At 40.1% G+C, this 72,089-nt stretch overlaps 1 protein-coding gene across 2 annotated transcripts; it reads left to right on the top strand.

Moving 5' to 3' along the window:
* The first annotated feature begins 28,832 nt into the window (after positions 1-28,832).
* On the top strand, positions 28,833-64,081 carry WDR36 (WD repeat domain 36). Of its 2 annotated transcripts, none has more exons than XM_065656228.1 (23): positions 28,833-29,054; positions 31,710-31,737; positions 34,571-34,671; positions 35,169-35,286; positions 36,147-36,279; positions 37,927-37,981; positions 38,814-38,946; positions 40,633-40,808; positions 41,379-41,499; positions 43,660-43,725; positions 44,724-44,807; positions 46,277-46,431; positions 47,562-47,676; positions 48,935-49,100; positions 49,383-49,491; positions 50,216-50,295; positions 53,770-53,877; positions 55,048-55,145; positions 56,646-56,788; positions 57,435-57,551; positions 57,789-57,870; positions 60,167-60,354; positions 62,903-64,081. In XM_065656228.1, the coding sequence occupies exons 3-23, from the start codon at positions 34,615-34,617 to the stop codon at positions 63,050-63,052; spliced, it is 2,454 nt and encodes an 817-aa protein (XP_065512300.1). In that variant the 5' UTR covers positions 28,833-29,054; positions 31,710-31,737; positions 34,571-34,614; the 3' UTR covers positions 63,053-64,081. The 2 variants fall into 2 exon arrangements, with proteins under 2 accessions (XP_065512300.1, XP_065512299.1); XM_065656227.1 differs by lacking the exon at positions 28,833-29,054 and adding an exon at positions 29,923-30,088.
* The last annotated feature ends 8,008 nt before the right edge of the window (positions 64,082-72,089 follow it).

Genomic DNA, 72,089 nt, shown 5'->3' with positions numbered 1-72,089 from the left:
CTCCCTCCTTATTTCCATACTTGCATTAATTTCTCCATTCTTTAGACTGTTCCATCAGCGTACAATGATTCTCTATATTTAATCCCTGATGTAATATAGTTTACCATCTTTTTTGAAACTTTTCATTTGTAATCTGACAGAAGTGTTTAGTCTATATACAAGCCAGATATGCAGATAGCACCATATAGGACCTGTGGTTGCAATTCTAAAAAGAATAGTTGCTGTTAAAAGGTAACAAGATTATTAAAGCTATGGAAAGGTTTTCCTCAGAGGCTTCGACATGTCAGTACTGAAAATAATTTAAGAGGACAGCCAGAGATCTGTAGAAGCATGCTTTGCAGGGACAAAGTGAAAAAAGGTCACCTTGCTGACTGGTCTTGTCCAGTGCAGGAACTGGGAGACCAAGGGAAGTTGTTAGGAGTCAGGTTTAAAGCAAATAAAAGGAGGTGGTTCTTCATGCAATGGAGGCTGCTACCTGTGATACCATGCTTTGCCAAAGGGTACAGTGAATAATAAAAATTCTTGTAGGTTTAAGGGCAGATTGAACAAGCACATGAAGGAAAAATTCATTGGGGACTGCTCAGTCATAGGAACCCTTTCCGATTCAGGATGTAGTGGCAATGAGTTTATTATCTGCTTGACAAGTTTTTGTGCTTCCATTTACAGCCAGGAGAGACTGTATATCAAGACAAATGAATATTTGGTCTGATCCAGTCCAGCAAGTCTTATGTGTCTGTGTTACACACTGCTATAGTCAGATCAGGTTATCTTGTGAGATGAACTTTTGCAGAACCACTAATAACTTAATAATTCAAGTTAAAAAAAATCCTCATAGTGCTTTGCAAGTAGCAGCAGTTTAATTCCCAACTGTATTTCTAATGAAAATGGAGAAAAAAATCCTTCCGATTGCAATAATCTGAGAAGAGAAAAATTAATATTTCCAGGTCTTTGGTAAAAACATCTTAGATTTTCGATATCCATAGCCAGGCTTAGCTAATTGGAGTCTGCAGAACTGGAGTATTGTGTCCAGTTCTGGGCTCCTCAGTTTAAGAAAGATAAGGAATTACTGGAGGGAATCCAGTGGCAGGCTACAAATATGATGAGTGGTCTGGAGCATCTTTCTTATGAAGAGAGACTGAGAGAGCTGGGTCTGTTCAGCCTGGAGAAGAAAAGGCTGACAGGGGATCGATCTCATCAATATTTATAAATCTCTCAAGGGTGGATGTCAAGAGGATGGGACCAGACTCCTTTCAGTGGTGCCCAACAATAGGATGTGGGGCAATGGGCACAAACTGAAGCATAGGAGGTTCCATCTGAATATGAGGAAAACGTTCTTTGCTTTGAGGGTGCCAGAGCACTGGAACAGGCAGCCCAGAGAGGTTGTGGAGTCTCCTTCTCTGGAGACAGTCAAGACTGGCCTGGACACATTCCTGTGCAATCTGCTCCAGGTGAACCTGCTTTAGCAGGTGGGTTGGACTAGATGATCTGCAGAGGTCCCTTCCAACCCTAACAATTCTGTGATTCTGTAATTATGAGCTATTTTGTACGTCAGTGTGAATACTATGAGCTGTGTTGAAAGAGGTGCATTTGCTCAGTGTCCTTAGGGCACACAGCTTACTCTATGCATTTTTTTGTGAGGATAAGCTTCAGAAGATAACTAACACCTGTCCTCATGAATGGAAGTTTTCATTGCATAAATAAAATCTTTCAGAAATTAAGTTTTAAACAATATGTTATACCGTTTTCAGCACTTAAAGTACCTATGACCTAAAATAAATACTACTATATTCAAATTACAGTCTGTCTATTTTTCCCATTCATTTCTGTCCTCTGTTCACTGGAAACACTCTTCAACTCTTTATCAGCTTACAGAGTTAACCAAAACCAAGTGAACACATACATCAGCTACTATAGGTGTATTTTCAGTCACCTCTCCCGTCACAAAAGGAGTAAACCTCTGTCCCAAGCTCAGGTATCATGCTGTCACAGTTACAAGGAGCCATTTTGTGTAACAACTGCAGATAAAGGACCAATATAAATAATATCAGATTAATTATTTTTCCAAGTTAATTAGCAATGGGGTCAGACGGTGTCAGACAGTGGTACTGGTTTTTTTCGCAAGCTGTTGCCTTTCTCTTTTTTTCAGCTGGGTCTTTAGACAATAGGTTTGTAGATCAAACTTCTGATGATGGCAGTAAAAACTTGTCCTGTATTTAACAACTTTCACATCAAAAGACTAGTTTGAGCTTCAGCTGGTGTTATATAAGCCTATATTATATGTGGTTGCACTAAGCTTTCTAGAAAACTAATTCATTTGTAAAATGCACAGCAGAAATCCCACAGGTTGCATCTTGCAAAGACAGCTCTCTTGTTGGCCAAGTAGGTACCAAATCATCACACTATTCATTGTATAAGCAGGCAACCAAAATCTTGTTCCTACAAACTGTCATTTAAAATTTTGTGAAAATAGTTTGTAGGCTATTTTCTAAACAAACAACTTGAGTGGAAATATATGACAACATGAACAACAGGGAAATGGTTCAGAACAACAGAATTCATTGTTCTCTTCAGATGCACCAATAGAAGTCTGAGCTCTTCAACATGTGGACTTTCTTATATCACAGCTTAGTTCTTTATTGCTTAGCCTAATGGGGCACTGATGCTGATAGGAGGTCCAGAAGCATAATCAAAACCTAATACAAATTGTATACAGTACTAAATAGGCCTTTTATGTTTACATGAGCCAAGTAAAGAGCACAGGAAAGGAGTAAGATGACTCAGATTTCTCTTAGTGCGTTTCACATTTTACCAGGAAATTAATGGTGACATTAAAGTCTCAGAGTATTTGCTTGTAAATTGTTCTTATTGATTTTCTGTATCCCAGTCTATCTACTTCATCTACTTTTATCTACTTTAGCTAGCATCCAATATTGGCTGTTTCCTTAGTCTATGTCTGTTATATCGTTGCTTCTCAATTGCAGTGCTGGGAACAGTTACCTTTTGCAGATAAAACAAGGCTTTTTTTTTTCTTTGAGGGAAGAAGGAGGGAAAGAAGTAAGGGCTGCTACATACTATGCTGTGAGAAAAGCTTTTCGCCTGATATCAGTCAGATAGATATGTTGATCTGATTTTCAGAACTTAAAAATTAAGCAACTAGAGGTGTACTGGAGGACATAGATATCCATAATGTCTGGGGATGTTGCCCAATTAAGGCTCCTATTAAGGAGCAAGCGTAGATCAGAATTGGTGCATGAATATTAGACAAAGCATATACATGAGCTTCTGAGCAGCTTTGTCCCATCCATGTGGTCAAATCTGCCCATGGAAAAAAAGGAAACTCTCATATCAATGGTGCTTCAGTGAAATGTGCTCTTGTATGTGTCTAGCAGATACACGCTGAGCAAGATATGTGTATCGTCTTTGTAATTCTTCTAGAGAGAACTCTCAAAGTACTATAACTATTGCTTATTAATTGTCTTTCTGACACATGTTGCCACTTGATGTAGGTTAAGGTACGATGATTGGTTTTAAAAGTGCAATTTTAAGCATTTTATTATTTGCTCATAAATCTTGCTTATCTACTAGAAACCAATTTTAAGTTGGTAGGTGAAAAAGTGCTTTGGGTGTGCATTGAAGTCATCATCAATTAACAGCGTGACTGCGTCCCTCAGAGAGTGCATGCCCTTCCCAGGATTGCAGCAAAATGTGTTTGTTACAAAGTGCCAGAAGGAAAAACAATGCCCTTCACAGACATGATTGCCATGTACTCTGCCTTCTTATGCTTCAACAAAACTGAATAGAAATTGCAAGAGACATTGCCACAACTCTTTCCTGCCCTGTTCTTTCTGTGAGCCATGGACCGGACACCCCATGGTGCTGGTCACAGCAGGATGAGACCCAACACCAACAGCCAGCAGAAAAAAAGAGTCAGCAAGTGCCTGTTCAGGGCTAGCAATCAGGGAAACACTGGGAACAGAATAATTATAAATCCCATTCCCAAGACTCCTGTGACAGAGCTGAAGGGGAACACCTCATCTTAAGTGGATGCTCACTACCTGCAACCCAGGTCTGAGCTGAGCAGGAGGCACTTCTACACAGCAAGTGTATCACTTGACCTCACTCTCCCTCTCCTTGCCATGCTGTTTAAAACAACTGTTTTTGGAGCAGTAGCTGGGGGAGTCATAAATGTGGGTTTACTTTCTCCTCTTCCAAAGGAAGATAAAACTCCTGTTTCTCCAGAAAAAATATTCATTTGACCATTCAAGAACTGGATAGAGGTTGCTTCCTTTGCCTCCAGGTGAAGTCAAACATCAGTACAAAGAAGGAAAGATTCATCAGATTCCTGAAAGACAGTGACATAAGACCATGACTCTAATTTACATCAGTTCCATTCAAGAAAAAATGAGCAGAGAGTACTTGTTCCCCAGACTCATGTTGCTTAGCAATAGTAAACATCTTGTACAAAAACAGTTACAAGACAAAATTTCCCATGATCATTCTTTTGGCTTTAAAAAGTTGCCATCCCGCCTATAATCTATGAGGACCTGAAACTCTCAGTGTATGTTAAGTATGGTATAATACCCCAACTGGTCTACACATCTCAGGGATTTGGCTAAGAGAATATCTTGTCTCTGGTCTGAGCTAAGGGTTAGGCACAAGTTCAGCCTGCAGCAGCCAGGTGTAGCTGGGTCTGGGACAACTGAGAAGACTGCACAGAGGCACTACTCCTTGTGCTTGCAGGTGATCTTTGGGAAAAGTCAGGCCCTAACGGAGCCGAAGTACCTCAAGGGTAAGGTCACAGGTGTTTTCCATTTCACAGTCTTGACTTTAGGCATTTAAATACTTTCCATCTCATTCTATGTCTTGGGCTCTGCTAGATAAAAGCTTGTGTCCCAGTGTCAGTCCAGTCTTACCATGGAATGAAGAGAAATTGAGCTCTGTCTTTAGCCATGCCTTTAAACAGTTCAAACTTCCAGAAACACCTGTTTACACAAACGTTTGTTAAAATATTTGTGCTAGAATTATCAACATACAAATATTGTTTAAAGTTTGCAAACCTTACAAATTAATCTTGAGCATTATAATTACATGTCCTACACAGTTTGTATTTGTTCCTTACCGTAAGACAAATTTTTTTTCAGGCTTAGTTTTTATGACCATTAATGCTTATTTAAGGAGATCAAAACATGAAAACCTGAGCCAAGGACAGCCTCTTAGAAACTTCTGAAACTGATATGAAGAAGACCAGACAAAACCTGAATCTAAACAAGGAGTGATTCATGTATTACTTGGTATATTATGATTACTTTTCTGCTGGAATGACCTAGTGAGTCAAAACTAATAATAGTTTTATTAAATATTCTGGTATTTGATGGGCAAATAAAAGACAGGAAAATACAGTGTTAAGGACAGTATTTATTGTCTTCATTTTATCTGATAAAACAAGTTTACATGCAGATTTGTAGTTTCTGTTTAGAAAGAACAAACACTATAGACAATACCTGTTGTGGTTTTTTTAATTCCCATAATATTTTCTGTATTCATTTTTAGTTAAAGAACCAGACCCTGGAATTGTAGGACTGTTTTCTCTATTTGAGCAGTGCTCATGACTACAGAGAATAGCTTGGGAGCACAGGCTCAGAGAAAGATAAAGACGAAAGGGAACTCTGGAGGCCGTGCAGTCCAAGTAGATTGCAAGTTAGACCAAGTTACTCAGCACTTAGCTCAAGTGAGTTTTGAAAATTCATAGGGATAGAGGTTTTATAGTGTCTGGGCCACCTACCTCAGTGTTCAGCCAGGCTTATGCTGAAAAACTTGCATTATATTCATGAGTTACAGCAAAAAAAATGTCTCTTAGGACAAATAGAACAGTAAATTGAATGAATACAGAATGATGCTATCCATTTGTTGTTACCTATTGAAAAAAAAAAAAGGCAAAACACACACACGAAAATCGCACGTAAAAACCCTGTAATAAATCCTATGCACAGAAAGTAAAACAAACACATGCATAATATTTAGAAAACATGGAGACACAGGAGTAGAAAACATCAGCAGAAGTTCCTCCTCAATTCTCACATACACTATGTTGCAGGATCATTTCATGACATGTCTAGAAGCACTTCAACATATTATATTTAGGCCTGAGCCATGATTTTAGGACTGAATGATTTGTGTTGGCATTGCAGTCCAACTTCACAAAGACTGTCAGTCAATGTGGCAAGCCAGGCTGGTATAATAAACTTTACCTCTGCCCATGAATAGTGATGTCTGTGATAGCAACTGCCAAGAGTCCTGTAAGCTCAGGCCCTTGGTTCCCTTTACCTCGTGTCTCCTTTTTATTCTTCATCTTCTGAAGAAAAAGGCACAGCAGCTGTCAAGCACTCTCAAGCACATAAGTACCTCCATGTGCCCTCTCTTAATATGTTCCTGCATGCTGTAGTCCTAATCATGCATTCAGGACTTTCCAGAGGACTAGCAGTCAATCTCCAAAGGGCTAAAAGTAAACTATACCACACAAAATAGACACAAGAACAGTTAGGAATCAGCTCACACTTTTACCCCACTACTCCTCAAGGGTAGAGGGTCACCAGAGGTACCAGTCAGGAATGTTTCTCTCTGCTGATCTGGAGGGATTTTGTGGGGACAGGGCACTGTGCTCAAGCACCTCAGTCTGGTGTCTTGAGAGGGCTGAATTTGGCTTCAGTAGCTTTAAAGTGAGAATGATGACGTGGTAATGTGCTAGCTTATTTCTTGTGCTCTCTGTCTGGAGACTTATTTAGAAGATCTGAGACATTGTTTAGGAAGGCTGATATTGAAGTATGGTAGTATTTAATAAAATACTAGATATTTAAAGCTCCAAAAATTTCTGCAGAGCCAAAGTGTAACCCTAAAATTTTAGCCCGGTTCTGGGGACCTTACAAGTCACCTAGAACACAAAATCACTGACATAAGCCATGGTCTCTTCTGCATGGCCTCAACTTTCCCAGAAGGCAGTAAGAAGGCAGAGCAAGCATTTTGCTTACTCAGCAATCCTTGGTCTGCTATGGCAGCACATTCTCTAAGTTCTCCCTGTGTCCTCCTCATTAACCTTCTGCCTCAAAATTCACAGTACAGCAAAGCAATGTTCTAATCCCTGTGCTTCCAGACATTAGTCAGACTTGATTGTGCAGTGCAGTGCCTTGTGTGACGGTCTCCAGTCTTTTCTGTGCTCTAAATTTTGTGAAGTGGGTATGGTCCTTCAGCCAGGGCTACTTAACTAATACATGACTTCCAAGCAGAGAATGCACAACCAAATGGTTATATCTGGAGTAACATATAGGAATGGCAAGAACTTGACTTTCAAAAAGTGCTTGAGAAAAAGAAAATTTGAGGGTAGGAAGAAAGCCTGGAATATGCACTCTCTGTGAACTCTCGTGCACTGAAAGATGCCCAGCAATGAGTCAGCTCCTGCAGGATGGTAAATGCAGAAGCTAAAAATTGTAAAGAATAAGAGCAGGGGAGGAAACATACCCATTTTCGCATTCCTAAGCAGCAACAGGATATGACTTTCACTGAATAGAACAAATACAAAAGCTCTCTGAGTTGATAAATAAATAGTAATAAAAACTTATGAGACATTAACTAAAAGTAAGGGGTAAAGTTTGCGTCTTGTTCTAAAGAGGCAAGTATGCACAAGTGGAATCAACACTTGAGCTGCTCCAAAAGCAAAGCTTCTGGCAGATAATAACCTGAACCTCCTACTATCTGCTAGAAGAAAGAATGGGACTAGACCTAAAACTGAACAAAACCAGTGAAATTACAACTTATTCAGTATACTACATGGCCACTTTCTAATGTCACAAGAGATTCAGCCCCTAGGAAGGAAGATTACCACACATCTGATGATGACCAAGCAGTTTAGATACAAGTAGGACTTTTAAACTATCTGACAGTATCTATTCCAAATCTTCTAGACGTGGAGGGAAATAACTCAAAGGAAATTACCAGGAACTTAACCCATACGGACATAGCTTTCCCAATATTGTATCAACATAAGTCTCTAGAAGCTGCTCACTCTTCCTGTGATATTGAAAATGTGGGGGTAAGCTTAAAAGTCAGTATGTTATGGCATGGTAAAACATTACCGATGAAATTTCACAGATTCACAGGATAGCTTAGGCTGGAAGGGACTTCTTGACATCATATAGTCCAACTTCCCTGCTCAATCAAGCTTACCTAAAGCAGGTTGCCGATGACCATATCCAGTAGGGTTTTGAATATCTCTGTGAATGAGGACTCTGCAACCTCTCTGGGCAGCCTGTTCTAGTGTTTGATCATGCTCACAGTAAAAATGTGGGTGTTGTGTGTTCGGATGGAATATTATGTTTTAATTTTTACCCATTGCCCCTTGTCCTGTCAGTGTGCACTACTGAGAAGAGTCTGAGTCCCTGTTAACATCTAAAATGCATGAACAATAGTTAAGCTGAGGAGGATTCAAGATCAAGCAATCCAAGAAAAAAAAATGGCATTTCTTAACATTCATCATTCTGACAGGATAGCACTGTCAGTAAGAACTGCATCCAAGATTCTTAGTTTGCAAAGAAATATCATCAAATCCAACTAACCAAATTATTGGGAAAAATATTCCCTGAAGAACCACCATCACAGAAAAGAGACAGGTTTCCTGAATGCCAGAGTTGTCGTATACTAGCCAAATATGAGTCAAGAAGGTCAAAATCTGCTGTGCAGAAATGACTCATGGAGGAAATTGCAAGGACCCTTTTTGCGGTAAATAGCATAAATATATATTTGTTTTGGCTCCTATTTTCATTTCCAGGAAGTGTCTCCATAGAAAAAGCAATGATACACAAAGATACCTTGCTTAACGCTTTGTATTATCAAACAAATAATATTAACTTGCCTCTAGTGACATGCAGTTTTCGTTGGAAGATGATATCCTTCCTCCCTACAGAACTTAATCTGATGTTCTCTTGTCTTCTCCAGTTGAACTCTATCTCACCTGTAAGCACGAACTCATCTCCCATCTGTGCACCAACAGTTCACAGATCTGCTTTCTGCTCCCAGTGTGTTTTGGTCCAGCTAAATTCTTGTCCTGCTTCTCTGATGGCTCCCTGTGGATAACCAGCCCTCACCTTAAATTAACAGGCTAAAAAATGCACTCAGACTGTCTACTGAAGCCCTCTTCAATGTCTTCTTTCTCACAGCTGGAGATATCAGCAGTGTTTTACATGACACTTGAGGCAATGGCTACATGGATCTCTCTGCCCTTAGTCTCTCTGTAGGGCCTCCCATCTGTCTTGTATTTAAAGTCTGCACACTCTTTCTAACACTGTCAAGAAGCAACAACCTTCAGCCTGATCCATGTGGCGTGGTGCCGCATGGAGATATCTGAACTGGTTATGATTTCTGATTGTACCAGAGCCAGTCTACCAGAAGTCCTGCATGAGCTGCTGCTTATTCATGGAAACTGATCCACAGAAGACTGACATGCTGCCGTGGTTAGGCTGAGTCTGGTGCCCCACGCAACTGTGTAATGCACAGGCTAATTATGAGTTAAATCTGATTGTGCGTGAAATCATGGAGAGGTTACCTTTACAGCATTGAGAAAAAAATGCCATAGCCATGTTTCTTCTCACTGCCTTCCTAAAGAGGAATAGTTCTTCTAAAACATCCAAAGGAGAGAATCTCAAGGTAGGTTGGGTTGCACAAATAGTTTGATGCATTTTGAAATGACACAATAGCTGTAGGTGTTTACAAAGAATTTATTGTTTAGGAATCTAACTTTAAAAAAAAAAAAAGTCCAGAAAACTGCAACACCACTATTTAAAGAGCATCTCCAGGAACCCCTAACAAGAGGTGAAAAATTAAACCAAAGTTGCCCTAACACAAGGCTTTGGGGGTCTGCTCTGGAGATGTGTGAGGGCACCGCTGCGCAAGCGTCACCCTGCAACAAACCCTGCAGCCTTACCAGGTTTCCTGCTTGACCACAGTGAAACACAGTACCACTGTGAAGCACAGCAGCCCTCTGCAGTGTGGACATGGCTGCAGTCTTTAGCCATCCATGTTTCACATTTTCTGGTGAAAGTTTAGTCCATGTTGATGACATTTGCTGGCATTTTCATTTCAAAAAGGCACAGATGTGTTTCTTTCTCGTGTTTGTTGAATTCTTCTTTGCTGAAGTGACTGTGTGGTCTGTCTATCTCTCTGACTGACTCATGATCTAGGAGAAAGGAATATGCATCACATAGGTATGTTTTCACAATTAGACTTTACAGTAAAATATTGACTCATCAGTAGGACATATGGCAAATTCTCAACATATTAAAGTATTTTCTTACATTCAGACAAATTTTGAGCAAAATATGTGTCTATGTTTTCTTCTGAATAAAACTCAGAATATGCTGGCACTCCTGCTATATTTCTTTGACCTGGAATTTTACTTGGGTTGGAATTTTTCTCTTTGGTGCAAGGCAAATATTTACTTTTTCATAATTGTACTCTCTATTGCTAAATGCCAAAAACTGTGAGACCTAAAAGAGACTGAATCCTTCCTGATTCCTGGGTCCACCCTATGCACTCACAAGAAGTATGTGTTGCTTGTGATAACTCGGTGTTAAGCAGCATTTTCAATCTGCAAGACCAAGATTGTTGTGTTGTAACAGCTGTCTCTTCTATTCGAGAGAATGACAATGAGTGGTGTAATTTGTCAGCAAGGCACGCTACAGAAGCATAGCACCAAGACATTTCCTGTAGGTTCAAGATTTAAGGGAGTGATACTGCTTTTTTTTTTTTTTTTTCTGAAGACATATATTGGCTAGTTCGTATTTTAAAAAGGAGATCTCATACCCGGGGACCAAACACTTTCAGGCACAGTTGCACTGTTATACTGTTCTTGGCATCTCATCTGCTCTGTGCTGCTGCTGAAGTTAACATCCTTATTATTTTCTTCCTTGTCAAATTTGGAGGTATTTTTCTATCATCCATAGGAGTGCATCGTAAACTGTTTGTTTAGCAGAACACATGAAAAATTACATGAACTGTCAAGATTTATGGAAGGTTGTACCAACAGCTGAAAAAAGCAATTATCTGAGTGCAAAAATTGAGCCTAAAAACATTTTGCTCTTCTTTGCTTCTCACAATCGACTTGTTTCCCATTGTGATGAGAGAAGAACCAGTTCTCTTTGATCTGTCTAGAGAACTGTTTCTCGCATGTTCCCAGAGCTGATATTGAGCCAGACCATAGCAGAGTAGAGGATGCGTTGGAGAACATCTCGGTGTTTACTAGCCCTCATTAGGCTCTTCACAGTGTTGATATGAGTTTCGGTTGTAAAAAATATAGAAGTCTGAACTCCTTGGATGGAAGATGCCATGCCATTACAAGGTGTTATTCAGTTCCTTGCTGTAAAGTATCGGCATTTTTGCCTCTTAATCATAGAATCATAGAATCAAAGAATAAGAGTGGATTGGGTTGGGAGACTTCAAGGTCACCCAGGTCCAAGCCCCCTGCCATGGGCAGAGACACCTTCCACTAGACCAGGTTGCTCAAAGCCCTTCCAATCTGGCTTTGAACACTTCCAGGGATGTGGCGTCCACAGCTTCTCTGGGCAGCCTGTTCCAGTGCCTCACCACCCTCATGGGGAAGAATTTCTTCCTTATATCTAATCTAAATCTACCCTCTTTCAGTTTAAACTCATTACCCCTTGTCCAGTCACTACATGCCCTTGTAAAATGTCCCACCCTAGCTTTCCTGTAGGCCCCCTTTACGTACTCGAAGGCTGCTCTAAGGTGTTCCCAGAGCTTTCTCTTCCCCAGGCTGAAAAACCCTGACTCTCTGAGTTTATCTTTGTCGGAGAGATGCTCCAGCCCTCTGATCACCTTCATGGCCCTCCTCTAGACTCGTTCCAATAGGTCCGTGTCCTTCTTGTGCTGGCATCCCCAGAGCTGAAGGCAATACTCCAGGTGGGGTCTCACAAGAGCAGAGAATCCACTCCCCTGAGATGACGGTCATGCTTCTTTTGATGCAGGTGAGAATACAGTTGTCTCTCTGGGCTGCAAATGCACATTGCTGGGTCCCGTTGAGCTTCTCACCAACCAACACTGTCAAGTGCTTCTCTTCAGGGCTGCTCTCAATCCATTCTCCTCCCAGCCTGAGCTGTATATGTATTATAATTAAATATTATTTACATGCTTAGAACCTTGAAATGCTCCTGTTTCAGAGCATGACATTTAGCATAACAAGAACTTATTTCAAATTAAATTGAAATACTCTTTTAAAGTTGGTTTGAGAAGTGACTTACTGCAAGAGAAATGATTCATTGTCATTACATTCTCCAGGGGCCTGATGCTGGTGCCATGGCTATCTGTGCTGCACCCAGATGCTGATTGGTATTTCCTTTAGCTGTACTTTTTGTCCATTTGATGAGATGTTGAATTGTATTAAATTTTGATTATGGCATGAGTCATAGGCATGATTCAAAGAACTAAAAACTTTCACATGCACATGTAATTGGTAACAGCTTTTCCATTCTTTTTAGTTTGACTGTCTTGTAGCCTTTCTGTAAAAAGTTTATCTTACTTGTTTGTACTCTACTATTTTGTTTCCTGAATTTGTCATGATGACACCACGTCCCAGTTTCTCATGTGTTATGTTTTACGAACATTTCTTAAGCTACGCTGAAAACTACCTTGTACCCTCCCAGCTGTTCATCAGTATGGTGAGATGGATCACAAATCACAGAACTGAACCCAGTGCAACACATCTTTTTTCACAGAGCTTCCTCTAAATTGATTTCTTAATCAGTTCACTATAAACACTTTGGAAAGAAATGTCTTTAGATGTTTGTGTGATGTTTTTTCTCATTGAGTTTGGTTTTCAACACAACTTTAAGGCTTCTATTGAATGTCTTAGATAATTTGCTTGTTTCTGCCTGAAGTGAAAAATTTTCCAGCTTCTTCCCACATATTTCTGCAGAAGTTCCATGAAGCTGACTTTTTCTTTTACAATATTGATCAAGGAGACCAGCCCTGCAGCCACATATGTTAGCCTCTGTATTTCATAAAGTAACCACTTTCAGACACTCTGTTGTGAAATCTGTAATTAAAATATTGAACTTTAATTTTATGTATGTAATTATGGCTAGTTATTTTAAGATAACACAAATGAATATTGTTCAGACTTTCGCCGAGTAGCAAAGCTCACAGACTGGATGTATTGTTTCCTCCTGCTCATTTCCAGAAAGGAAGTGGTCTCTGACTTTCTCTGTTCCAGACTGTATGACATACATTACAATAACTTTTCTCTCGTTACTCTCTGTGGTATGAAATTTGCACTGGTTTATGTTTTGTATAACTTTGTCCTTGATTTTCCATAGAAACCATATATTGTGTAACCATGGTGTTGATGGCTGACTTGAAAACCGGGTTATCTCATTTTTGTCCTTCTTAAAATTTGGACCCTTGTTTGTCTGCTTCTCAAGTAGCTACATTTATTATGGTCAACTAATCAAGCCGACATTAAAATCAACTGCCTAGGAACTATTAGGAAATGATCAGGCAAATCCATCTTCAGGTAGGATGCTCAAAAAAAACCCCCACGAAGCAATAGAATCAAGACTTTAAATTTGTTACCGTTGTCATCAAACAGGCTTCATACTCCAATTGCGGATTTATGTCCAGAACTGCTATTGCTTCTAAAATTATGTTAAACACTGCCTCAATTTTTCCATTTGAAAATTAGTTCCCACTGTAACTATTACTTCAGATTAGCCTACAAATACCACTAGGTCCTCAGTGAGAATAATGTAAAATTCTGTATGCAAAGATGGTCTTTGTTGGCCAGCAAATGTGCTCCCATAAAGGTCTGTTAAGAAATATCAGCACTATGCATATTCTTTCTTCATAGACCATGGATTCCTACCTGTACATAGCTGGTGTTAGATTTTTACTGCACCGTTATGAATGTCTCTCTGTCATTCACCTTGCAGCAAAAGCAGTCAATGATTGAGCAGACCAAGGACTTGAGCATTAAATGCTAAAATGAATGGTCAGATCACATAAATGAAGGTAAACCATCCAAGGCTTGAAGAGCATAAAGACACCTGCAGTATTTCCTGTTGCTGGAGCGTGGCTATAAGGTCCAAAAAATGGCAGCTGTGTCAGTCTGGCATTGTGCCTATCCTAGCAAGGATCCCAAAAAGTGACATGCCAGTGTTGTCTCTAGAAGTCTGCTAGAGGTCTGCATGGAGTGACACAGCTTTGCACAGAGTTGGCTTTCTGGCTCTCATGTCCCATAACTGGAGATCTTCACATCAAATACCAGTGTAAGCAGCAGTGTAATCATAGCTGCTTGGCTAAAAACAGTCACATCCAATGTAGTGTGGTTCTTACAGTGAAATAAGAATTTTCAAAAGTGCTCATTGTCTTCCCATTTAATTTTTATGCCAACAGCTGAAAAATGTTGACATAATCGAAAGTTTTGAAAAACTTTAAAGAGTGTCATGTAGTTCTTCACTATATTTGGAGATTTAAGCAGAGAGTGTTATTATAGCTCAAGAATGCTTAGTGTTTTAAGAATGTTTTCTCATGGTTTAACCAGCATAAACTTTTGTTTGCCTGACTTTCTCTGCTTTACTCATGTTTTTTCACCTTTTTTTTGTCGGCAACCACTCTACATGTTGCAGTTACTCCCTCTGTCCCTGTTGGGTGGGCAATACTACACTTCTAATGTTATTCCTTTCCTGTTCAGACATGGAATTTCAATCCACTGGGATTTGTTATTACCGGGCTGATATATGTAGCATGTTTCCTAGCATGATGGAAAGCAGCTGCTCCAAGAGTAAGGCACAGTCTGCTAGCTCTGGGCAGTCTAGGAGCTACCTTTGTGGTTTCATCCTGACTCCACTCTGTACTCGCAGTTTCTGAGAGCCCAGTTTTGTCCACATCCTCTTCTAAAACTACAGACTGTGGTTCACCAAGAAGAGAACTAATAGATCAGGTGGTAGATAAAGCAGAAAAACCGAGAAAGTTATAATAGACCATTTACTGAGTGACTTACTTCTCATGAAGTTTCATATTATTGAGAAAACACTTTAGCAGTAGGATACTTCAGTTTTTCCTGTGCCACTGTATGAATAATGGAAATATCACATTGGATTATGACACAGGGACTGAAATTTTAGACACTGTAAATTGTTACCTCTTGAATCAACTTGTCAGAGAACTCACACAATGAGAAACAAAGTTGAGTTAGCTATAAGAGAGCCATGCAACCTGACTCAAAATATAAGTCTTAGATTCCCATAGAACTTACCACAAGATGCTCAAGTGAACTATTCTTACAGGAGGGGAAAAGATCTGCTGAATTAACATTTTATTGAAATGGTCTGGGTGGGGGTGCATTGATAAACATAAGAATAATGAAACTCATTAGATGGAAATTGTAAATAACAGGTCAAAATATAAAACATTTGCAAGCACCATGGTTATATGTTATTTAATAAACTAAGTAAATGTGTGTGGCAGATCAAGAAGGACTGCGAAAACCATGCATGCAGGCACACACAAAAGCAGCTGGGTTCAATGGCCAAAGGATGGTTATTAGCTGTACGACAAGGAATTTTTTAACACAGGAATCAAGCCCAAATGAGAGTCAGAGTCATCATAGGGTGTTACCTCTTGTTGTCAAACTAAACCTAATCAATGACTGTGTTAACTGCGAAAAATAAAGGTTTCTAACTGCATGAAGAAAATTAACTCATTTTCAGTCAAACCAGCACACTGCTGAAGGGCAAGTTTCTTAATTTTCATTTTGATACTGTAATCTAATCGGACTTACCAAAAGTACTTCACCAAATGAAACAGGCATAAGCATGAACTCATTTATGTGCTGGTTCTATGTAACCTTGATAACACTAACTTCATAGTGAGTGCTTAAAAAACTCAGTCCTTGCCACAGCTATATGCATTGTGACGATGCTATTTCAAGTAGCCAACAGAGTTAGGCTAAATTCAGCTGAGGAACACTGCTGCCTTCTGCAGCCACCCCAGGAACTGCAGTATTATTACCTTTTAAACCAGTGCCATAGTTCTATCCTCAGCAATGTTTTAGGGGCAAAGTCAACTTTAGAGAATTACTTTCAGGGCTTGGTTTCTCATTTTTTGTGGTAAAGAACAAAAATAAAATAAAACACACGCTGACTATGTTTGACTGTGCAATACCTGGGTTGATAGGCTGCAGTTGCACTGAGATGACTACAGTCTGGACAGCTATACACAAGTTAAATATAAGTTAAGGGATTAAGTACTGCTTATGTAGCAGCACTGCAAGCAGCACTGAATACAGTCATTTTGCAGCCCACAGGAACAATCATCTCACATGTTGCATATGTATGCATTGGACATGGCATACATAAGTGTCTTCCAGAAGATGTTATGGTAGTTCAAGTCTCCCATGAGGGTCACAGGCTGTGATCATGTAGCTTCTTCCAGCTGTTTGTGGAAGGTTTTGTCTGACACTACTTCTTGATGCGATAGTCTGTGAGGGACACCCATCATGTTGTCCTTCCCTCAGGTTCTGACTTCTAAGCTCTCGAGCAGGCACTTGTAGCAAAGCTTCATGCATTTGAGCCCTTCACCTTTACACAGAGTACATATCCATCCATACACACCAAGTATAATAACATACTGCTCAGATAGTTAGTTAAACACAACTGAAAATTAACATATTAACCCTAGAAAATAAGTCATGAGGGAGGAGGAATGGCTTGTATATACTTCGTTATGCTACTACTTCTGTTGATTTCCACTGGATAAAAAGTTAGTCTTATTCTGACACTTTCTAAAATACTATAGCTATTATTAAGATTGGAACAGGGCACTTGCCATTGGTTTCATTCTTACTGGTGACAGAGAATGTGCTATATATTCATATGGCTTTAGCTCATGTATGGGACACGTTCTTTTCTAAACTGAAAAGGTATGGCAGATTCACATAGAATTAAAGATAAAAAGGAAAATAATATCATGAAGAACCTTTTCAACTAATCACATATGTATCTTCTGTTGAAAACAACTTTTTGAAGAAATTAATGGATGCCTTCCTAATATCTCTTTAATACAGGTAACATGAGCTATTTTATAATCTCAGTTATTTTAGAACCCATTTGGTTTCCACTCCTAACAAACATTAGAGTTCCAATGGCATAGATTCTTTTGGAATTTCTGCGCAACAAGCTTTGGAAGACCTGTAATCAGAGTTATTTAATAATCTAGACTCATTAGGGGCTAGTTTTATTCCTGTTTCTAACAAATGATAGCTTGAGAATGGTATGCTTTCTTTTGTAATGCCTTCCAGATAAATTTTTTTAAGACCTAACTCTCTTTCCAAATAGCTCATGTATCTGCTGTGTGGTGTTAGCAAGTGGGGTTGAACACAGTCATTTGAGTGATTTAGTAGCTGGGGTGTAAGATACATTGTGATTTCTATACATACAGTGTCATCGGCATTTTCTTTCCCCTTTTGTGCAACTACAGATTAATTTGTTATAAAAAGCTTATCTGGAGTTATCTGTAAAAATGTAATTAAGTCCTCTTCACTGAAGTACAGTAATTCCCCATTAGATTTGATCCTTACAAGTAAGAAAGAACAAGACTCCTTCATAAATTGTTAACTCAACATGTAGGATGCAGAATTTAAACATTAGATCTAGGAAGTTCGAACTTCCCACCTCAAATACTTTAAAAAACCTCATGTCCATGTATCATGGGCTTCTTAACCTCACAGATGGGCTGTCTTGTCCGAATCCAAGAGTTGTGATACTGGTAATCTCGTTTCTGATAAAAGCAGCCGTGTCTGGAAACTGACAGAAGACAATGCCTAGCCTTTTAAAATTTCTTATTTCTTCCCAATATGTACTGCATGATGTACTTGGATGTCTGTCCCAGCGCAGGATGAGAGAATGTCTGAATATATAATGTGTGCTTTCTCTCCAATACAGTGGCATTCAGGCCAGTAGTTGCTCAGGCACACACTTGTTCTTCAAAGTTAAAAGCTAAAGGAATGCTCAGAAATTATATTTCAATTAACTGCATTTACTTCTAAAATCTAAGTGGCGAAAAGTGTCATGAAAAATATTTTTCATCCTATCCAGTTGATCCAAAACATTTCTGTGGTTGATTACATACCAATATTGAGGTGAAAAAAAGAATGTTATAAAATATTCTATGAGGAAAGATTATCAGGGAGAGAAGGACTAACAACAGATTTCAATATCTACAGGAATGGTTTCAAAATAAATTCTGCTGTACAATTACCAAGGAGAAAATGTATGTCTATTAACAAAAAGAAGATTGAAGCTGTGCATGACTTGACAGTTTTCTGGGCACTCCTGAAACAGGGTTTTTGTAGGGGCCCATTCATAATATCTGCTCTTGCTTCAAAACATTTGCACAGGGTCTCAGTAGCCGCTTAGATGGCTCAAACTAATTTTGATTCTACCATTTCAAAAACTGAAAACAGTCTTGGCAATTACTCTGAGCTTAATAATTGCTTTTCTAAAGGACATTGAGCAGGACTGGATTATTTTCAAAGTTTCAAGTTGGTAGAATTAACCTCCCAGGACATGAAATCTAAATCTGCACATAGTTAAGTTCACAAAAAAATTCAGATCTGCAAACCACCGGGAATGTCAACTTTACAGTTTAAAAGAAAAAGAGAAGAGAAGGGAAGGGAAGGGAAGGGAAGGGAAGGGAAGGGAAGGGAAGGGAAGGGAAGGGAAGGGAAGGGAAGGGAAGGGAAGGGAAGGGAAGGGAAGGGAAGGGAAGGGAAGGGAAGAGAAGAGAAGAGAAGAGAAGAGAAGAGAAGAGAAGAGAAGAGAAGAGAAGAGAAGAGAAGAGAAGAGAAGAGAAGAGAAGAGAAGAGAAGAGAAGAGAAGAGAAGAGAAGAGAGAAGAGAGAAGAGAAGAGAGAAGAGAAGAGAAGGAAAAGAAAAGAAAAGAAAAGAAAAGCTGGGGTGAGATATGATATTACAATAACTATATAGTCATTTCTGCAACAGAGTTGGTTCTTAGTACAAAATCAGAGAGAGACCTGCTTGAGCATTTTTCTCTGAGGTTCAAGAGAAAAAAAATGAAGTTCTGAGACAGCTGGAAAACTAACAGGTTCAGAATCCTGCTCTGACCTCTGTCAGGAGATAAGAGAACAGGCACAAGCAACTCTGTCCTTCTTTCCACACCTTCTTTCCACAGCCTCCAGGCTGTGACAGCAGAGGGTGCAGGTTTACCCAGTTGTATGTCACACAGGTGTTTTTGTTACATGTCACCCATCAGGTTGCATGCAGTCAGCCAGTGTCGAGCTACCACATGGGTCCCATCGTGCTTCCCACGGGTCTTCAGGGATGGTGTTTGTGTCTTTCTGCAGGGAAGAACCTTGTCCCTAGCACAACTTAAGCACAGATCTAAATCCAAAGCTCATTTTTCCTGTTCTTTCTGCTTACTTCACACACAGCAGAAAACTAAAAGTAAAGTTAAATACAGAGAGATGAGAGACATTTGGATCATCTGAAAGCAGACTTTTGGAAAGAGCAAGCAGGGCTGGTGACAGGGCTGAGAGAGCACGTGGCTGCTTGAGGCTGGGCTGGGGCACAGGAGGTAGCTCAGGGACAGGAGGCAGGAACTAGACAGAGACGCGGTGCATGCCAAGGGATCAGCAGGGATGTGAAACTTCTAACAGAACATAATATGTGAATAAGGTGAAATGGACACATGCATTTTACAGGGACTCCAGCTTTGTTAGCCTCACAAAAGCTACAGGTTACCATATCCAATGTAATACTCCCTTGTCTTTTGGGACAGGTGTATCTTGGAGCATGCTACCAGGCAAGGTAGCAAAGGAAGTGCCAGCAGGAGAAGGGGGAGTCTGGCAGGAGGCAAAAACTCCATTTCCAGGCTCCAGTCCCCCCAGGAGCCATGCCAAAGAAGCCACCACCCCTGGAGGCAAGGCAGCAGCTCCCAGCATTGCTGTGCTGGACTCCAGGGTGGGTGGGAAACACTGCTGCTCTGCCCAGGGCCGAGACAGACAGCCTGCCTCCCTCTGCTGTTGGTCTGGCGAGGGAGGGAGCCGTGAATGCAGGAGCAAAAAAACCAACTGCTGTGCTTTCAGTGCAGATATTCCTTCATGTCTCTCAGTATGACAAGCAAGGCAACCCAAACCAGTCCCCTGTAAGGTGCTGCCGTGTGCTGTATCTTCGTTCGGCTGCCTTGAGACCATAGGCTGTTTGCAGCACCAGGTGCAAATCCAAGGCCATGAGATGCAAGGAGTCTTTGACATTACTATTATTAAGGAAGACTTTTGGGCAGAGAGCTTCCTACAGGCGATGAGTATCCCTGGGATATGCAGTAGCTGAGCAGCAGCACTGAGGATTGCAGCTCTGAGTGAAAGTACTTTAAACCAGGAGTGAAGTGAGAGTTAGACATCCTCTTGGTTCTTATTAGCAGGAATTTCCATTTGCTTTCCCTGAGGCTGTACTACATCTATCCGTTACTCTACTTGGCTATCTTTCCTGGCAAAATATAGTTCAGTGTTATTTACATACAGAAGATTTATGGCACATTGCTCTGTTTGAGAGCAGGGGGAGAGAAAATACAGCTAAATGCCAGCTTCCTTCAACAAAAAGTAGCGCATATTGTAGCTGGGAACAAAACTGATCAGGTGATTCTGAAAAAGTTTACTTCTTATCATTTCTGCAGCCCTAGAAATACAAAAGCTTAATCCTGTGTTGATCTGAATCTTCCACGTAACTCGCTAGACCTGCTCCAAAGTTTTACTGAATCAGCATAAAGTCACAAGATTGTCAACACTGCACTTCAGTCAGGAATGGCAAGATAAGGAACTGTTTTGTAGCACGCTGTTTGTAATATTAAAGTTATGTTGCTTCCCATAGTGAATGGATATGTCAGTATTATTACTGCTTAGTTTAGTTCTTATCTTCTCATTCAGTCACATGTGGTTTAAATCATTTACTTACTTCACTAACACCTCTGAGAAAAAACTTACAATTTTTTTTCTTTACTGTACCCTTTAATTACACCGACTGTACTCTTTAATTACACTGATAATGTCAAATTCAGAGTAGTGTTTGTCTGATTACACTCTTGTTCAACAGTGTGCAACCGAGATGTTCAGAAACATTATATAAAATGGTCATTGAGTAAAGTTAAAGTAAGCAACAAAGTTCATGGAAGAGCAAATACAGGAGAAGAAACAGGCTACTGTTGCTTTTTAAAGATTATCAGTTGTGTATCAGAAAAATGAAATGTTATTTGGCAATCAACCTTTCCAGTTGGATAGATGTCATTCTTCAGCTTCTCCAGAAGTTGTGGGTCTGGTGACTGATCGAAGACAAGGATATTCTTTCAGTTTCAGTGCTTTCAACAGCAGTGAGACTGACTTTCTCAAGAATTCAGAGTTTTTAATTCGCCTTGCTGAATAAGAGCCTCAGGGTTTCTCCCTTCACAAACCATGTCAACAATCCAGCTGAGATTCTACTGAAATAATTACTGGATGAGACAAACCTCAGATATTTGGTGAAATATTTCAAAAGTAGGGAACTGATTTTCCCTGATCTTTGCTAGCTGGAAAATCTTTGACCAACCTAGATAAATATGATGGCTTTGAAGCTGGAGTTTGAAGGAAAAATGATTGAGTAGTAAAAGATCCGTTGAGTTTCCTAACCTTGCTTTGGTGAATTAAAAAGTGTTTCTTACATGGTCAGACATATCCAGTTGTAATGAGAGCCACTAGATATCTGATTCTGATGCAAGGCAGGTTCATTACACTCCAGCAGCACACTGAGAGTTAGTTTGTTATCAGTTTGAAGTTATGTCTTCCATTTGTTCAGATTTTGCATGCACACTGGACTTCATCGAAGCACTTCCAGATGCTTCTTTTCAATTTCTCCTTAAATGCTGCATTTCAAAGCATAGGTACAGTAAGTTGCAGTGTAAGTGTATTAAATTGGAGAGAGAATAGCAGAGTTAAACTGGACTACTACTGAAAGGAAGTGGTAAAAAAAATGGCAGCACTGTTGTAATGACCATTCATTAATGCAGGAAATGCAAGCTACGCTTCAAATGAAGTGAAACATGTTGATAAGGTACAGACATACAAGACTATAGTATCTGAACAGCTTTAACTCAGTTGAGTTGAGAATGCCCAAAATCATGATAGGGCAACAATTGCAGTATATTAGCATTCGTGAAACAGAGTACACACAACAAATGTCGTAAGACATTTGTTTATAACTTCTCATGGGATCTCAAAAGACAAGAAGTAGGAGAAAGCAAGGAAGGAGTTTGACAGCAAGTAGACTCCACCTAGGAAAGATAAAAGCTTAAAAATAAGAATTTAAAGGTGGAATTGAAAAATAGTCAGGACTGGATAAGAACAGAAGGTTAAAAGATTCAGAGTCTGACACTGGAGATGTAAAGGCAGAAGATGCCTGGACAGATTAAATGGAGATGGCAAAAAAATAGGGAGTGGCAGTGGTTAGAACTGTAAAGGACAAATTTGTTTAACCCACAGACCACAATCTCTCACAGGCTTTAATATGAAATACACGTGTGACGAGTCTTTGGAGTCTTCTTCTGGCTATGAACTGGTGTCACTTCTCCTGGGAATGTGTATTTTCTTCCTTCTAGCAACTGACCTGCACAGACAGTAACAGTTCCCCACTGCTGTGATTAGTCAGCCTGGGTGGAAAGGACTTTCATCAGGATACTGCCAAAGTAAGGCGGCCGTCAGTCTGGCTCCTGGTGCTGAAACTTTTCTTCCTCATGACTGTTCACTTTCCTAAAGAGCCAGGAAGTTAATTTTAGAAACAAATAGTCCTAGAAATAATGTTAAGGGCTGTATGAAGTTTTTAAAAGCTAGGACATGCCAGCTGTTGGTGTTGTGAGACTTAGACAGCTTGATGTTCAAACCTGAGGTTTTCTATGTGCCATGTAGAAGACACCAGCATTGGGAGACTTAGGAGAATGGTATTCTGCATTAATCTCAGGACACACACGCCTGAGTCCTGCTGATGTGCTGATGGTCTAGTTGGCAGCTGCCCAAACAAATATCATCACAATAGCCTAATTAAATCAAAAGGGTCAGATTTTGCTTCCAATAATGTGGACATATTGTTGTGTTTTGCTGCCATATCTTTTGATCTCTGAGAGCAGCTGAAGACTTCCAAAGGTAACAGTTGCTACACTCTCTCAGAGCTGTTTCATTCATTGCTAGCCATCAGCCAACCTCAGGTGCTCCTGATGGAAATACAGACATCTCTTCCAAATGGCACATGGAGGTCATCACCAGCATTAATCTGCTGCATGTGTTCAAGAGGGTAAACTCCTAAACACATGTAGAGACAACCAACCAGGCTTCTGTATCTGGGACCAGGAAGAGCAGGGTCCAGGCATCAGATGGGAACATGGAAAATGTGACCTAAACTTTGAATTTCTATTATGGCGGAAATGATGATTCTTACCAAAAAAAAAAAATAAAACAAGTATATGATTTTCTGAAATGAAACTGTTTTAACAGAAACATATTAAAAATTGAGCTTTTATCTGAATGCTCTGTGCATGAAGAGTCTCTCTAACGTCATCTTAATCTTTGCTTAAGTACGTGTTTCTTGATGGTGACGTTCACACACCCAAGCTGCTACAGATAGGGCATTTTTGGTTTGCCAGCTGGGTGCTGTCACCAGTCATTAGACAGTGGGCTGGGCAGCACAGAAGTGTGCAGTGCCTTCTGCACCTGTGGAGGGGCTAGCAGGGAACTCGAGCTCAGCCAGATCCATGGAATGGAAATCCAAATAGTGTTTGTACAGGCAGATCGAGGATCTCCTGTGCATGTGGTTGACAGGAAGGCTGGGCAGGTCACAGACAGGCTGTGTGCACCTGCCTCACCCTGGGGCAGTCTGTGCTGGGCACTCAGGCTGTGACAAACACTATGCATGTCCTCCACCACTTTCTTCCCAACTCCCCAGCTTCCCTCGGGCAATCAACATCTCCCCCCACCTCTCCTTTCCAAGTACATAATTTCGTAATTTAAGAAATTCCAAAATCCTACATATCCAAGGTGTAATTATGTTAATCATCCTGGATATGACAGCATTTCCATAGCAGTGATGTATTTTAGGCAGGAATATACTCCTCATGTGTACCAAAAAAAAAAAAAAAAAAAAAAAGCGTAAGGTTTGCCTTTCAGCTACATGTACCAAGATGTAACAATCAAAAACTGGCTTGGCAAATATGAGTCAAACTGACAAATTATGCCAGTAATGTAGCAATATTGATCAGAAATGTCTACCAAAGTCAGTGACCTGTTGGTTTCGAACTCTTCCTGTCTGAGTGAGGGCCGGCAGCGGTCCCACCCACACAGATACCATCTCGACCTAGAGCAAAATAGCAGAAGTTCTTTCTCAATCCCATCTTTCTGCTGCTCAAGCATTGTCACAAATGTGAGGTCTTCAAGGCAGAATAAGTCTGCCAGGTGGCAGGTATTAGGCAAGAAAGTAGGTGTGTTAGAACCATGAATTTCCATCAGAAAAATGCCTTTGGTCAGGAGTTATTTCTCTTAAGGGAAACCACTTCTGAATCCCTCAAATTTGGCCAACTGCTCAGGTCAGAAGCTGATGTCAGAGGTGAGGCCTCAGCATTCTCATGGCTGGAGCAAGTTAAAGTTTTGAATTGTCATAATTATAAAAATGGACAGATTTTTCTAAATTCCTCCCTTTTTTCCCCCTGTCTCTCTGGTACATATGTAATTGCACTTGTATCTCTGTAGAAGTTAAAATAGAAAACAAACTTTAAAATGTATTTATTATAATTTGCCATTTCTGATATTGCTGCTGGGTGGAAAGTAGAAACCAGCAAAGTTGTTGATATATACTATTTATTTGCAGAACTTTTCATTTAGAAAAAAAGTTATTAAAGAAAAAGTAAGTGAATTTATTTTTTCTTAATATTCCATTTGAACTTACTTTCAAGCATGTTTTGAATGCGAGATTGTCTTTTATAGTGACAGACATTTCTGGTTCCTTTAAAAACACATTTTTCATTTGTTGATCTGATTATATTGCCAGTATCTGCTGCAGCTTTGCTCTACTGCTAATTTCCCGAGACATACTTCAGAAACAAAAGCATTATTTCAGCCCAGTGTCACTTGCATTAAAACAAGTTGTATCCTTTAACTATACACGGGATTACCACATCCTGTTTAGTAAGGACAGATAAACACCTTTATTTAACTGTTCACAGGGTTGTCATGTCCTGTTCAGTGAAGACAAATGAACAAGTAAAAAAAATAAAACTAAAAAAAAAAAATTTCCTCGTCCTGAATCCTTTCCTTAGATCAGTATTACACTGAATTCATGGCAGGAACAGGCTTACCGTTGACTATACTACTGCTTTTCAGAAGTAAAATAAAACTGACCTAAAGTGACTTCCTTTGTGCTACGGTGCACCTTTGTTTATGCAGCTGTAAAATGAGAAACACAAAGCTACTTAGAATTGTATTTTTACTAATTTACTAACTTTCATGAAGCCCGTTAACAACTTCAGACAAAAAGCCCTGGAGAAAGCTGCAGGCAGACGACTTTGCAAGTTAAGAAAACCACAAAAGCTTCTCGAATATGAGAGCAAGACACACTTAAGGAAACTGGGATTTTGTTGGTTTGTTCGGCAACACTGGGAGAGTGATGAAGGGAAGCATCCTGATAAAGGTCTACCCTGTGCCATCTGGCAAAGGACTAGGCATCATCAGCTTTATGAAAAGCCAACGCACACAACATGTACGGTCGGCATCTGGGTCTCAGTACTGTGCCCAGAAATGGTCTATCGGACAGCCAATCTCAATTTTTAAGGGCTAACGCTCAATGCACCTGCTCTGCAACAGCATCTCAATTAGTGCAACAGATTTCGAGGCATCGGTATGAAAAAGTCAGTTTTGACTAGAATTAGATTTATATCCACGCGCACACGCACACAGGGTTACAGGACTGATCCACACTTTGAAACAGGGACTGCGAGCTCTCAGCGGCGAAGGCAAAGAAGCTCCGCGCCCCGCTCTGCGCCCCCGCCCGCCGTGCCGCTCCGGGCCACGGGCAGGGCGGCGGGCAGCGCCCGGCTAGGCTGCGGGATGGAGGACGGAAAGCAAAAAAGACAGAGAGAAGGGAGAAATCCGGGCGGCGGGCGGGGAGGAGTACCCACTCAAGCGGACAGGCACGCAGTATTGACTAATCTGCTTTGGCTGGTCCCCAGCTCAGCTGGCCAAAAAAGCCCTTTCTCCCGCGGTGGTGGCAGTCCTCCTGGGATTCCCTAATGATTCATGTTGGAGAAGGATTCCCCGTAAACGAGCAGGAACTTTCTCTGAAACTGAGCTGAGGCTGGGCTCAAAACTTCGGCAGCCGTGCCTGCGGCGGGACCGGAGGCGCGCCGAGGTGTGGCTCGGCTGGGCTCGGCTCAGCTCTGCAAGTGCGAGCCCCACGCCACTGCCCCGCCGCGCCCCGGGGGCCGCCGCCGTCCCGGCTGGGGCTTCCGCAGAGGCTCCCAGGGCACTTTCCGTGAAACACTTTCGCGGGACCCGAGAACACCTGATGGGGACCGTGGCAAAGGCGCGGATGTCGGTCGTCCTCGGAAAAAGGGGCGAGGGAGGCAGCGAGGCCATGCGTCCTCTCACCAGCCTCCCCCAGTACTCCGGGCATCCTGGTCCCCAGTGTCCGGGCTAGCCGGCTGCCCCGTCACTAGGCTGTCCCCACGGCAGGGCAAGTGACCCTCTGCTGCCCCTCTCGCCTGCACTCCCTGCAGCCTGCGCAAGCGAAAGAGCTCCCTGGGGAAAGTGGTTTGTTGGGTAAAACGTTCATCTTCGAGAAAACGAACAAACAAACAAAAACCAGCCAAACAAACAAAAACACCACCACCACCAAAAATCCGTAGGCGGCACAGGGAAAGGACCACCCGCTCCCGCGCTAGCGTGTTAAAATGACGCACTAGAGATGTCCCCTGCCATCTCAGTATGGAGGGTATGAGCGTCCAGCCCGGGTAGTCCATCTGCAGGTGCCCCGAAGCATTTTGTCTCGTCTTTGGGAGAAAACCGCGTGTTCCTGCAAAAGTCCACACTAAAGGTGGACCCCACGCAGTTATGGGAAGGGCTATTCACACTTGTTTCACGCAAGATTGACTGTTGTGGAGTTTATTGTTTGCTTTTGTTTTGTTTGGGGTTTGGATGCTGCGGTTGATTATTGTTCATTATCCCGGGTTTCTTTTCGAATCAGTGACACATCTTCAAGTCTGAATAATTATTATTTACAGTTCTGGAAAGAGGAGCATGAGACGTCCAAATGAGCCCCGGTTATGGAATTGGAAACCTTCATTTCCGTAGGCGTACAGGTACATAAATGAAGCCAGCAACGACCTGAAGCCCTGCAGGAGAAAAACGTGTAAAGACACCATGTATAATCACAAGGGTAACCAACCAGTTTTTGTAGTGCTCCCTAAGCACCAGCATCCCTCCCTTCAGACCTGTCCTCCGTGCTTTGTCGGGTCACGTAGCGGTGCAGGAGAATTAACCTTTGGCTTTTTCTTACACAGTCTTTTGTGGCTTGATCATCTTTCTTGAGATCGCCGACTTACTGCGGGGATCCACCTACAATTTCAGCCTCTGTAACCACGACGAGATACAAGAGGATCTCCTAAACGTTTTGGATCCACACATGACCTTTGACGAAGAGGTTGGTGGTTTCTCTGGTGGCATCGGAGGGAAACTGTCGGGACGGCACTGCCTCCACGATTTTACCCTTGACCGCTGCTAGCTACTTTCTGAAAATCTCGATTAGCAAGCCAGGAGTCGGCTAGTTTAGTAAACCGGTGCCTGTGAAACCGGACGGGGAAGTTCTCTCTTACTCTCCTCCGGCGACCTTCCTAAAATGTGCTTCGCTGAAGCTGGGACTAGCAGGGACGGAGAGCAGGAGCCCGGGCGACTGCTGTCAGAGCGCTACCCCACCCTTTCCAGCGCCTTGCAGACCCGCCCGTAGGACTGAGAGTCGCTTGTGTAGTGCTTCACCGATGCTGAAGATGGTGTCACGGTTGCAAAGGTGATGAGCAGTTTAGAAGCTACGCGGATGGTTCGCGCGCTCACGGGCGCGCAGCTGGAGGAGCAGGCGGCGGCGGCTTTCGGGGCGGCGGACACTGCGAGCAGCCCGGAGCGGGCTCAGGCGAAGCAGCCCAGCTCGGCCAGCGCAGCCTGGCATCGGCTGCCCCCCGCCGCCCGACTCCCGTCGCCGCCCACAACCTGCGCGGCCCCGGGGGAGAGCGGCGGCGCGCCGGGTCGGTAGGGACGTCCGTAACGGGATGTCCGAGGCGAGCGGGCGACGACGACGCCAGGCGCCGTGGCTTTAACGAGCATTCCCTGTTGTTGTTTCTCTCCAGGAGCTACAGCTCGATTTTCACACCTGCGAGGACGCGCCTCCCCCGCCGGCGGGCCCGCCGCAGTCCGAGGTTCGCCCGGGCGCACGCGTCCCCCGGCGGTTACGCGACATTCCCTTTCCATGAAAAAAGAAAAAGAGAAAAAGAGGGAGGATGGGAGGGAGCGGGGAAGAAAATAGAAAAAAGGGGGGAAAGGGTGGAGAGGGAAAAACGCGGAAAAGGGAGGAAAGACGGGAAAAAGGGAGAGAAGATAAAAAACGGGGGAGAAAAACGAAGGAGAGCGGAGAGAAGGGGGCGGGGATGGGGAGCGAGCGGGGAGAAAGGGTGGGAAACTTTTTTTTAAGGCTGCGTGGGAAGGCGCTGAAGGGAAAGGGGGTTGAGGGCTGACGGCTCCGGCGGGGCTGGGGTCGCGGCCCGGGGGCGTGACCGCCCGTCTGCCCGCAGGGCTCCCGGCGAGCGGAGCGGGCGGCCCGGCTGCTGGAGTGCGCTCTGGAGCGGGCGTGGGGCTGCGGCCGCCGGCCGCCGCTGTGGCGCAGCACCCTCTCCGTCGTGCAGCGGCACTGCCCCGGCTACCGGCCGCCACAGGTGGGTGCGGGGCCCGGGCCGGGCGGCGGCGGGGCAGCCGTGCCGCGGGGAGCCCGGGGGCGGTGCCGGGACGCTAACTCGTGTGCGGTGGCAGGGCGCCGCGGCCGGGAAGGAGAGCCGAGTCCCGTGCGACGAGAGCAAGGCCCGCGAGCTGATGGCGGTGTGGAGGAGCTACATCAATTTGGGATAAGGGGGCTTTTTATTTTTTCCCCTCCACCGGACTTTGCTGAATATTTATTGCCGCCGCGCAGTCATCGCGACGAAACCATCCTGCGGGTTGTCTTTATGATTTTTTTTTTTAATGTATATATAACTTATTAAACACAGAACACGTTGGGAAGTCCAGAGGTGGTTGGTGCGGCTGGCCGGAGCGCCCCGCGGCCCCACCGGGATGCGCCGCCGGAGGCCGGTTCCGAGCGCTCTGCTCCCGCTGCGGCGGGGCTGCCTCGCACCCACAGCCTGACCCGGGCATGGTGCTTCGTGGCGGGGGGAAAGGCGGGGGAAAAAAAAAAAAAAAGGAAAAAAGATCACTCGCGGCTTCGGGGCTCTGTAGACGCGTTGGCGGGGGAAGGCCCCTGCGTGCGCTGGCACGGCGCCCGCCGGGCTGGCAGCGCTGAGGCTCCCGCCGGGCTGGCAGCGCTGAGGCTCCCGTGCGCGCCCCGCCGGGCCAGCCCGCGTCCGGAGGGGGCACCGGGGGCAGCGCCTCCGCCACTGAGCGCGGGGCCGCCGGGCGCCGCCGCCCCGGTAGCGGAAGTGGCGCGGCGGCGGCGGCGGGGACAGCTTTCGGCGGCGCGCGGGGGGGCGGAGTGCCGGGGCGGGTGGCCGGAAGCGGGCGGGGGGGGAAGCACACGCTTCCTGCGCACGGACGGCGGGCGCGTGCAGGCGGGATGGCGGGTGAGGGCGGCGGGTTGTTCGCCGGTTTCCGCGTGCTCGGCCGGTTCAGCGGCCACGTCCCGCACGTGCTGCGCTACCACGGCCGCCACCGCGAGTTCTACGTGGCCAGCGCCGTCGGGCGCAGCGTCCACACCTACAACGTGAGTACGCGGCCCCCGGGCCCTCTCCTTTCCCCCGCCTCCTTCCGCGGCCGGGCCGCCTCGCCGCTGGTCCGCGTTGGGCCTTGGGGAGGCTGGGGCCCAGCGGGGTGACCCGTCCGGGCCCCCGCCGTTTCCCCTGCCCCCGCCTCGCTGTCGTGAAGCGGGAGCGTGTGCGGAGGGCCGCGGCACTCGGCGGCAAGCGGGGCTGCTCGCCGGCAGGAGGTGGGGGGGAAGCTGCTGAGGAAACGGCTGGAACGGGCCTGTTCCGCCGTGCGGGCCGCCCTGTGCGCGGCTGTGCGGCCCGGCCTCTGCAGCGGGGCCCGTCCGCCGGGCGGAGGAGCAACCGGGTGCTGAAGCTTTTTCTTCGTCGCTGGATAAACCAGAGCTCGCCAGAGGTTTGCTGTCTTGGGAGACGATCCGTTAGATTGTGTTAAAACTTCTCTTGTTTGGAAACAGATGAGCCTAATTCAGTTCTGCAAGTGAGAGCTTGTGAGATTGGTTCACTTATTGCTGTATCACAGAATCACAGAATGTCAGGCATTGGGAGGAACCTCGGAAGATCATTTAGTCCAATCCCCCTGCCGGAGCAGGAACACCCAGATGAGGTTACACACGAATGTGTCCAGGCACGTTTCAAATGTCTCCAGAGAACGAGACTCCACAACCTCCCTGGGCAGCCTGTTCCAGTGTTCTGTCACCCTCACCATGAAGAAGTTTTTTCTCAAAGTTAAATGGAACCTCCTGTGTTCCAATTTATACCTGTTGCCCCTTGTCCTATCACTGGTTGTCACCGAGAAGAGCCTGGCTCCATCCTCGTGACACTCACCCTTTACATATTGATAACCATGAATGAGGTCACCCCTCAGTCTCCTCCAGCTAAAGAGACCCAGCTCCCTCAGCCTTTCCTCATAAGGGAGATGCTCCACTCTCTTCATCATCTTTGTGGCTTTGCGCTGGACTCTCTCAAGCAGTTCTCTGTCCTTCTTGAACTGAGGGGCCCAGAACTGGACACAATATTCCAGATGCAGTCTCACCAGGGCAAATGTATGATAAAAGAATTTTAAGTGTATAGAAACAGTAATAAGGCAGAACTGAATCGAGTGATTATATTGAACAGCAGAGTGCAGACAGCACAGATCTTCCTGTGCCTATGTGGTGGTCTTTTAGTCTTCACCCCTGTCAATCTTGTCCACAGACTTTGAAATAAAATGATAATCGTCATCACTGGTCAAAGATGAATGTAATTGAAGCAAATTCTGTGTGAACAGAGATAAGATAATAACATAGTGTGGTTGTAGTGGAAATAAAGTTGAGGGAGAGATAATATGAAAACAGATTTACCTTCATTTCCTGTGCTTTAGGGTAAAGTACATCAAGAAGCACAGCTTATTCTTGCTGAATGGTTGTCTTTTGGAAAATATATTGCCCCATTCCTTTTGACTGCTATCTGTGGGTTTTCCAGTAGATGCTATTGTAATCCAAGATGAATAATTTTTCTGTCTTGTGAGGCATACAAATTGCTTTTGTCATCTAGGTTGGTTCCTAGAATTTTGAATTTCTGTTGATGGCAAATTCATTGCAACCAATCACTAAAAATGTCTTTTTAACATTATCATTGCAGGTGAAGAAGCTTGGTATTGTTGCTGTGAGTAAGTATGCGCAGATCGTTCATTCCTGATTTCCTTTTTTTAACACGTCTGACATCTGCACTTGATTCTCAACTCAAAAAAAGGAAGATTAATTGTATCGGTATTTACCCTGAAACATGTTGAAAGGAGTCTCAGAAACATTGAATATCAATTTGGGAGTTAGATTGCAGTTGCAAATGTAGCTTAGTTCTCATGGGGATATACCTTGTGAACCTCCTGTGCTTGTCATCTTATTCTTCCAAGAGCACCCCTAGGCCTTAAGGAGTGAGCACTGAATAAAGCTGTTAATTCCAGATCTCTTTTTGTTGTTGTTTTTGTGGTAACTAGAAGGCTATGTTACAGGAAGAAAATAATTACAGGAACAAAACAGGTGTGGATGGGACTGAAAACCTTCAGGGAGTGTTAAAAGTTGGCTGGACTGCTAGATACAAAGGATTGAATTGATGGCTTGACATCCAGTTGGCAGTTGGTAACAAAGAGTGGTACCCCAGGTGTCAACAGCAGGGCCTGTGTTCAGCACCTTCGCCAACAGCCTGGGTGATGAGACAGCATGCACTCTTAGTAAAAACTTGTAGATGTTACTATGTTAGAGGGAGTAGCTGACACCCAGAGTGGTGCACCTCCGTCTAGGGAGGTGTTGCAAAACACTAGGCCTGGGCCAACATAAACCTCGCTAAGTTCAGTAAGGGCGAGTGCAGAATCCTGCACCTGGGACAGAACAAGCTGGGAACTGACTGGCTGTGTGGCTTCCTGCTGAGAAGAAGCTGGGGCTATGCTCGTGCCAGGTTGAACATGGACCAAAAATGCAGTAACTGTGATTAAGGCAAGCCATGTTCTGAGCTACATTAGGAATGCTGCCAGCAGATCAGGGAAAGTTGTTATTCTCCTGTACTTTGTGCTGATGAGGCCATGCTTGGACTGCCATACCCAGTTAGTGTGGTTCTCCCCCTCCTACCACTCCCCTTTCTCTTTTAGGAGGGAAGCTGAGGAACTGAGGAGTGCCAGGAGCCTACAGCACTCAGTATGAAAGGAGTCATGGAAGTAACTGGATTTGTTTAATCTTGTGAAGGGAAAGATATGGGGCAATGTAGAGGCAGCCTGTTACCTGAAGGGCAGTTATGAAGGTGGCAGACCTGAATTTGTGGTGGAGGTCAGGAAAAACGGCCCTGACTAAGAGGGAACTGTAGTACAGCGTAGAGCTTGAGCACTCTCCTTCTCCAGAAGTTTTCAAGACTCAGCTGGGCATAGCTGCAGTTAACCTGATCTAGTACTGGTGATAATCCAGCTTTGGGAGGAGCTGGATGGGAGCTTGAACTAGATGATTTCCAAAGGACCCTTCCATCTGACATATAGATGATTCAGTGTGATGCATACTGTCTTCAAAAGTAGGTTTACTTCTGTATACCACAAAGATTTACACAGACCTCATAAAGTAAAATATTTTTCATTAGCGGAGCACCTATAAACTTGAGAATAAATAATTGTCACACAACCGGGACTAGATCTAAAAGATCAGCAGTGAATAGTTACAGAGGTAAACACATTAATGTAACTTCTGTTTTCAGCTTACAAAATCATAAAAACATTGTATATTCTGTGAAATCCGTTTCAATGGGCTACATCTTCTGACAGACATATTCATTTAGGCTTTTTGAGAAACTAAGATGTTCCCATACAAAATTGTGGTTGAAAAAAATAAACTATGTACCTCTATGGTGGTGTTGGTTTATTGATGTTATGTGGTTGGTGCTCTGAACTTTTTAGTTGGGGTATACCTAAAACTGTCTTGACCTAAGCAGACTTGCATATAGCTTGTGTGGAGTACCAGATCTGTAACCTGATTGTAGGCCTAAGTCACTTCAGAGGCTCTATGGGAAGGTGTCTAAGGTGTTCAAACAAATGAAACCTCTCATGAAGTGCAATCTTTTTCATTTTGTTAGTTCTTCCCATTGAAGCTGTGCTGCAGTACAGCAAAGGATACAGGATTCTTTGTGTCTGATAGTAATTTGTAATACAAAGCAATATTGTGGGGAATGCTGTGTGAAGTTTGTATCATAGGCGTATTCCTACAGTGACTGATTTCTGATCCAGTATTTCTCCATACAATCATTAAGTGCTTTGATATGCATTTTTATATTTCCCTAGATTGAGAGTATTTTCCCCTAGCCTATTTTTTTCAGTTTCCTACCATTTGGGACCACACCAGCAGCTTCTCATTGTGGTCTGGGGCTTTGACTCTCTTGCCATCTAAGCTAGCAAAGTTAGCATATCACAATAAATAGTAGATAGTCTTTCTGAACCAGTCACAAGGTGGGAAGTGAGATCTGTTCTTAGAGCAGTAAATTCCCAGTGTCTTTATCTGTATTCAGAAAGTGGGTGCAGGAGTGTGTCCAGGTCTGCAGAATGACTTCGCATAATATGCAATTACTAATGCTGAGACTTGGATTTATTATCTGTCTTTCCTGGACAGTGGGCTGTGGGACTCCGGTAGCCCACAGAAGTGTTATGTTGGGATAACTTCTTTATAAGCCCTCACAAGGCTAAGGCATGCCTTTACTTACCATGATAATTCAGTAATTTGTAATTGTTTTTCAACACACTGTCATCTGTCATTCTGATGTTACTTACATTGTTTTTACCAGCGTGATGTTTATGGTTGTTTATGGTAATGTTTCAATTAATCTGAAATGTATGCATTTCTCTAAGAAATCTAACAGAACATTCAACAGGAGAGCTTTCTTGGTGGGTCACCATGCTAAGTAATACACTGTCAGACTTTCTCTTCTGTTATGAACCTGAAACTTGTTGAACTTTTTTTCTGTTTGATTAACAGGTAATGCTTTGCCACAAGACATTACATGTTTGGCAGCAGACCGCATGTTGATCTTTGCTTCATATGACAATATTCTCCATGCTTTTGCCAGGAACAAAGAGGTTGTTATTAGTTTACTTGTTGGTTAGTAGTACAAAATGTTGTGTAGTGTTTGTGTTTCCATTATGGTTAATTTTCTACAAACGTCTATTTTTGCAGATGTTTGGTACCATCAATTTCAGGAAAACAAAAACTGTAGAAGAGGGAATAAAAAACTTAAAACAGGGGGATGTAAGAACAAATTCTGTAATGGCTGACCAGTGTTTTCTATATTAATTATAATAATTAAGTGGCTACCTAAAGATAAAAGATAAATTGATAATTCACATAAATGAATTAAAAGTAAACTAAATAATTACAAATATTTAGTTAAAATATTTTTGCCAACAGTTTTAAATATCAGAGGAAATGATGTGTCTTCCACTTCAAGTTATGTGGCATTTCCATGTATTTTATTTAAACGTGTTGCTGACATGTTAAGTGGTCCTCAAGTATTATGTTAACATGATATGCTACCTGAACAGCTTGTACTGAAAACATTTCTATTTTGAAATTGTAGGTGGTTCATACCTATGAAGGTCACAAAGCAAAGATACACCTTCTGCAACCTTTCGGTGATCATGTAATCTCTGTGGATATTGATAATGTTCTTATTGTCTGGAATATAGAGTCAGAAGGTAAGAGACACTTTATTTTTGTTACTACTTTATAAGATAGCATTGTTAAGCATTCAGTAATTTTAGAAAAAGTTTTTTTAAACGGCACATGTTCAGAGTAGTTTATTCTTAAAAAAAAAAAAAAATCCTTAAGCGATAGTGCGACTTAAACAGTAATCTGAAGTCCTAATCCTGCAATAAGTTTTCATTAATTGATCCTGCGACACATGCAGAGACCCAGCAAGGTTCTGTATAGGTGTAAAGAAATGTGCTTGTATGGAAATTGCATTTTAGTGTTCCATTTTCTGGGAAAGGCTGTGATACAGCAGCTTTGGCACCATCTCTGAAATCCTGTACTTCCTTGATATTTACTGGTCTGGGTACGACTAAATTCTTACAAATAATCTTTTGATGGTGTCACTGTCTCTTCATGCTTTTGTAAAATACCTTACGAAATCCTGCTTCAGTTCCCTGAATCTCATTCTTTAGAAAGTATTCTGGATGCTGGGTCTCAAAAGTGTCTGCAAACAGGCTTTAGAGATTTGAAGTTGCTATAACAAACAAAAGCCATGCTAATCAGATGAGGTGTTTTGCCTAGGCAGGAGCAGGAATCCTTCAGAAAGATACAAATCGCTACCATTTTGCCAGCATTGTTGTGCTAGGTAGGCTTATAAGGAAAAAATATACCTTCAAGCCAACAGATGTTGTAATGTAAACAAATTTAGCCTGTCCTGTTACTCATTAGCTAATCCTTTAATGCAAGAAACACCACTTATGAGATTTGTACAGTGTAAACATCAGTTCTGCCTTTACATTTGCAAGGGATGACAAGCCTGCAGATTTGTAGGGGTAGCCACACTAACATAATTTCTTTTTTCCAGAGGAGTATCTTCAAGTGGATTTTGATAAGGCTACTTTTGCAGTTTCTGCAATTCTGCATCCCAGCACCTACTTGAATAAAATTCTCCTTGGGAGTGAGCAAGGAAGCTTACAGCTATGGAATATAAGATCCAAGTAAGATTCTTAATAACTGGGATATAATTCATGCTCCAAGTAGTTTCATATGCAACAAATAATACTTTTAAGGACAGTAGGCTTTGAACATGGTATCTTTTAATGAGTCCTTTGGCACAAGTTTTCATTTGGTCTGTCTCCAGGAAGAAAAAATGCTGCTGCTCCCTGAATGCTGATGCCTTTCAAGTTGCATGTTCTTTACTATCTCTGCAAAATGTCAGGGATTGTTCAGGAATTCTTTTTTTTTTTTTCTTTTAATTTCTTGGAAACACATCGCTTTCACATTAAAATAATAACAAATGCGTGTTTAGGCCTTCTACCTCCCTTCTTCCAAGCTTAATTTTTTTGTCCAAGGAATTGCTGGCAGGTAGTGTGGAGGTAATTACTAGCATTTGGTCCTTGTACTCAAAAAGGAGATGTGTAGGCATGTAGTTGTCTCTGAGCATGTCCCAGTAGAGTACTGTCCGTAATGTCAGAATTTCATGCCTACCATGATCAGTTGCTTTTCTAAGTCATGAAAGTTTGAGCTACAGTGAACTTCCTTGCACGTTAATGTACATACTGCAAATAGGTGTTAAGTTAGCCTGCATAGTTCAGTGTTTTATTTTCGTAACGATTGTATACTTTAAATGATGTCACTGCTGGTTTTTTTGCTTCATATTCTAGTGTTTTGGAGATGCCATATGTTATGTAAATCAGGAAACAGGAATAACCTACAAATACAGAAAAGTAAATATATCTACTTATAGTACTCTTACATGTTTTCAATGCCTGTTGCAGCATCTGAGATGCAATGCATCCTAGATGAAAAAAAGTCTTCCTTATTTGGCTTAGTTTCTCTTCTAATTGTTTAAAAACATATGGGACTGTTACTGCTCTTTTAGCAATGTTGTTGTGTTAAGCAATTTCTATTTTTGTTTGTTTGTTCCCCGTATAGATTATTTTGTAGATAGGTATGGGCACAATTAGACTAAAAAAATTGGAAGAACTGAGGTTTGATGATCTTTGACAAGAAAGGAAAGTGAAAGGTGGTAACACATGGCTGCAAGCTCTCTTAAGAATAACAACCTGTATCTATGGTGATGGAACAGCTTTTTAATTCTCTCTGTTCTTAAATACTGTCTTCACAATTTCACCTTTAATAAGTACTGCATGGCTGCCTTGTTGGTGGACAGTCCTACTTCATGTTTTGTCTGTTACCATTCCTGAAAGAAGCAAGCTGAGGTGTGCTTATAATATGCTTTAGTGTCTTCATTTAGGGAAGTTACTCTGCAAATGAAGGATTTGTTTTTATTAGAAGTTGGACCAAGACTCTATGTTGATGTTAAGAATTTTGAAGAGGTGTGTTAAGAACAGAAATGCATGGGGAGCAACTGGTGTAGAGAGGTCTTCCTCCCTATTCGTATTATACACGTAGTTATGTCACCTTTGAGGTACCTTTACACTAACTTTTTCAGTAAAAATTAACCATAAGTTTTATTCTTAACCTTAGTTATTAGTATCACAGGTTTTTTTTCCCCTTTTAACTGATTTATAAGGACAAAAAGCTGACGTACTTTTCTGTGTAAGTGCATCTGAAGCATCAATTTCATAGTGGAAAATCCATGAGGGTTGACTGATTTATGCTTTTCATTTGTTTCTTTCCAGCAAACTCTTATATTCGTTTCCAGGATGGCACTTAAAAGTCACAACTCTTGAACAAGTTAGTATTTTTGATATCTTTTTTCTGACATAACTGGTCAAGAATAGCAAGCAAAATAACATTGTTTAAAATTACAGCAATAAAGATGACTTGTATTCTGTATGGTAATTTTAATAAAACTCTCTTCAGCATTTGAGACATTGAAGAGAGGTAGACTCGAAGGCTTAATATCTGCCCTTCCTCTATTCCTAGTTCGATTGCATTTAGCATCTTAGCTGTTTTGTGTTCACCATGTCTGTAGTCTTTATTCACTGAATGATGTAATGAATTCACAGAAACAGTTTGTTTTCGAGTCTTATGTGTATCAATGTAATTTCCATTACACTGGTAACTTTTTGCTAAATTTATTTTGTTTTGGAGGTAAATCAAATGTAGATTTTGCTGGTTCAATAAAAGATTTTATAATTGTATTTGCTGTAGTTTTGTAGATATAAAAATTAATTAAAACTTATCTGTAGCATTGATGACAGCTTTGAAAATGGTCTGCAGTTGTCCTGGATAAAACTTGTAAACATGGCGGTGTGTGGAAGGGTGTATAATGGTCTACCAGAACTACTGAAAACTTAGCTGTTTTCCAAAGGAGTTCCAGCTTCGGGAAACAGAATTGTTTCCTCCAGTGGAGACAAAGTGCAAAATCTTGCATCTCTCATTTTTTGTTTGGATTTATCAGTCGTGTGTCAAGGTAGTATAGATAGAAGGTCTCGTGCAAGATGCCTTATTTCTTTACTGTTTGTCCTGGACTTAGATACATTGTTTTGTACGTATAGATATTAGTAGTGTAGCAACAAGCTTTTCGTTTTTCATTTCAGTTGATGTTCAATTTTTCTTGCAGGCTCCAGCAGTGGATGTTGTTGCGGTTGGTCTTGTATCGGGTCACATAATTGTACATAATATTAAGTTTGATGAAACTCTGATGAAGTTTCAGCAAGACTGGGGTCCCATCACAGCAATATCTTTTCGTACAGGTAAGTCGTAGCATTTTTAGTGAAATTATGTATAAAATCACTAAAACTAAGTGAGGCAGGAAAATACATTTTGATAAGGCATTTCAGAAGCAAAATTTGGGCTGAGAGTTTTAGTTTTTAAGGGCCACAGATAATCTAGAAAATTTACCAGTAAGTAAGGGAGATCATGCGTCTCCATCATAGTGGCTGTTTTGTAGCACTTTCTTGTGTACTCACTCAGTGGACAGGAAGTGTGACGTACGGGACTCCTTTTTCAAATAAAAGAAAGACAGTTTATGTTTACAATGTGCCAAGAGCTAACACAGTACAGAGTTATATCAGAGTTAGTGCAAAGTAATGAGTACACTAGAAGTTAGTATCCAAACCTACTTCTCAGTAGTATTTTCCCTCTCCAAAACAAAGTTACAATGTTCATAGTTGAGTGACTACCAAATGGATGTTACTAGGGTACCCTGTTTATATTCAGAGCTTTTTTTTTTGTCTGACAAGTGTCTACTAATTACTGAAGCTAGTTACTTTAATGTTGATTGTGCCTACAGAGCTGTTGATATTGAATCTGATATCTTGTTTGAATAGACAAGCATACAAATCTTAACAGAAAATAGATTGCAGACCCTGTTGAGGAAGAATGCTACTGGAGTGACTTGTGGAAAGACTTGAGAGAAGTGGAAAGAGTGCCTTTTTGTCAGCCGTTTAAGTTGAAATGTTAAAAAGGTTAAATAATTTCATTGCCTGCTTGAATGTGTGGGTTTCAGATGTTCTCTAATCTCTCTCTCTTCCTGTCTTTATAGTTAGGAAATCTAGTGTAAATATAACCTGATTGTTTTGAACTCATGTACTTATGTTAGTCTTCGAGTAAATAAAATGAACTTGGCAAATTTCCATATCTGGGAAGCTTTACTGGAAAAGAAAACCCTAGGACTGTCTGACTTAGTTATCTATGATGTGTGTAATTGCAAATGAGAAACTACCTTTTTCTTTGGGTGGAGTGAAAAGAGCATTTACCAGTTATGCACGATATTTGGTGTACTTTTATCTGGATATGATGTTTTAAAACTTACTTGAATATTTGGAGTATGTTTTTAGGAGTTAGTATGATGTGTTTATCTTCTTAATATTAGCCGGGATAGAGCAAATAGAACAAAATTAGAAATTCTGTGAATTGAGGTTTTAATTGTTGCTTAGAATGATTGAATAAAAATATAATCAACTTCTGGAATTTATTTTTGCAAACTGTCGAGCCAAAAATTTTAGAAGACTTTAAAAAAGAGCTGATAACTTCTAGAGTGGTGATACAGTAGCTCTCACATCCTGAATTGTGAAGGCTAATAAGTTTGGGGAAGAATCTGGGGTATAAAGTAGCTTTTGAAAATGGTACAGGTACAATATCGCTTGTGCTTTCAAGCAAAACATATAGCATCGGTTGCTGGATCTAGATACAGTTGTTATCTGATATGAAAAAATCCTGGTTTTATTATCAGTGAACTTTGTTTCTTTTCTGTGTGAAATGCTACAATATTTCAGTTAAAACATATCCGATTTTTAGATTCAGCTTGAGATTTTTTTTTCCTTGTGATTGTAGCCTTTCCTTGCTTTAGTTTTAAGATTTGAGAAGTCAGTAAGGATGAGCTGGATGTCAATAAGCAAACCTTTTGAACTTTTTTTTTCTTTTTTTTTTTTGAGCAGATGGACACCCAGTAATGGCAGCTGGTAGCCCAGTTGGACACATTGCTTTGTGGGATCTAGAAGAAAAGAAACTTATGTGTCAGATGGAAGATGCCCATTCCACAGCAATAGCTGGTATGTCGTTTGTCCCTGGAGAGCCACTTCTTATTACTAATGGTGCTGATAATGCTATACGGGTAAGTTACAATAGCTGCTCTTATGTTGTGGGGTTTTTTTCTCACGTTGTCCTCCGAAGTGTAAATGTGTAGTTCAGATTGAAGTAGCAGTTCTCAAGTGAAACAAATGCAACAAAACTCAAGTTACTAAAGCTTCTGACTTTGAGTTGATCTGTAGTGGGGCAGTTTAAGGATTTACTACCATGCTGTCATTGCTTCATTTATTGCTTTGTGATAGCCTTGAAGAACAAAGCTTTGAAGCCACTTTTCAAGAACTACACTTTAAAGCCTATCTTGAATCTTCAACTATTTTTATAATGTTCTGGGTTATGAGTGGTTACTGTTGATAAAAATCCCTTGTCCTGCATGTCCTCTGATGCCATTAGCTTTTGGTGAAGCAGAATGAACAGCAGGAAGCAATCAGCTGCTATGGTGGAAGTTTCCAGAGTTTTAGGTTCAAGGATGAAAGCCAATGTGTGAAGTTCACTGTGCCAGCTCCCAGCTTTGCCTGTTCCACTGCCAAGAGGTGTAATTATTGGCAGGGCAGTGTTTATCAGCTTTCTGTTTCTGCTTTTCTTTTTTGGGAGACAGGTGTGGATTTTTGATGGACCTGGTGGTACAGGACGTGTACTGAGAAGCCGAATGGGACATAGTGCACCACCAACAAAAATCAGATACCATGGGCAAAATGGAGAGCAAATTCTTAGCGCAGGTATGAATTCTCATTCTTGTTCTTCAGTCTGATTTTCTGCTGTAATAAACATGCAGAGCTAAGTGTCTTCGTTTTATCAATACAGTATATTGTGTTTCATGTGTTATGTATGTGTATTTTTGAAACATAGTAAATGATTAATGTCGACATTATCATTTATTACTGTATCAAAATGTTTCATGGTTTCCCTAGAGGAAGGTGTATCAGCAGGCAGGCTGAAAAGTAGTTACAAGCAGAAAAGCTTAGGAGGTACTTTTATCATCTGTATTTATATGTTTGATGAAGAAAAATGTTTCTTTATCCCTAAGGAGCTATCAGATGATAAAAATGAAAACTTGTAACAACTAGCGAAGTTCTGTTGTGACAGGGAAAAAAACCCAGCATAATACATTTAGTAACTTAGGGGAGCCACTCCACTTTTTCCAGCAGTTTGAGCAAGCTTTGTGGGTTGTAGTGTCTCTGCAATTTGTTACAGCTCAATTGTGTCTGTAATATATACTCCCAAGGTTGCTTGTTAACAAGATATTAATCTAAAAATATAAGAATGTGTGACTACCCTTCCTTAGAAACTAGTGTATTTAAAATCTATAAATAGATCTCTTAGGAAATTAAGTACTAGATGAGACTGGTTTACGGCCTAGAACACTTCAGTAATGGAATAATAGGGACACTTCACCTAATCTTTAATTACTTTGAAGTAATGAAATTGCCTACATGGGCAACATTTGAAAACATTACATTTTGATGAATGTTACACCTAATACGGCATAGCAGTACACTGTGCTAAAACTGCCTGTGCTAAAATTTCTTACTGGTCGTCCAACTAGTAATTTGGATTCAGTAACTACTTACTTGATAGTAATTCAGCTCACACCAAATGAACCATAGTAACAATCAACAGTTGCTTAACAAATCCGCACATTGGCTTTGCAGTTTACTGCTTTGTTAACTGTACTGAAACATATGGAGAGGGCACAGAGGCAACCACTAAAGTAAAAAGGGTCTCCACCTTGAGATCTGATGTATCTGCAGTGTAAGGAGACTGACTCTCTACATTCCTTTCTGAACCAGTGGTAAAACTTTGTGCAACAGAAATGAGGTAGCAATGATGTGGCGTGCCTTTCAAGTGCTATGTGTTTCCTCAGGGTGGGCATCTCCACAAATTAACTTTGTAAAATTTCACTGGCTTTCACCCTACTCAACATTTCTCCCAGTTCCAAGTACATACATCCTGCTGTACTTCTGTATCATAGCAGCAGGGAGAGGTTGCGTGAACACTATAATTGTTCCATTCTCTTTCAGTTTTTTTTAAGTTCAGTTTGACTGATTTTCTGTTTCCTTACTTGTTTGGCCTAGCAAAAATGTTTTGTGATTCTTCTGATTTTAAAAAATCATCTCAGTGTCTTTAACTTTGCATGCATTGTGCAGTTTCATTTACTATTAGTTTCTGGTTCTGCTTTGTCCACATCTCCCCAGCAAAGTGGACCTGTTTGCTAGTTTCAAATTCGAGCCTTCTGTCCCTCTATTAAATTAAATTCCTATTGGTTCAGTGAACATTTGTCCCTGGGTAGAGGAGGGAAGTCCCATTAGTGTCCTGGTTTACAGGAAAGATGGACAACTCAGCTTTTACCAGTTTTGTTTGCGTTAGCTTACTGGCTAACCTAGGCATAGTTCTTACCCAGCAACAGCATATGTTCGTTAGACAAAGGATAAAGAAAGGAATATTGTAGTTGGTAGGGGAGTTTATGGGGCCATGGGACAGCATTGTAAGTATTATGGAGGTATTTGAAGGAAGTATTAATAACAGTTTATTTAAGGTTTTAATCATAGAAGTTTTGGAACAGTTAGATACTGTAGTGGAGAAAGGAGTGGGGAAGAGGAATTGAACATGGAGAAGATGTCCATAAAAGCGGTATTATTCTGATCACGTGTGAAGCAAAGTATGGAACGGAATACAAACCACAGAAAATTAGGCTCCATTCGTTCTGCTGCTTATAATGTTTCTGTATTTTTTTCCTGGACTAGAATTTTTAGGAAATACTTTATTATGGTGTTCGAGGTTTCTTAGTGTTTATCTTCTGCTTTTCTCACTCAGATAGCTTATGAGAAAAGAGAAAGTTGATTTTTGCCCTTCACTGCTCTCTGCTAATATTTTATCAGGTCAAGACGGAACATTGCAGTCTTTTTCAACAGTGCATGAAAAGTTCAATAAAAGTTTAGGACGTGGTAAGTATTTCAGTGAAAGTACAAATATTGGTGAAAAATGCCCTAAGAAGTAATTATGCAGACATGAGGTAAAACATTAGGCCTTATTTTCACTTTAACTGTTGCATGGAAACTATTCACCTCAGTTGCTCTGCAAACTCAGTCCTTCCTGATGTATATTCAATGTACGGATTTGTTTGTATATGAAGTGTACAGATTTGTTTGTACTTAATAAGAGTAATTTATGTAGCCTAGCAGTGTATGTTATTTCACTTTGGGAAATGTTGGGCATGATTTTTGTATTAAAAATGTATAAAGCAGTAGCTGACATTTCAGCATGCATAATTACAACTTCTTATCCTATTCCTCTTCCATTTAAGTAACTAAATCATTAGTTAATTCATATTTATGGACTTTAGTTCTTTTGATTTAATGTAGAGTTTAATTTAAAAACACATTGTTCATGCAATGCCATGGTTAAGGGACACTTTCTTGTACAGTTCAGAGAGCATGGCTCATAAAGACTAAAATAGTTCTTATTTTTAAATATCTCTGTCTATATATTGATATATATGTATTTAGATAGATTTGAATGTACAGCTGTACGTTAATTGATTATATATCCTTTGGGCATAAATTTGAAATTCTTGACTCTTTGGTTATTTAAAGGGCTGGGTGTTATATATTGATTTATATAGTCATGTCTGTATGACCCTGGTTTTAGCTATGATGGGGGATATCTGCCACAGGATGTCAGCACAAGATCCTGTATAAATGGGTTGAGTAGTATATCTGTGAATGTAATAGGCTAGTGATTTGCTCAGCATCACATGAATTTTGACAGGAACACTGTTAATAATGCTCTTAACTTTTCAAACGCTAGGTAACAGCAATGCTGTGTTAATGCAAGCCAAATTTTTCTAAGTTTAATAGGAACTTTACATTTAATAAATATTCCTTTTTAAACCATTATTCTCAGATCTAGCCATGAGATTGAGACACTTAATTTGTTTTTTAAGGTTCAATTAACAAAAAGAAATCAAAAAAGAAAGGTCTGAAGCTTGATACGATGGTACTTCCGCCAATTACAGTCTTTGCTTCAGGTAAGTAGTATTTGAGATACGTTACAGAGCTCATCATGTCTTCATTTTTTCTTTTAACCCTCAAGACACTATTGTTTTGAAAGCCTGTGCTGTATCAAGATGACATTACTGAGATTCTTTCACCCTTCGTGAGCTGTTGAGTGACAATTTAAAATGACATTTTACTTGGTAAAGTTTTCTATTATTGGAAAAAAAGAGTTTTTTATTTCAAATGTCTTTATGTTTAAACTGGCTCTTGACTTGAAAATCTTCAGCACAGGAGCCAGAGTCTTGTGGTGTAATTATTATTCCAGGCTGGAGAACCAGCTGTTAGGGAAGACGAAGATCTTTGTCAGCTGAGGAAATCTTAGTTATAGTGGTTGATTTTTTTGATTCCTCCATTTCTTTATTTGAGTCAGTTTTCGAAGTCAAATTTCAATTACTTAGTTCATTTGAAATTCAGTTTGAAGCAGAATTGCAATTATCTTTGCTTCATTAAAATGTGTTTCTTTAGATTAATTATCTCCTCCTCAGACTTGAAATCTGTTTTGTCCTAAGTGTAGCTATTCTTTTGTCTTCTGAGGATGGGTGCTTGATTGTTTCATATGTTGAAAGGTTTCGATTTACAATTTTGTGTAGCTGTTTAACTACATAAAGTGTCTATATTTGCGTACTTCAGTGATACTTGTTGCAAATATGTGCATGTGTGTGTGTATATATATATATGCACTTTTAAAATTAATGTTAGACCTGCCTCCTTGATTCAGGGAAGTAGAACTATCTTGAATATGTTTGGAGACATAAGAAAACATTTAAGTACATTTTAATTAGAGTTGTTTCTTTTTTGCCATATTGTCTTTGGTGAAGTGATCCAGTTTGTATCTGGTTGTTTTACTCTTTGAAGTTCCAGATGTACCCAATTTTACGCTCTCAATTTTTTGGTAATGTATAAATTCCAGAAAAAAAAAGGAAACTAGCTCATTTAGATCCCCACATATCATATTTGACTACAAAGTTTGGATATAGAGCTTTTGAGGAAGGATTTTCTTGCAAATGCAAAAAAGTGTTTTGCTACGTGAAGCAGACTTAGCTCTTAAACCCTGCTTTAAATTGTTAATCTAGAGGCTTCTACTGCTTCAGCAGCTGAAGAAACAGTTAAAAAGGATCAGCTGGAAATGTGTATGGATGGAGCAGTTTACATAATTTAAGTATGCTTTTCGAACAGCATAGACTCAAATATACGAAGACATGAAATATAACATACCACAAAAATGCTTGTAGTTTTGTTAGCATTTTAGTTACACTAGTATACGCACAACAGTTTGCCAGGTGGGTTTTTTTGAGTCTTTTGAGCCTTTTGACTGCTCAACAAGAACACTAAATATGAACTGTCCTCCCTAAAAGTATTTTGAAGTACTCTTTCTTACAATATCAGAAGAGCTATTTGATTTTAGAATGATTGTTTCTAAAATGAGTGTGTTACATTGCAGAAGTGGCACATCAGAGTGACTGGGATGGCATTGTTGCCTGTCATCAAGGGTATATAACCTGTACAACCTGGAACTATCAGAAAACTTCCATGGGAGCTCATAAACTAAGGCCAGAAGAATTTAGCAAACACAAACCTGTTGATATATATGCAACAGTAAGTTTATTTAGGATAATGTTTCTTCAGTGTTACAGTATATGCTATTTTGATTTCTATTTGTACAGAAGCAATATATCTAGGATGAAAAAACACTATTTAGACATGGTTTAGTTGCTTTGCAAAGTGCTTTCTGCCAGCTCAGTGTCCTGCTAGCTGTTTTGTAATACATATGGTCTTAAGAAAAATGCTGCATGTGTATTTTTTCCTTAGACAACTAGGTTAAGTGCAGATTTCATTTTCTGATTCAGATAGATAATTGGTGTTTACCTTTAATCTATTATACTGATGTAGAGTTGACTATATGCTTGTGATGATAAGTTGGGTCTGTGAATACAAATGCTGAAGATTCTTTTTTTTTGGCCAATACAGAAAAATGTGTTTCCAAATGGCTTTACAACTTGAGCTGAACACAATAAATGTCAGATACTCAATGAAAAAGATATAAATGTTTACTAAGGCTTACGAGCTTGCAAGACAAGTAGTCACTGTGGCATACTTCATATGCTAGGCATTCATACTACTGTATCTTGTGACAAGTTGTTTTTATGACCTTATGCTTAGTAGTTAAGTGGTAGACAAGATCAATTCACTTGTAAATACTTGGTTTGCTTTTAACTACTAGACTCTTTAGACTGTATCTTTCCACAGTCATCTAGACCATTGTTTCTTTGTTTCTTACTATGTAAAGTCTGCGTGGAACTTACCCTGTTTTGGGGTGCCGTTGGCAATGTGGGCATTGAAAGAGGCTTGCAGTCAGCATGCCTGAACTTTGTTTAGGGATTTTGTTCATTGATGTCTTGGTTATATAGGTTAGTCGTTCAGGTTACAGTGTTGATACTATTAGATATGATATCTGATGGATGTCACTAAGTATTTAGTTATCCTTTGTAAGCATGCACTGCTGTATTTATTACTTGTTGACAATTATTGAATTTTAAGAGCTCCTTTCTCTACTTTTTTGAGATGTAATCTGTTTTTCTGTGTAGTTTTCCTTGAGGAAGTCTAATGGAAACATTTTAGTATTTTGTATTCTTGGTATGTTATATATTTTCTAACAACTTTGCTAATTATATATAAGCTTAAGGAGTTGTTTTCTTAGATGTTTTGGTTTTTTTCCCCCTTGAAAGGCAGTTGACATTACCTCATGTGGGAACTTTGCTGTAATTGGGTTGTCAACTGGACAGTTAGATGTGTATAACATGCAGTCTGGCATTCACAGAGGGCGTTATGGCAAAGAAAGAGGTAAGAATTGCTACACTTTTAAAATACTGGCTCTTAACAGAACAGCAACAACTAGGAAATATAACATAGCTTCTCAGCTGAATTTGGGAATTTTCTGTTTCTCTAATTATCCTACACTGTCCTATCTTGCCTTGTAATCAAAAGTAATTTGACACCTACTCTGAAGGACAGGATCCCTGCTATTTTAACATCTCTGGTGCTAGTATATATTTGGTTTTAATTAACACAAAATTGTCAGTTACAAAATGGTTAGCGCTAAAATGAGATCCTCTGGTCTCAGCTCTTTTTGAGATAATCACATTTCTAGTACTTAGCTTCTTGTTATAGGGTTCTATCTCTGAGATAAATTTTCCCATCGGTTTTGTGCTCTCTGCTTAAAAATGAAAGAATACTTTAGATGCATGGGAAATTTAAATTCTAAGCAAGTCCAGTTCTTTGCATATGCTATTATTTTCAATTGTCCAGCTGCAAACTTAGGACTTAATGCCGTAGTTTTCAGACTGTTCCTTTCAGTCATTGCATAAATGTATATTTCATGTCATGTATACTCATGTATGTTTGCTGCTGCTTCGTAAGTTTGCAATTTATAATAGGGCCCTTGTGATCTGAACTTTTTTGTTGTAGTAACAAGGAAAGAGTCCTGATGAACCCTTAAAACCTTACTGGGTTTCTGAAAGCCATCTAGCATAGCAAACATGAAGTGATCTCCTAATAGCATCATTGCTTGGTAGGGGGATGAATTTTCTAAGTTTGGTTACTGGCCAGTAACTCTAGCCATAGATTAAGAAATAAAATTGATCCAAAACCAGAGGAGCTATGCCTTATCTTTACACTGCAGTGTAAAGTAGCCTAGGGAAACTCCCAGACTTTGTGCCAGAACTGAAGCTTTAAATTCTGTCTGGAGTGGTTGGGCCCTCTGGAGGCATTCCATAAGCGATTCAAAAAGTCACTCAAATTTCACATTCAAAAGAAGCTCCTCAAACTGAGAGTAGAAATAAAAGCTAGTGTGCAGCTTCAGATACTCACAACTTTTGTGTTGTATGCTAGGTGCTTACTTGAAAGCAATTTGGTTTCTGTATTGATAAATAAACTCCGAATATGTGAGAAGTCTTCTCAGGTGACTTTAGAATTGTTTGTCACGTGCTTACCACTCATTTAGTGTAGTTAGGTGAAGACATGGAACAGCATCTGACATTCTGCTGATTTCTATGCTGGGTTTAAATTCTGAAATACAACTTTCTGTTCCATTGATTTGCAGCACATGAGGGGGCCATTAGGGGGATAGCAGTGGATGGACTAAACCAGCTGATAATCACAGCTGGTAGTGAAGGATTAATTAAATTTTGGAAATTCAAAACTAAAGATCTAGTTTACTCCACTGAGCTTTCTTCTTCTCCAAGTGGAATACTGCTTCACAGAGACAGGTAAGAAACCGAAGCTATTTCATGTGTGTATTGTTTTGCTGTAAGTATGTAAGTCTAGGATGACAACCAGATATTCTAATGAAGTTTAAATTTCTGATGCTTTGAAATACTACTGACTACTAGTTGACAAAACAAAATGCAAGACATTTTATTAGACTGAAGGAATGTAATACTTTTTATCTGACATCTCAGGATAAAAGATTTTTGGAACGATGTTAGTATATTGGTGGGGTTTTTTGTCTCTGAGTATTCACTATCATCTGTGCTAATGATTCTTGGCAGTGGTATTCTGGGAATTGCCTTTGATGACTTCAGTATTAGTGTTTTGGATATAGAAACCAGGAAGATTGTCAGGACATTCTCAGGACACCATGGACGGATTAATGACATGGTAATTGTTAATTTATTTTCTGTAACAGGTGACATATACCTAATTAATTTTAAAGATGGTGGATTTTTCTGCCTGTATTAAGCCACTGAGTATTATGTTCAGCTGTGAATAGTACAGTTTTGGCCATGTTAGTTTCCAAGTTAACATGTATAGTGTTTGAATGGCCATGTATTTTTAGTGTGCTTTGGGGTTTTACCATAACTTTGCAACAAAATAAAGCATTAGGAATAATGAAAACCACATGGAGGAGCATAACTGTGCAATAGGCTTAACTGTATATATAGAAGAGACGAGCCAGGTAAATAAAACATGTAAACAGATCTGAGATTATGCAGTGCACTGATAATTCCTTAATTTACATCATGTGTAATAGTACTTTGTAGTATTCATTTAAATAGTTTTAGCTTCTGGTTTAATTCTAAGTGCTTATAATTAAGTATTTATTTGATTTCTTCAGTTTATGCTCAGTGGTTTTCATCATTAATATAAAAGCGAAGACCAAAGTGCTTTTACTAACAGCCATATGTATCCTGTGTCATATATTTAAACCTATTCTGAAATAGCTTCCATTTTTGTCGTTTTCTCACTTTCAATAAGGTGATGTCAGTTTTGTTTTAAAATTCATTTGGTATTGGGGAGCAATCTAATCTCAAACTGTGTAAAACAGGACCCCTGTAGGGACTTACTTGTCAGTTGTGCCATTAAATTGGCTATTTTATTTTAGGCTTTCAGTCCTGATGGTCGTTGGCTGATAACTTCATCAATGGACTGTACCATTAAGACTTGGGACCTTCCCTCTGGATGGTGAGTCAGTTTAAAAATATAGAACAGAAATGTATTATAGTTCCTTTTCTGTCTGTTAAATGGCAAATAGCCTTCTTGCTTAATTATCTGTAACCAACCTGTGCTATATGCCCATGGTGTAACAACTCAGTACTCGGTATTCTAGTTGTGTGTGGTGCAAGCAATATTTGCCTTTATCTAGGTATACAGAAAAACAGTGTCCTGAAGATTTAATGATGAAACGTCGGGTTCTCATGTAGCATGAATGGCCATGAATTTCTTTTTTTTTTGTCTGGAAGCAGCGCTATAATATAATTGTGAAGAGATTGCTTAAGGCAAATTGATTTGTGGTATGCTGAAGTGTTCATAGAACCATAGAATTGTTTGAGTTAGAAGCAACCGTCAAAGATCTAGTCCAACCCTCCTGCTGTGGCCAGGGCCACCTTCCACTACACAAGGATGCTCAAAGCCCCATCTGACAGGTCTTGAACGTTTCCAGTGGTGGGGCATCCACAACTTCTCTGGGCAACCTGTTCCAGTGCTTCACCACCCTCATCATAGCAAATTTCTTCTTTATATTTAACCTAAACCTACCCCCTTTCAGTTCAAAACTATAATTGCCCTTTGTCCTGTCACTACAAGCCTTTTTAAAACATCTCAGTCTTTCTTAGAAGCGTCCTTTAAGTATTGAAAGGCCACAAGAAGGTCTCCCAGGAGCCTTCGCTCCCCAGGGTGGACAACCCCAGCTCTCTCAGCCTGTCTTTGTAGGCAATGTGTTCAAATCCTCTGATCATTTTCCTGGACCTGCTCTAACTTCATGTGTTTCCTGTGCTGGGGGCCCCAGAGTTGGATGCAGTACTGCAGTTGGTTTTGTAAATAGAAGCCGGTTCTCACTTCCATTCATTTTGGCAACACAGTAAGGCTTTACTTCAGTTATATTTTTCATTTGTGCATGCCTGCAACTGCCAAAAACACTCTTTCATGATCCACTGTGAGTAGTCTGACACTAGTCGGAAACAGGACAGGATGGACAGTAACTGTATTCTTTCCAGTATAAACAGGAGGGAAATTAACTCTCTGTTTGGACTTGTCTGTCTGACCATCTTTCCTTTCTAAAATGGTAGGCCTACAAAAAATCATGGCATTAATTGTAAAACTTCAGAAATGTTACTTGTATGTTTCATTTCTTTAATAACAACACTTTGTGGTAAGAATCCATTCATACTGTTTTTAAAAGTAACAGTAGTTCTTACTTGCATGTAACACAGAAGTAAATATATTGTGTCTCCTCTCTAAGTAACTGCAAGAAATTCTGGTCATGCTGAAATCTAGGCAGGTACCTGACAAACTCTGTTTTTGAAAGTAATTAGGTTAAATTGTTCTTCCAGAATTTAAAAGAAAGGTTTCCCCATAACTATAGGCAGAGGAGTGTACTGAAAAGGAAGAATGACTTTTAATAAAAATCCTAATGTAGTATATTTACTCATAAATAGAAGAACTGAATTTTGAACTGTGCATTCTAAAGACTCAGTTTTGATATTGTCTTTATAAAAAGAATGAAAAATATGGTTTTAGATTACTTAAGTCCTATGTTATGAAAAATACCAACTGACTGTAATAGTTGTCATACCATTTACTTACTGAAGATCTGTTTTTACTTGGGAATGCTGCTTAATTGTCCTTACATAATGTAAGAATTCCTAGTGCATGTTTTTTATGTAGGGCTTTTTGAGAATTGGGAAAAAAACTACCGTTTTGTGTAGAGAAAATTAGAGGCAGGAACCTTGGCATTATTCAAATTTTTTCTTTTTGCAGTGCAGCTTTGTAGACAAATTAAATAATCAAGGGTACAGGCTGACCATTCATAGTTTGGATGGAGTACCTGAGTCAGGTGTAAAAAAAAATGTTGATATTGTGAGCTCAGCAATTTTATACTTTCTCACTTTTGCAGCTAGGCAGGAAGCATAAAGGTGAATGCCTTCAATCCCCAGCAAGACTCATTTAGCAGTTTTTGTACATTTTGTGTAAAAATTACAAACGTATCTCATTGTCCTATATAGTGGATTGATTTCTGCACACACCCCCATTGTCTGTAATTTTAATCACGATTTAAATTCAGTAAGTAGAAAAAAAAGTTTAGTGTTAACTTTGCTTTGCAGCTGTTCCTTGCAGCTGCTTTATTGAACAGTATTTCTCAGTTACTGATAAAGATTGGGGTAAAAGGATGGATTTGAAACTAAAACCAGCATTTATGGTAAATTTTCCAGCCATCATGCACTGTGTGGAAAATGTATCGGTGTAATTGATCCATATTCAGGCATTTATGGATTTAGTGTGTGTATATTTTATGTGAAAATGATGAATGATGTGACTCTTACCTGATTACTTTTTACTTATAATGTGCCTCTAACAGCATGCAGGAAGAATAAAACATTCAATTCAGGGAAAAAATGTCTTTTAACATGGCTTGCCAAGCTGTCTCAGGAATTCTTGATACCTAAGAAAACACATGCCCACAGGATTTTACATTTTAAACTGCTTTATTACATCAATATTTTTTCTATAGTTAGTGAACAGATCAGGGTTGCAGAAATAGCTGCTCTCATCACTTCTCACTTTGCTTTTGATTTTGATCTGTGAACAAGAGCAAGGTATTCAAACTTGCCATTTGTTCTTTTTGTTTTTCTCAATTAACTAGTTGTCAAACTCAACCGCTACTTACAATTTGAAGTAACTGAAATTTATACCTCAACAACTGACAAGCAGTGCTGTGGACCTGGGCTTTAGTGGAAGTCTACTAGGGTGTGCATCTTCCAGAACCTGTGGCACCATCCAGAACTCAAGAGTGGCTTGTTGTTAAAATAGTGAGAAACTACTTTTTTGCATAGTATTTTTCAGTTTTCTGCAAGTTTTCTTTCTGCAATAGTGAGAGGAATGATCAGGGAATGTTATATCAGGCTAAATATGTGGTAATGTCAAAACCAACTGTTGCAGATAATCAGATTTTGAGGTGTACAGTTCATTCTTCAGTTTAGGAACACTACGTCCAGGTGTTAATCAGGTGTATATGAAGTATCTCAAGAGAGGAAATTGGCAATTAACGGCAGAGCATTAGAAGATGAGGTCAGAGCAGCATGGGGCTGATTTGACATGTGAAGTTTACGGCCACTAAAAACGCTAGTGTTAGGCGTAAGGAGTTGAACATGGACAGACACTTTGTACATTTTCCACAGAATGCAGATGTCTAAGGAGGTAGCATAAATGTACTAGCTTTAGCTGATTTTTAGAGAATTTTGCAAAGGTAAGTAGTTTGTTGCACAGTGCCATTCATTCGCAAAGTTTCTATGCTGTGTTTGAGTGCTTGTAATATGCTCGTTTGCCTACATACTTCCACTGTCCTGCTTGCATTCAGTTGTATTTGTGCAGTAATTCAGATATACATAGATAAATAAGTTCATCTTACTGAAAATGTCTCTGTTGTGTGTTCTCCCTTAGCCTCATAGATTGTTTTTTGGTAGACTCCGCAGCTGTGAGCCTTACTATGTCTCCTACAGGAGATTTTCTAGCTTCAACACATGTGGATGATCTTGGAATTTATTTGTGGTGAGTATGTAATATATCTCTTTCTACACAGAGTTTCAGATGGGGAATAATTCTTTCAGACACCTTTTAGACACTTTTATTGCAAACAGAGAATTGTTCTGCAAAGTATCGTCTCCAGGATTTTCTTTTCTCTGGTTCTAAGTGAGACAATTATTCTATATTGGTGTGATTTGTAAGTCTTGAAATTTCTTGCAGTTAAGATATTTATTCTGACAATTAAATGATCTTTTTTTTTGAAATGTTTCTGACTCTAAAGAATTCCTGTTATGCCATTCCTAAAGTTTTTCTTTGACTCTGCTGTTTTTCTTGTACCCCTTTTAAAATGTCAGGGCTCATGTACTGTTACTTTCTGAAGGGCTTGTCTTATCCTGGTATACAATGTTGTCTGAGTAGAATTTGGAAGTTGCAATTATTTCTGTTTATTAACTATAGATCGTCACAGATGTAAAATTTATTTTAGTTCAGTTTCCTTCTGATATGGCTTTAAAGCAAATAACTGGTATGGGGAGGTACTGAAGTAACATACGTTTTAAGTGGTTTGGATTTTTTTTCTTTTTGATAGATATATAGATAGATCTTTGAGCTTACATTTATTGCCTGTAGTTTTGCCTGAAGGATGTTCAATTGTTAGACTTTTCTATGCTTAAATAAAAGCACTTCATTGTGAATAATGACAAGAGTTTTTGCCTAGCCCTGGTTATATATTGACAGAAAAAATGATTTGTCAGAATGACTTGTGTGGTGTCCCAAATCTCAAGAAAATTTGCTGAGTACTACTATGAAATTCTGTGAAAGCAGAATGAATCATTTATATTTGCATAAAGTATTGTACATATTAAGTACAAAGCAAGCTTTTTACATCTGCAGTTTTGCAATTTCAACTAAATACAGTAACTGGCAATGATTGAAGTAATAATACTTCATAATGCCATATATATTAAATGTTCTTGGCAATAATACTTAAGCATAACTTTTGTTTCAGACTTTCAGATGATGTAAATCGCCACATTTTGTTTTTTGTTTAGCCGGTAGATAAGAAAAACGAATATTTAATAGAACGTGGTGAATTGCCGTAGTGCAGTTGTATTAGACTGCAGTAAAAATTATGTCTAAAATACCTGTTTCCATTCACTTGAAAATTGCTTTGAAAATGCCTATCTTATTTTTCAGGTCAAACCGTTTTCTGTATTCACTTGTCTCTTTACGGCCGCTTCCTGCAGATTATGAGCCTTCTATGGTAACACGCCCTAGCACCTGCCCTGTGCAAGGTAATCTTCAGATGAAAGAGTATTTTATTTTCAGTTTGCTGTTCTATTTCAAATAGAAGATAGTTTGCTTCCTGAGTGAAAACTCAGTCTTAGCATTCTTTCTCTGAACTGTTCCTATTGTTTCTACCATTTTTGGCATACTTCCTCATATGCTAATATTGTTTACCAAAATCAAGTCATGTTTCTATGTTCAGACATTAGGAATTACATTGTGATTATCTCCACATCTCCAAGGAGATTTTGTAGGTAATAAAAACGTCTGTGCTATTTTTTGGCTTTCTTCAATCACAAACTTGTGTAAATACCTTCCATCTTGACATCTGTGAGGCCAATTTGAAATTAATGTTACTGCTTGGCAGTGGGAAGGGTTCTTTGTTCCAGTTACCGCCAACTTTTGTCTCTGCCTGGATGCCCTGCTAGTTTCACTGCTGTATATTGTCTTGATGACAAGAGAATTGGGTTCAACTCACCTTCCATGTCCCTGTGATGGATTCCCAGTGAATGGAAGGCCTGAATTTCATTTTTCATACATGTAATAGAAATGGTTGTGTTTCTGAAATCCTCTAGATGGAGATCTTGTCTGCCCAAGTTTAGCAGTGCTATATTTAATTCTCCATCTGGAGGATAAACACACCTAGCTATTGACCTCATAAAACAGTGAGGAACATACTTGGTGATGGCTGCTTTATTAAGAACATACTTTTTTAGATACGTAAATTAGAGAGACAGGATTTCATCCCAAAACTTTGAATGGTTAAATCCTATAAACTTATTCTGACTAAATGATTTAGCTCACTTCCTGTCTTTGGCAAATGTAAAGTTCCTGTTTGGATGCAGAGCTTTTAATGGTTTACATTTCTTTGTTATTTTGGGCTCTTCTATCACATTCATGGTTTCAGACATGTAATATTTTGCAAAAAGGAAGGGAAAGTATACGTGTTTGGTCAAGACCACATAGGAAGTCTGGAGAAAACCTAATGACAGACTGCATATCTTTTGTTGTGTGATGTTGTGCTTTAATGTTGAGATTTTCTTCATTTTTATGTGCTACTTCAGTCATACCTATGAACAGGTTGTGAATATTTTGTGTATTTAAATGCAAAGATTTTACAGATTTGTAACTCAAAACTGAAATTGCTGTGTGTATATATATATATGTATATAAAACAGTTAACAAAATTTTAAAAGTAATCCATGGTTCTTCCTTGGGACTCTATAAATTGCTTTTGTATCTTTTCAGCCAAAGTGGATAAATCTTGTTAAGTCTTTAAAATCTTGTTTATCCAATTCTGCATTTTAGCTACGATCATTCGCAATTTAAATTTAGTATTTCATAGGGTTGCTAAAGATTGTAGGTTTTCAGCTATATGTTGTGCTAGCACCCATATGTATAGTTGTCATGCATGTGTGTTTCAAAAATTGCAGAAGAAATAATCATGTTTTGATTTAAAAAGAAAAAATGGAGTATGTATGTTTATAAAAGATATCTGTTCTTGAAAGATGTGGATATGGAAGGAGATGAAGAAACGTGTGATGAAATTATAGAATATGCCTCACCTGAGCAATTGGGAGAACAGCTGGTGACCCTTTCCTCGTTACCAGAATCAAGATGGAAAAATCTCCTCAGTCTTGATGTAATCAAGGTAATGATCTTAGGCACACCGTTGCTTATCTACTGTAGTATTTGGATTGTATTTTTTAAGGAGGAAGTAAAATGAGGGCTATTTCTCCTGTAACGTAGAACAGACAGTTGTCTTAACTGTTCTCTTGGATGTTCAAGAATTCTTGAGAAGGAGGAACTGTCATAACTTTTGCCATTACTATTCCTGCAATATGCAAACCAGCTGTCTGGAGACAGTATTTCCATGTCAATGCGGCTGATTAGTGCCTGTAAAGCTGTTCTAGGTTATGCCTCTATATCACCATTGGGCATTCCTGTAACTGGAAAAAGCGGGAATGCACAAAAAATATTTGTATACAGCAACATGCATTTGCTCGTGTTCATTTACCTAGTCACAAAATTTGGTCCCAATTTTCAGTTTTTTTCAAGACCTTGCAGTAGAAGGCTATATGGTGCTTTTCACAATTTCTGGGATTTGGGTTAGGGGCTGTTTTTCTTCTAAATAGTAGCTTCGTGTTTAGTGGTAAAACTTTTTACCTGTTTATTTATTTTTCAGTTAGTTCTTACAGTTTTCATAACATTTTAAAAAATGAAACTCTTGACAAAGAAGATTCCCACATGTTCTTAATATAACGATGATGATTTTAATTCAAATATCTGATTAACAGAAAAAAAATAAACCAAGAGAGCCACCAAAAGTTCCCAAGTCAGCTCCTTTCTTCATTCCAACAGTTCCTGGTCTTATACCCCGATATAGTGCTCCAGAGGAAGAAAAAGATACGCAGGTAAAACCAAGAATGAATATGATAGAGTGTATCTAATGTATTTTAAAAGAAAATCTCAAGTGCTTTTTAATGCCGAGTAAAATCTTGCTAAAGACTTTAAAGCACCAGTTTTAATGCATTTACATTAATACTTTCTTTCTTAAAGTCTTTTATGCTGTCAGTAGGAGAATAATCTAATTGAGATGGAAAAATACAGTTGCATATTCATGTACACTCTCTTGTGCTTTCATGATCTAGTCAAAGGTAGTAAACCTTGGAGTACTGGCACAGAAATCTGATTTCTACATTCATCTTGAAGAAGCCCTGAGCACTAATGAATGTAAGTTAACAAGACATTTCACTAAAAATGTAGATGCTAATAATATTTTGATATACATTTGATTTCTAATGCCAGAATTGTAACATGTGGGAGGAAAAAATAGGCATAGTACAGTAGAAAAGGCAAAGAGAATGACTTGTTACATATAAAGCTGACTAATAGATAGCCAACCTGGATCAAAGATGCATTGGTACTCTTGCTTGCCTGCAGCATGAAGCCCAATTCTGGCTAAAACCACGTAAAGAAGATAACGTTCCTAAGATTGTTAAACTTTTTTGGAGACTGTGATGATCTCACCCAGAAAAAGTGCTATGTGTTATTTGTAGGGTAAGAAAGAAAGGGAATGATCCGGTGAGGAATAGTCTGATCATTCACAGAAACATGAAGAAGATAATTTGCCTAGCAAGTTCTGTTTTCAAGGCTATTTCACGAAATGTTCGGCAAACCTAGAGCTTTAATTGATTGCTTTATCAGTTAAAGCTTAAGAAGAAGCAACAGCTATAAAGTAGGTTCTTGGATTTCTTCTAACATTCAATTCATTTTGAAATTCAGTCACTTAACTTGCCTGTGGAATGTATCTGATGTTTTCCCTGTTTAACTTGTGCTACTACAAAGTCATTGAAATTTAGACTTTTGGAAATTATTGCTGATGTAGCTGGCCTGGAAGTGTAAATGGATAGTCACTGGTAGCTTGTCCACAAGGCAGTTCTGCTGGGAATTTTTCTACCCCTTCTTAAACTCTCTTAAGATGACCAGTTCACTCAATGGCATGTAAAATATTTTGTGTGCAGAACTTTGTTATCTGTCACAAACAAGTTGTGTTTTTATGCTGTGTTTTTAGTATTTCAATTGATAGTACTTTATTAAGCTGTTTCAGAGCTGTTCAGAGACAAATGAAACATGAGGTGAATATTTTAAAACTAAACCAAGCACCTAGAGACTGGCAGTATCAGGGAGTAAGTGCACTCCATGATGCATTGCAGTAGTGATCCCATGGGCCTCCCTTAGGCCACCTCTCTGCTGTAAGGCAGGTGCACTACACGGTCTGTGCTGTCATCCCAATTCAGGGAGTCTGCTGATCCGATCTCAGAAGCTGCTGGGGTGTAGCGTGGCTCTGGCCTTGGTAGTTTACAGGCATCTGTTCTAAAGGTGACTAAGCTGTGTAAATAAATAGGATAATACTAGAAGCCATCCTGGTTTACAATTGGGATGGAGACAGGGTTTCATACCTCAGATCAGGACTGTGGAACATAGACTGAGCTGGGCACCTTTTCCATGTTTTATGTGTACCAACTTCATAGTGCGTTCCATGCTTGTTTTTTCAATGTCACAGCACAAAAATGACTTAATGCATCTGTTTAGTGCTCTTTATATCACAATTACATTTAAAACTAGCTAATGATTTTCACAGGAATCGAATACAAATAGAAACAGATTTATACCACTTAAGGAATATTAGCCAATGCCTGATACCATTAGTTGCCATGGTGTAGGAGTATAAGAAGTTGATCTTCTTAGCAACTTCTTAGCAGAAGAAATATGAATTACTAGACATTTTTAAAAATGTTTTTGCCAACAGCTGTGTTTGCGACCATACATATTTTTATTTCTGCATTTTTAAAGCAAATGGATGGAATTCTCAAAGCTCAGGTAGGGTTGCAGAAATCCTGAGGAAGAACATTTATGAAGAGGAGGAAAGAGGTTGTAAATTGCATGTATTTCTACCATGGAAAAGATTTTCCCTACCCCACCACCCTCAAGGTCCCAGGAAAAGCAGGAAGAATTCGCTTAACAAAAGTAATAATTACCTTAGATGCACCAGGTGATTCCCAATTTAGCCTTGTGTCAATAAGAGTAAACACTGTAAAGATCCCTGGTAAAAGTAGTACCCTGTCTCTTCTAGGATGTATTTGCAGTAACAGCTTGAAGACCAAAGTATGTATGTTGTTCTTCCCAAGAGATGTAAAATTACAATGTTGTGATTAATAAGAAATTTTGTTCAGCTTAAAAAACAGAAATGGGAATCCAAATACAAAGATGCTACTTGTATTTTTCAAGACAAACTTAAAAATAAAATGCCGTTGTCTTATTAGATACGTACTTCTCTTTAGTATGTGATGGGACAGTAAATTAAAGGCAGGATGGCATTTCGTGGAAAACAAAAGGGTAAGAGCAGAAACTTGAAACATACAGTCACTGCTTAAGAATTTTGGAATAAACTCATTCACATGAAGGATTTGTAAGATTCTTTTCTGCAAATGTTACTGATAATGTATTCCTTAATGCTTTAACACAGATACAGCACCACTTAACTTACTGAAAAGCTTTGGACCATCGAATATTGAGATAGAACTAAGGGGTTTGGCCCCTGAAGGTGGTGGCTCCATGGAGGTGATGCAAAGCTTTTTGAGAATGATTGGAATGATGCTGAACAAGAAGTACAACTTCGAACTTGCTCAGGCATACCTTGCATTATTTTTAAAGGTAACAATTTTATGATAAAATTTTATGTTAGTCCTATTTAAAGTTATGGTTGTCCAGTGAAAGTATGTAAATTGTCTGTTTGAAATAATTAAGTGATTTTTGTTTGGTATGGTTTTAAAATGACTGAGTGTATCAGATGATTTGACAGTTCATCTGATCATAGTAAAGAAAAACTTGCAAAAACAAATATTGTGAAGAGGAACCATGCCAGATAGGTTTTCTTCTAGTATCCATTACTTAGAATGGTTTTGGGTTTTTGTAACATACTTAACTTCTTAATAGTTGTTAATTGCTAAGTTAAGACATGCTGTGTCTTAAGTAAGAAAACAATTCAATGCACGATGTTTGGGGAAGTAAAATTGGCATTTTGTTGGACTTATCACTAGACATTGCAAGCCTGAATTTACTTTCCATGTGAGTGGGCTGCCTTTTTTCTGTTACATGTTAAGCATCACAGAGCTAATGGAATTCTTCCCAGATGTGCGGAAGTTAAAGTTATTGGGATAAAATACAGTGGCAATTATGCTTAGAAAGTGGTTTTGCAAAAGACTGAAACTCTTCTGTTGTACAAATTCTTGTTAGGATGCTCTGATTTATGAAACTGTGAGAAAGCAACTCATTACAGTTTACTAGGAAAAGTTCTTTTAAACATTCATACACATGTAATACTGTCTATTTAACTGAATATTTCTTAATAGCAATATTGCAGGGATTGGTTTTAAAGGTAAGAGTGTAATGCTGGACAAATACAACTTGCTCTTTTCCTTTTGTTAAATAGAAAGCATGGGGCAGCTTCCACAAGAACAAGTAGTGCAGACGAATAGGAGTAGATCTGTAGAGTGAAACACTAAGGGTTAAGGTCTTTATATTCATTCATGAGTGGCTTTTTATCATGTTGATTTATTATTAGTCTGTTTTTCATTAGTCTGGTCCCATAGATTGGGTATGATTACCAGATGCAATGTTAGGTGTTAGAATTAGTCTTTCTGCTTATAGTTTCATACAAAAGAAATGTAGCTCTTGCAGGGTAGATGAGGGACAGTTAGGAAATTTGCCTCAGAAATGTACTCCTAATCCAAACTACAGCAGAACAGTAAAAACTCATCCTGTGACACATGAACACCAGTATCTTTTGTTGCAGGTCCAAGTAAAACAACTCTGAGCTTAGCAGGTCTCCTAGATTTAAGTCGTGGCCAGGAAAATAATTATTCCATCCATTAAATGGTAATCACAGAATCACAGAATGTTAGGGATTGGAAGGGACCTCGAAAGATCATCTAGTCCAATCCGCCTGCCAGGGCAGGAACACCTAGGTGAGGTTACACAGGAAGGCGTCCAGGCGGGTTTTGAATGTCTCCAGAGAAGGAGAATCCACAACCTCCCTGGGCAGCCTGTTCCAGTGTTCCATCACCCTCACTGAGAAGAAGTTTCTTCTCAAATTTAAGTGGAACCTCTTGTGTTCCAGCTTGAACCCATTACCCCTTGTCTTACTGTTGGTTGTCACCAAGAAGAGCCTGGCTCCATCCTCGTGACACCCACCCTTTATATATTTATAAACATTGATGAGGTCACCCCTCCGTCTCCTCTTCTCCAAGCTAAAGAGACCCAGCTCCCTCAGCCTTTCCTCATAAGGGAGGTGCTCCACTCCCTTTATCATCTTTGTGGCCCTGCGCTGGACTCTCTCCAGCAGTTCCCTGTCCTTCTTGAACTGAGGGGCCCAGAACTGGACACAATATTCCAGAGGTGGTCTCACCAGGGCAGAGTAGAGGGGGAAGAGAACCTCTCTTGACCTACTAACCACCCCCCTTCTAATCCACCCCAGGATGCCATTGGCCTTCTTGGCCACAAGGGCACAGTGCTGGCTCATGGTCATCCTGCTGTCCACCAGGACCCCCAGGTCCCTTTCCCCTACACTGCTCTCTAATAGGTCATTCCCCAACCTATACTGGAACCTGGGGTTGTTCCTGCCCAAATAATATACTTAATATAATAATATGCTTATAATAATAATAATATACTTATTGCCTCTCTACAAGATTGAGAGGGGTTTTTTCTTTATGCTTTACCAAGGTTACTTTTTATTACGTAGAAAGACATAATCTGCCTGTATCAGTGGAGAGTGTACTGCCATCATTCTCTTTGCTTTATGCAACACGGATGATTAAAATAATAATCCTGATGGACCTCAGGGAACCTGTTTAACCTTTCAAGCATATAGAGGAATTTGTGATGCAGGTTGGAAAAAGGAGAAAGTTACCTTCTAGAGACATCTGTGATTGGAATAGATTCAGCAGCAGTAGAAGATCTAGTAAAACAATAGCATATTTAAGACAGTGTTTTGTCTTATCCCATCTAATACATATGTGGAATTAAAATGGCTTGTAAAAGACTAGCAAAAGGTAAGTAGCATTGAAAAGGGGTTGGAATTAATTCGAGGAAAAGAGTCCTTCCCTTACTTGGGACATTCCTGTAAGCTAAGTATTGGAATTGAATGAGGAAACTGCTCTCTGAATTATTTTTTTCACTAATTGCTTGTTTTCATTTTCAGTTACATCTTAAGATTCTCTCATCAGAACCAATCCTATTGGAAGAAGTATCCAGATTGTCAACGCAAATTGAGGAAACTTGGATTCATTTGCAGACTCTCTTCAATCAGAGTCTTTGTGTGTTAACATATATGAAGAGTGCTTTGCTGTAAAAGGCTTAATGTTGTCTGCAAAAAATTATCTTCAAAATAATGGTACAATTTACTACCAAAAATTTTGAATTCCAAGAATTACACTGGGACTACTGATGCTGTAGTTTATGCATCTGTGTATGGTAAAGTATTTTAGAATGTGCGTAACTGAGTATTTACTTCAGTCAGACCAAAAATAAATACACCCAGCTTAACTATTAATGTTGTATCAGTTTGTGCTCTTAACGAACAGTTGAAGAGCTAAAAGTAATGTAACATTATGCTTTCATGACCAAAAATGTAAATCAGAATGAAGAAAGGACTTGCCAAAAAAAAAAAAAAACCAACCACAAAAAATACCCCAGTGGGAATACGATTTCTGTGCAGGAGACCAAAACTTATGTTGTGCGTCAAAAAACAATTTTTGTTGATGCAAAAATAAAACAAAAATTCTGAATTAATAACAATTCATTAACATTGGTTTAAAGCAAATGAATATGAAAATTGGATTCCTCTGCAATCAGAGCACTTTTCTTATAAAGTTTATAAAGGTGTTCTCCTCACTTTGGCAAGCTGTGTTAACTGTTTTGCCTCACACAAGTATTTCTGAAAGCAAAGATTTCTGTTTGCACTACAAATGATGGAACTTAAAGAAAACAACAAAACCTAAACTAAAGGTACCCACCCATTTTTTTATAACCAGGTTTCTTGCTCTAATTTTGGAGGCTCAGTTTCTTAAAAAAAATAGGATTTTTTTTTTCTTAAGGAGGTAAAGATTACTGATATAAAACCTTTGAGTTTGGGGGAATTTTTAATTGAATAAGATGTTATTATTATTAATTCATATTTAGGTTTCAAATAGTAGGTTTGGGCAGAGCTTGGGACGTCATTGATGGGATATCTTTAACTTTGCTGTTTGAAATACTGCCTCACAACAGAAGAAACTCCTGAACAAGGCCTTTGATGTATTCACATGCTTCACCTACAGACAGACTAACAGAGTAACTAATACAAATGTATGCAGTTTTGATTAAAAAAACTTGAAAGATGGGTTTGTTGTGTTTGGCATAAGACTGAAACAATGGTGTGGTTTTGTTGTTCTATGTATGTGAGTTTGGGGGTTTTTTTTTTTTTTTTTTTTTTTATGCCGTTGCATTATGGATCTTTTCTTAGTCCATGTATCCTGGAACAAATCATCTGCAAATAGGTACATGCAGTGTAAAGTACAGAACACTGCCTGAAATAAGCAACAATTTCACATCTGTCATAAGATCAGCATCCTTTTGGCTGTTCCAATTTGCAAGAAGAGTCATCAAGATTATCAAATGAGTGCAGAGGTGATGGAAAGTCAGCTTTTACAGCTTCTCTGTGTTCTGGCTGTGCTTTTTATGTAATTTTGACTTGTGTTAACACTGGAAGGGAGAAATATTATCAAGTTTACAGACTCTGGTGTTCTAGCCAGTCAGGACTGAAAATGTGGAGTCCATGGGAATGATGTACACCTGAGGTTTTTTACAGATCACAGAATGGTTGGGGTTGGAAGGGACCTCTGGAGATCATCTGGTCCAACCCACTAGCCCCTAACCTGTACTGGTGCCTGGGGTTATTTTTCTCCAGGTGCAGGACCCTACGCTTGCCCCTGTTGAACTTCATCAGGCTCTTCTCTGCCCAGTCCTCCAGCCTGTCCAGGTCTTGCTGAATGACAGCACAGCCTTCTGGTGTATCAACCACTCCTCCCAGTTTGGTATCATGAGCAAACTTGCTGAGGGTGCACTCAGTCTCTTCATTGAGGTCATTGATGAAGAGCCTGAACAGGACTGGACCTAACACTGACTCCTGGAGAACCCCACTAACTACAGGCCTCCAAACAGACTCTGCACAGTTGATCACAACCCTCTGAGCTCTGCCATCCAACCAGTTTGCAATCTGTCTCACCATATGTTCATCCAGCCTGCACTTCCTGAGCTTGCCTGTGAGAAGGTTGTGAGAGATGGTGTCAAAAGCCCTGCTGAAGTCAAGGTAAACAACATCCACTGCTCTTACCTCATCTACCCAGCCAGTCATACCATCATGGAAGGATATCAGGTTGGTCAAACATGATTTCCCTTTGGTGAACCCATGCTGACTACTCCTGATGACCTTCTTTTCCTCCACATGCTTGGAGATCATGTTCAGAATGAGTTGTTCCATCACCTTTCCAGGGATGGAGGTGAGGCTCACTGGCCTGGGTCATCCTTCTTGCCCTTTTTGAAGACTGGAGTGACACTGGCTTTCTTCCCATCTTCAGGCACCTCTCCTCCACAACCTTTCAAAGATGATGGAGGTCAGCTTAGCAATAATATCTGCCAGCTCTCTCAGCACTCAGGGTGCATCCCATTGGCGCCCATGGATTTGTGGATGCCCAGTTTGCCTAAATGATCTCTAACCGGATCCTCCTCAACCAAGGGAAAGTCTTCCTTTCTCCAGACTTCCTCTCCTATCTCTAGGGTCTGGGATTCCTGGGGGCTGGTCTTAGCAGTAAAAATGGAAGCAAAGAAGGCATTCAGTAACTCTGCCTTCTCTGTATCATGCATCACCAGGGCACTCGCCTCATTAAGCTGCAGACCTGCATTTTCCCTAACCTTCCTCTTGCTGCTGGTGTACTTTAAGAAGCCCTTCTTGTTGTCCTTGAAATCCCTGGCCAGATTTAATTCCAAGTGGAGCTTGGACTTCCTCACCGCATCCCTGCATACGCTAACAGCCTCCTTGTATTCTTCCTAGGTCGTCTGTCCCTTTTTCCACGTTAAATAAACATCCTTCTTTCACCTGAGTTTTGACAGGAGCTGCTTACTTATCCATGCTGGCCTCATACTCCCTTTACTTGATTTCTTCCTTGGTGGAAGTGTTTGAAGTTTTAATGAAGTTTACAAATGAGATTTAAGAAAATCTTTTGTACCATAGAATGGTTAGTTTCTGGTGATACAGTTTTCAAGAATCCATTACTGTGAATTCCTTGAATGGATCTGAAGGAGTCCCGAATCCCTCAAACAGAAATGTAATATATAATAAACCTCTGAGCTTATAGGTTTTACTGTAATTAATTTAGAGCATCTTAAAGAATACTTTTTTGAGCAAGACGTTAGAATATTAAAAGATGAGTAAATCTGTAGTTGTGGACCTGCCTCAATAGGAAAAGGAGCAATGGATAAAGAACTTTCCTCTTGGATCAGAGCAAAGGTCTGTCAAGCCTTGTGTTTTGTCTCCAGCTGGTGCAAGGAATAGATGCAAAGGGTCTACCAAACAGGTCATGACAAAGGGATCCTTTCTCAAGCACATCACACCACCTTTCAGAAGACAGCTATTTAGACATTTCATGACCAGCTGTATTCTAACAGTTGTGTTTAATATTCTGTGACAGACCTGTTTGTTCTCTGTGAGCTCATCTAATCTCTTTTAAAATCCATTTATCCTTAACAACATCCTGTAGTAATGGGATCTACAATTTAATTAAATACCAAGGGAAACAATGTATTTCTGTTTGTATACTCCAGACCTGCTTTCTTCTAATGTTGTATGGCCCTCCTACGTCTTTAATGTGAAAAATAATAATTATACTCTAGTCTTTGAGGTTCACTGTCTCTCAAACACAGAGAGGCTGTGAAATGGTTTCTACTTGTGAAGGAGATACTTCATTTTATGGAGCATGCACATGTTTTTTCACTGACATGCAAGAACCTTTTTTGGCCATAGATGTTTAAATTTGTATGTGCCAAATTTATCTACAAAACTTGTAAGATTTGTAGAGGAGAGGGTTTTTGTTTGGTGGTGGTTGTTGTCTGGTTTGGTTTTGGTTTTGGTTGTGGGTTTGTTTTGGTTTGGTTTTTTTCTGTCTTTTTTTCTGGACTAATTTAAGTAATCAGGAGAAAGGAGACATACTTTTTGCCAAGCAGGCCATTCTTCTGAAAGCAGAACCAGCAAGCTAATTTTTATGAACAATTAATATAACACTGTTGACATAATATTTGCAGTCTGGATGATCTCATTAAATGTGTTAATGTAGTTTCTTATATCATACACAGATGTGTGTTAAGTCTACCTGGAACACTTCAGTCGTTTGCTTCAGAAAATAGTCTTTAGATGTTAGTCATATCCCATGTCCTTTATTCTTTTGTCTTTTCTTTGGCATTCCTAGTCAACACTGGTATTTCAGGAATGTTTGACTATTCTTAAAGCTGGTTCCAGTCTTACACCAATAGCTCTGATTGCTTCCTGTTCTTAGTGTTTTATTTTGCCCTTTTTCCCTCCACATCAAAATGGTGAGCAACTTTTTGCCATCAATATCTGCTTCAGAAATAAAAAATAATTTCCACTTGCTAGTGGACGCAAGTGGATATTTCACCTGCTACTTCCTGTATTAGTCCTTCACCCAAGACATCAAGGACAATATCTTGTAGTATTAGTCAAAAGTTGTTGATTACAAATGGTAAGACACATTATGATTGAATTTGATAGACTGGGCTTTGTGTTACTTGCAAGAACTCACTTTAGCCTATTGGCATTGTAATCGCATATGCAATAGTTTGTGAGAAAAATACTTAGCTGGATTAAGGGATATAGTAGTTGTTAACCCTAGGTTTGCTTCCAGGCAGGACAACTACTGAAGATTTCACTATTCTTACACAATGCCAAGCCTATTCTAGACTAGCTCTGGCTAACAGCTTGCTGTTAAAATTCTCCATCTTACTGCGTGTCACAGCACTCATCCCAGGTTCTTCTCAAGTCGGTTACTCACCTGTACCTGCCCGTCTTCCATTCTCACCATGATTTTCTCTGCTCTTTCAGCTTCTGAGCATAGCTGCTCCTCTTAGCAACTCCTGTACACAGCAGTGCTGTCAAGTTAGGTCTCAGTACTTCCATTATTTTCTTTTGACTGTGTTGTACATTCCAAACCGATTTGGTACTCACGGTTGTTTTGACACCAAACCATTTAGTTGGACCTTGTTCCCTGAATTTGTTGCTGACTGGATTCAAACTCTGAACAGTGAAGGCTGCTCATCTCTAAGCCACAATAAACCTTCACTGAAATTTTTACTTTCCTTTTCTCTTCAAGTAAAATAGAGGAATTATGAGGAAAAACACGCAAATGTGAAGTGAGAGTAAACAGATGCAGATGTTTACACATTGCTCAGCAGCCAGCTAGACCACTGCCTTGAAGCACTTGAACATTGTGTATGTTTCAAATTTAACTTGCTTCTTCAAAAGAAATGTTACAAAAGGTCTCAAGTATATGCAAATTGTGCTAATGCAAATGTCATTGTCCCAGAGTAAGGAAACTGGAAGATACTCATTTTCATCCTGTGAAGTAGAAAAGCTAAGTATCTGTTGGCATATTTGAACTCTGTTGATGAGCATTGTTTAAAGATCAACAATAGAGAGCTTCAGTTGGAACTTGAGAATAAAAGGAGATTTTATAACCATTGGAAGAAGGGGCAGGCTACACAAGAGGAATGCAAGAATGCTGTGAAGTTATGCAGGGAGAAAATTAGAGGGGCCAAAGCCCTACTAGAGCGGAGCCTGGCTACTGCTTTAAAAGGAAAAAAAAAATATGCTTTTATAAATAAATTAGCAACAAAAGGAGGGCTAAGCAGAATCTCCACCTGCTAGAGGATGTAGGGGGAAACATAGAGAGAGAGGATGAGGGAAAAGGCTGAGGTACTAAATACCTTCTTTGCCTCAGTCTTTAACAGTAAAACCAGTTGTGCTCCATGTGCACACACCCCTGATCCAGAAGACAGGGTTGCGGAGCAGAATGAAGCCCAAATAATCCAAGGGGAAATGGTTGATGACCTGCTACACCACCTAGACACACGTAAGTCTGTGGGTCTAGACGGGATCCATCCAAGGGTGCTGAAGGAGCTGGTGGAGGTGATCACCAAGCCAATTTCCATCATTTATCAGCAGTACTGGCTAACTGGGGAGGTCCCAGTTTACTGGAAGTTGGCAAATGTGACACCCATCTACCAGAAGGGCTGGAAGTAGGATCCAGGGAATTACAAACCTGTCAGTCTGACCTCAGTGACGAGGAAGGTCATGGAGCAGACCATGCTGAGTGACATCACGCAGCACATACAAGAAAACCAAGTGATGAGGCCCAGTCAACATGAGTTTATGAAAGGCAGGTCCTGCTTGACCAACCTGATCTGCTATAACTAGGTGACCCGCTTAGTGGATGAGGGAAAGGTGGTAGATGTTGTATACTTAGACTTCAGTAAGGCCTTTGACGCTGTATCCCACAGCATTCTCCTGGAGAAGCTGGCAGCTCATGGCCTGGATGGGTGTACTCTGCAATGGATAAAGAACTGGCTGGATGGCCAAGCCCAAGGAGTTGTGGTGAACGGAGCCAAATCCAGTTGGTGGCCGGTCATGAGTGGTGTTCCCCAGGGCTCAGTACTGAGGCCAGTTCTGTTTAATCTCTTTATCAATGAACTGGATGCAGGGATTGAATGCTCTCTCAGTAAGTTTGCAGATGACACCAAATTGGGTGGGAGTGTTGTTCTGCTGGAGGGTAGGAAGGCCATACAGAGGGATCTGGACTGGCTGGATCATTGGCCTCATTGCATGAGGTTTAACAAGGCCAAGTGCTGGGTTCTGCACTTGGTTCACAACAACCCCAAGCAGCGCTACAGGCTCAGGGAAGAGTGGCTGGAAAGCTCCCTGGTGGAAAAGGATCTTGGGGGCGTTGGTCAACAGCCAGCTGAACATGAGCCAGCAATGTTCCAAGGTGGCCAAAAAGGCCAACAGGATCCTAATGTGCACCAAGAATAATGTGGCTAGCAGGACTAGGGATGTGATTGTCTCCCTGTACTCAGTACTGGTGAGGCTCCACCTAGAATAGTTCTGTTTTGGGCTCCTCACTATAAGAAAGACATTGCAGTGCTGGAGAGAGTTCAGACAGGGCAATGAAGCTGGTGAAGAGTCTAGAGCACAAGTCTGATGAGGAGCGGCTGAGGGAACTGGGGCCATTTACTCTGGATAAAAGGAAGCTGAGGGGAGACCTTATTGTCATCTACGACTACCTGTAAGGAGGTTGTAGCACGGAGGATGTTGGTCTCTTTTCGCAAGTAATTGATAGGACAAGAGGAAATGGCCTCAAGTTGTGCCAGGGGAGGTTTAGATTGGATATTAGGAAAAATGTATTCACGGAAGGGATTGTCAGGCATTGGAACAGGCTGCCCAGGGAAGTGGTGGAGTCACCATCCCTGGAGGTGTTTAAAAGATGAGGTTCTTAGGGACATGGTTTAGTGGTAGAGTTAGGTTATAGTTGGACTCGATGACCTTGAGGGTCTCTTCCAACCAAAATGATTCTATGATCAGCAGATGTTTTCTGAGCATGGTATTTTAGCATATCAGTCTTTTCAGGACCTCACCAGCTTTAAAACTCGTGCTTCTTAAGAATTCCTTGTTTGATGAAAAAGTTTCTTTTTAAAAAAATAATTTACCTTTTTAGAGATGAGGAATCCAATCAGTGCCTCACTTGATGTCAGTGCAAGTAGTCTGTTTTACTTTTTTGATGGGTTTGCATTATGTATTAGAGGAGAAAAAACTGCTGTCATTAAATGTCCTTAGCAGCTGGGCTTTTCTTTTTGTGAAACAGTGAAAAATTGAGGAAAGAAGGACAAAGCAACTAAGATCCTTCTACCCTGGTTGTTATATGTTCCCCAGAGGGACTGAGTGACCTTTTGTATGTTCTGTTGCACATCATGGAGCTTTGCTGGTTAGTGGTGGTCTCTGGAAGATGCCTTTTCTCTGCTGATGTGTGTACTGCTTGTGCACAAGACAGTCCATGTGGCTAAGCAAAGGTATCATCCTGACTCTCTAGTGTGTTAAAAGGACTGATGTGCTGGCTTCGAGTGTTAAGAGCACACCAGTGTTAAGGGATCAGACAGCCTTGGTGATTGGCAGTTACCTGAAGTCACCCATGGAATAAATCAGAATAAGGTAGAACAAAATGTGTTCGTAGAATCCTCTGTTGCTATGTTTGTAAAGGTTATGGAAATAAAAAGAAACTTACCTACTTAAATTAGGTCAAGAAGATTCTTTCATCCTATGTTAGCCTGTAGCCAAATTGCCAGTTGCCTTACAGCTACACAGCTGAAGGCCTAGCACTTACTGTCTCTTGAGTTGCCCAATGCTGGTCTTGGAATAAGACATGAATTTAGCAACTCACCCCATCTGCTATCACTTGAAACTCTCCTTGATGCTTATTCAGATTCACATGTCTCAAAAGGTTTTTGTAAGTTTAGCTCACTAAAAAAGTGGTTGTGACATTCCTCTCTAACAACGAGTGTTATTATCTACTGGTTTGGAAATATCAGCATCTCTTTGGCATGTCTGGAACTGAAAATTCATCAGCCTGTTGTAATGCAACGTGTCCCTTCCTGTCATGTGGAGCAAAGTTTAAGGCCCAGGTAAGTGTGTTCTCAGAGTGTGTCAGGTTACATTTTCTGTTGAACTTAAGATTTGATCACAGACTGTTGTACAGCTGATTGTTGTTCGCATTTGACATTAACCTTCATATTTGCCCATTGCTTTATGTTGATTGAAGGGTGAGGGATGACTGCCCAGTCCTCTTTGAAGAATTCTATTTCAACAAAATCAAAATAAAAGTAAGATATTTCAGCAATGCTGAAATTACATCAGTGGTGCTTAATTGAGATGGTTCACCCATGATGCTAGAATAAACAGCATAATCTATAGAGAAATTCCTGCAGCTCCCTTTGTGTTGATTGCTGAGGATGACATGCTACCGGCGCATATGGGAAGTGCAGAAATACTTGATGCCTTTCTATGCTTCATTCTTCATGGACAAAGCCTGCTTCCATTTTCTATGTGTACCAGCATCCGTTCTGAAGGAGAAGAGCTGCCAACAATGGGGGAGCAATGCATTAGGAAGACAGTGCGCAGAAGTCTCCTTATAACCATGGGACTGCTCAGGACTTAAACACAAATGCTGTCCAGTACAATAGCATTGCCTATCAGAAATGCACTGTCATTGAGGAGTTCCCCAGCAACTGAGGCT

Source organism: Caloenas nicobarica, chromosome Z, assembly GCF_036013445.1.
Source record: "Caloenas nicobarica isolate bCalNic1 chromosome Z, bCalNic1.hap1, whole genome shotgun sequence".
In the NCBI taxonomy this organism is placed as follows: domain Eukaryota; kingdom Metazoa; phylum Chordata; class Aves; order Columbiformes; family Columbidae; genus Caloenas; species Caloenas nicobarica.
The sequence above is the reverse complement of the archived record's forward strand: the minus strand, read 5'-3'. Positions and strand labels throughout refer to the sequence as shown.

Excerpts from the sequence above, each read along its gene's own strand:
- WDR36 (XM_065656227.1), top strand. The coding sequence starts at position 29,942 with ATGGCGGGTGAGGGCGGCGGGTTGTTCGCCGGTTTCCGCGTGCTCGGC. Across the intron at positions 35,287-36,146 it reads CTGGAATATAGAGTCAGAAG|AGGAGTATCTTCAAGTGGAT; the intron begins GTAAGAGACACT and ends TCTTTTTTCCAG. Across the intron at positions 37,982-38,813 it reads AAGTCACAACTCTTGAACAA|GCTCCAGCAGTGGATGTTGT; the intron begins GTTAGTATTTTT and ends TTTTTCTTGCAG.